Genomic DNA, 72,089 nt, shown 5'->3' with positions numbered 1-72,089 from the left:
CATCATTATTTAATATTAAATAAATTTAAGCATCACATTCTCTCCAGTTAAATAAAGTTCTTCCTTTTGACTCTGATGAGTCACTTTGAAAGGTAAATTGCTTAAGGCTCCTACTAATCCACAGTCCTTCGAACTACACATATTGTGTGCAGCAGGTGATCTTAAAAGAGAAGGATGGATCGCTGTTTTCTCTTAGCCCTCGTGGAATTACTGGTAGTCATGATTATTGTTGTAAGGATCCTTAAGGGAAAAAGTTAGCAATAACAACAAAGATTATAATGCCAGAGGTTGTTAGAAGGAAAAAAATATGATACAAAAAACAGTTAACTTACTGGTGGACTTAATTGAGTCTTTGGAAGAGAGGTATTTTTGTTGGTCTGTGCAATAGTTATAAATCCCATAAAGTTGGTTTATTTGACCGCGTTGCTCACCCATGGAGCGCACCACCAAACGAAATTTTTAGTGCAATCAGTATCGACTGCTTTAAAGCAAAATTTCATCAGCTTTTATTATAATTATCAAAGAGCATCATCTTCCGTGCAATTGAGCACGAGCTAGCCTGGCTAACTATGCATGGGTTTTTTAAATACCCCAGCTCCGTCTAATTCAACTACAACTAAGTTGTATTTTTATTTTCGCAAAAAATAGTTTATGAATAATTATAATAATGGAATTTAAAATTTAAATTTTTTCATGTGTATTTTTAGTCATAATACTAAAGTTTTAACCTTAATTAGAAAAACTAAGCAGATTTTACATTGTTAGTCTTTTTCTTTTAATTATATTACCATAAATAAAATGTTTTTTATTTTTATTGTAAATAACTAAAAAAAAAAGTAGAGTGTCGTCCGGCGCCCCTTCAACTTAGCGCCCGCGTCAATTTGCCCCTATTGCCCATCCCTCGATTGGTGTTATGTATCGAGTTCGCCCATAACTCAATATGTTAAATCTTATATTGATATATTTTGGACTAATTCACTGTTTCATAAATTATGCAAACGTATCATGGGCAAGTACGCAGCCAACTAAACTCCAACAAATTTATACGCTACAAAAACACGCTCGCCGAATCATATACTCTAAACACAAACAAGAGCATGCAAATGTTCTTGTTTGCTTTAAAAAACAAATTTTTCAAACTACTAACCTATTTCTGTCTAAACCACAATATCGGTTCTTAATATATATTTAAAATACAAAATTGACCCCATTTGTCAGTGGAGTCCCACTAATAGATTTATAATGTTTGGTTGTTGAATAATCTAGACTGGTTAAACCATTGAAGTATAATAGACGGAAGTGCAACGCTACTGAAATTCCTAAGACCATGCGTGAAATCTTCATTTATAATCATGGCCGTCTATACTAACAGGCCTCGTAAACGCGTAAATCGGAGCCTGGGACTGGGGGCAAATAAAAAACAACAACAACTAAGAAAAAGTCAAGTGTAGCATGAGCCTTTGCTTGTAAAAAAGCGTTTCCATTTAGTATGAGTGAACTATAGTTAATCTATTTATTTTAATTAATAATTGAAACCTATTTATTCATAACAAGCTTCCAACAAAGATAAAAAAATATTGCTTAGCTATAAAACTTTGTCTATAAAACAAAACTTTCCTCAGCTATACCATGCAAAATCTTTCACAAAATCACACAATCAGAGGACACAAAAAAATATATTATATAGTATATTTTAAAATGCTGAAGTTTCAAAAAAACAATAAATTGAACATATTTAGTAACAAAAAAATTTGTAACAAAGTTTTTAAAATATTTCATATATTTCAGATATAGATTAAAGTACTAAATTTTTTACCAGAATCACTAAACAATAAGAAAAGTTGTTATTAGTAAAAAACACACACACAGCAGGTTTACTTTGAAAGCTTTAAGATCTTTTGTTGTGACTCTTTAGACAACCTTGGTGCATATAAATTAACATTGTTTTAAAAAAAAATGTTTGAAAGTGAAATAGCATGTTTCTTTTTCATATTAAAGTTAAAAGATTCTTATATTAACATTAAAATATTGCAGAGTGACTTTCGGCAGACATTATTAACAATTTCACTCTATTTGTGTTGTCAGGAGTTAGCAGCTACTGTGCCAATAGCACGGCACATTCTGCTGTGAAGTTTATGCCAAAAAAGACTCGTCAGAAAAGTTCAGTATTTGGAATAGGAGCCGGTATTACAGAAGCAGATGTGGAGATAACTATTTGCAGATTACCGACAAGTAAACAAGTGCTGCGATGCTACATGTTTCATCAACAAGCTGGCCTGTCTATGAAGCGATCAAAACGTGACAGTAAAAAAATTATGCTGAAGCAGGTCATTCCTCTCTTCCAGTAAGCAAATATTCCAATAATAACAAAAAAGAAGATCTGGGAAAAAATCATTGCACTGTCTGAAAAGAATGCAAAACTTCGTGAACTTCCTCTAGATCGTCGTTCATCATTGTCAGCACTTGCCAAGCTTGAACAAATGTCAGAAGAACTCAGTTTGACATTTCCACTACGGGTAAAAGATACTGAAAAAGTCATGAAGAATGACGAAGTCGTAAAGTTTTTAGAGTCCATGAAGACAGACCGCACAGCATCATTTGGCTACTCACTGAGGCCATTATTGAAGAATCAGGAGGTGATAAAAAAATTGCTTCTGAAGTTTGTAAGCTTTGGGTTCCAGCAAAGTATGCTTCCCTGCAGTAGTATTCTAAACTGATGAAGAGCCAGGCAACACATGACTTACAGGAAAGGTTTGTGGCCGCTGTTGGCGACATTAGCATACCTGCTTATCAATCAGGAACAGATCAACAATCTAGAGATATCATCACTAATGCTGCAATACAGTTGTTACAGTCATAGAACTGTGCTGATTCAATAGTAAACATGACTTTTGATACTACGGCGAGCAATACCGAGCATGTCAGTGTCGCGTGTGTGGCCCGGCAGCAAAAAATTGGCCGGGCATTACTCTGGCCTGCATGCCGTCATCACGTTAGAGAAGTTATTTTAAAACACGTTTTTAACGACTTGTACATTGAAGCACCAAAATCACCAGAAGTTACTGTATTTAGCAGATTTAAGAAGCATTTTGACACAATTCCTCATGGAAGCAACGAGACACTCAGTCCATTTGACCCTCGACCTTTCTCAAATGATTCACAAACTGTTTCTCAGATAAATACCGGAAGGAAAATGCAGAAGCAGCTGCTGAATTTTTCATAGAGCATCAACGAAAAGACTATAAAGAATTCAGTGAATTATGTTTGCTGTACCATGATCCAGAAAATAGACAATTTCACTTTCGTCAACTAGGTGCAGTCCAAAAAGCATGGTAGATGTCCAAAAAATTGTACTCCATCAAAATAGTCCTTCTTGAAGAGCAGATACGTTTGTTGCCAGCAGAAAAAATTACCACTGCTGCACAGCAGATAAGTTAAGCAGCTTCGTCACCTAGGCGTGTCTGATATACAGTGCCTAGTGGACAACGTGTAGATCTGCAGTTGCCGCCCCATGACAAGATCTCTGTCTTTATCAGAACCTTCTGAAGTACACACAAGTGAGTTCTGAAATATCTAATAGCGCTATAAAAGCACTGAAGCGTCATCTGTGGTACCTATGTTCTGAAATGATACCCTTTGCTCTATTCAATGACATTGTTTCAAAGCCTGAATTGCAGTACTTAGCCAAACTTTTGGCAGCGAGGCCTAGTAATGGAATGGCTCTGGCGCATGACCGCTACGGAACTTGTTTCGGAAAACCCAAGTTCTTGGCTGAAATCACTGCCACAACAAGACTTAGAAGTTCGGTTACTGCAGATTCATGCATTACATTTTCAGCCTTTTAGAGATTAGCTAGGTCACCTTTTTTAACTGGTCAGTTCACCCTTTATTTCTGTCATCAAAGATAAAGACATTTTCTGTCAATGTTATCAATGAAAGTGCGGAATGCGGCGTTAAACTAAGTGCAGACCTTCTAGATGTAGCCAAAACCAAGGTGAATTATCAGAACATTCTGCAAGTTGTTGAGGCTGGCACAAAGAAAGTTCCAAGTCTGCCCAGCCGTAAGAAGAAACTAGCAGCACCGACAGTCGAAGATAACGAAGATAACAATTGACAATATTTAACTATATAATCATTGTCCCAGTTGCTAAAAGCTACCTATTGCACTGTGCTCTATTCGATATTGCAAATTTTGTCATACATGTTTGGAATATTTTAGTATTTTTTTGTCCATTTGACAGTCTTTGCAGTAATTCCTGGAACTATAAGTAATTTTGTGTATATTAATTGTTTAAATGTAACCGACGCCAATAATAGTACTAATTACAGTTTATTGCAAAAAATACAGATATTTGTGTTTGTTGTGGACCCATTAAATTGCCACAGAAAAATCTCAAACTTTTACAGGAGTCATAATTTTTTTATTAAAATATTTTTAATAAAAAAATTTTAATAAAAAAAAATTTAATTTAAATTAAAAAAAATATTTAATTTAAATTAAAAAAATATTTAAATAATTAAAATATTTAAATAATTAAAGTATTTAAATAATTAAAAAAATTGTTGGGGGTTTGATGCACCCTAATATACACTAATTCTACTTTTGTGTCTATTGGCACACTCTTTTCTAGCTCAGGCAACATGTCAAATATAATAATACCACTACTGCTAAGTAAGTATCCACATTTCTGGCAGTTATGTTGACTTTCTGTAGATAAAAAATTAATGTCTATACCGATATTGAGACTTAGTTTTACTCGTTGAATTCTTACTTTTTCAATGACTTATTGCACATTGATACAATATGTGCCTCCAGATCCTTGTCGGAGTTTTCAAAACATTTTTCTTGTGGGTTAGTTGAAAATTTTCCCAGTATTACATAGTTAAAAGATTTATGTAACAAAAATTTTTTAAGGACTACTAAACCATGACACATATGAGCTAAGGCTGCACCTGTATCTCTGGTAAACTGATTTTGTTTGCTGCCTTGTTTCCTAGTCATTTGTTCTGCCATTGTTACAAGACTGAATAAAAATGGTAGTCTAGCATTTTTTGAAGTTGGTATAACTGCTATATATGGATCTTTATATCGAATATCAGCATACAGTTCGTTTGTATTGACATTTTTCCAGAACTTAACAAATATTTCAATAAAAGTTATGGTATCATCTGCTTCTTTTATATTAATATTAGATTTTAAAGCAGTTACAGTTTCATCACGAAAGACTTGTAGGCAAGAAAACATCTTTTTTCTTTCAATAGATTTTAATGCTACAGACACGTTTGTAAGTTTAGATAATTTTACAATACTATTTTCTTTGAGTCTGAACAAACTTAAGATATAAGATCAACATGCATATTTAGTTTCCCCATTATATTCATAACGTAACTTTTGGCTTTTTTTTCTAATCCAGTTATTACGAACAGATTTAAGTAGATGCACAAAGTCATATAACAAAAACATTGTTTTTGGTCAACCATGGATCAACACATTCAAACATTTTAAATTTTGCTTGATTTACACGATTATTATCAACAAGTATCCCTCCAGCGCTCTTTATTCCCTCTAAAACAAATTGAGTTTGTTCAAACAGAAATTTAGAATCAAGCTCACAAACAAGTAGAATTCTGGAAAGATATTGCGGTCCTCCATAAAGTGAAACTAACATAAAACTTAAAACAATAGTTGCTAAAGAGTCTGTTTTATTTATTGCTTATTATTGAGCCAGCATGGTAAGTAAGAAATAACTTGATGTATACTTCGTCAATCAATAACAATACTTTTTTTGCATTTCATTTCCAAGTTTCGAAAAAACTGAGTTTAAAAACTCTATACCATCTATTGGAGAATCCAGTTTTAAAGTTAGCTTTGTTAGGAAAGAAATACTTGGAAGTTCATAATCTTCCCTTAATCTTTAATATAGTGATCTTGAAATTGCAAAGTATTCAAATGCTTGTACAATAGTTTCTGTGGTGTATTTTTTTTTTCAACTGTAATAGAGCTCATATCATGGATTTGTTGCAAAAGATTTACTATTCTATTAGATTTTGTTAAGTTATTTAAAAAATTAATAGTTTCTTGTAATTTTTAGCAAGAATTGATTATGAAAATCCTGTTTTCAGATGGAGATTTAATTTTATGTTTAATCCCAAAAAAGTATCCCTCAAAAGTAAAATCATTCTTGATCTTAAGTATAAGTTTGACAACTAAAGAGTTTTCTTCAAAATCTATTGACTGAATGATCAGCAACTGTTCACCAGCTAAATACCAAGTTACATTAGATGTACCAAAATCAATTTCTTTATTTTTTAAATCTGATGTAATGAGTTAAAGGATTTAATTTTATCAGCAGCTAGTTTGTCAGGCATAATGTTACGAACAGATGAAGATGCTTTAAAAGCTGTTTTTATTGGAGATGGAAGAGTAGGTAATAAACTAGGTTTGATACATGAAAACACTGATGGAAGATCGCGAGGCCTTTTATAGCCAAATTTGGTAACTCTTGAATATCTAGATGGAAAGTGCCTTTCGCAAACAACTGTATATTCTTCTTTTTCATGAGGAAGCCGGAAAATTTTTTCTTTATTTTCCTTATTATAATTACTATTATTATTATTTTTACTATTATAATTACTATTATTATTATTTTTACCATTACAGTTCTTCATAAAACAATTTTAAGGCATTTTTTGCATCTATAAAATTTTATGATTAAAAAGTTTAAACTTTACTTTGATTATAAATCTAAATTAACAATAACATAATTTGAAATAGATATACTATGAAAAAACTAATTTAAGTGTCCAGTTAAATTTAAGTGCCCATAACCAATGTCAAACTACTTTCCAGTAGTTTGACATTGGTAGAAACAATAAAAAACAAATAAAAAACCGTTATTTCCATACTTTATTAGCAAAGGTTAATTTTTTTATGGAATTATCTTTTGAACGCTAAAAATATCTTGATGAAAGTTGAAATCTGTTAAAAAATTTTGATCTAACTTGTAGCAGCAATTTTATAATGAAAATTTGCTTTGATATTAAAAAAAGGTCGACAAGGAAAGTAGGTAAGTATTTTTAAATATATTCAGAGCGAAGCTGGACCCCTACTAACTTCAACTATACTATTTAAAACAAAATTTTTAAAAATAAAAGATAAGATTGTTATTAATTGAATTTTTTTTTTAAATGAGATTCTTATAACCTGATTGTTTCGAAATGGGGCAAATTGGAGAAGTTTTTTTGGTTTCTTATAAATCCATACAAACTCTAAAAATTTGCTCTGTCAAAGCCGAAATTTTAAAGTTCTAGCTTTATAACTTTTTTTAAAAATAATATTAGGGACCCGTTTAATGTTCCTAGGATCTGTTTGCTACACACCTAAAAATATTTACAGACCCATTAACTAAACGGGTCGGGTATGATCTTATAATGTCCAGACCCGTTATACCAAGGCCCGACTAACATTTTCTTAATTAATACGTTTTCATTATTTTAATTTTCTTAAATAATTTTTTCATTATATCTTATTAAATATTAGGCATATGCCGATGAAAACCAACAATGATTTCTAAAAAAAAGTTCATAAACCAGATTATAGAACCCGATTTTATGCACTCTTCTAAAAAAGATTTTTTTAAGAAAAAGACTTTTCAAGTTAAATTAAAATTCGATTTGGGAATTGTCTTTAACAAGTATAAAACAAGTTTTATCGTAAAGCCTTAAAATTTTGAGTTGAATTAAAATTCGATTTGGGAGTTGTCGTTAACAAATAAAACAAGTAAAAAACAGGTTTTATGGAGTGTTCTTTGTAACGAGGATTCTAACCTTGTTAGAATTCTCGTTTCAAAAAATTGTAAGTTTTTTATTAAATGGATTGCTATTTGTTCTATCATTTCACAAAGAAACATCTCGCAAAAATTCATATCTAATGATGACTTTTGAAAAATATATAAACCCGATCGTTTAAAAAAAGTCGTCTCATCAAATAATCTTCTAACAGAAGCTTTAACTTTAGTTTCAAAAATTTCATTAGGTCAAAGAAAAAGACTAAAGAAGTACGTAAGTTACAAAAAGGTCAAAACCAACTTTTTTCTTCAGATAACTAATTTTTTTTCATTTGTTTTTTACAAATATGTCACAGATAGAAAACCCAAATGCTATCACTCCACTTATTAATATCGAACACTTTTATTTGAGTTAAGAGTATTACCTAAAACTAAAAAAAGAAAATGTACCTCAAATGTTTGGGCATCTTATAAAAAAGTTTTAATCAATAGTCAACATAAAGCAAAGTGTAACTATTGTTTGCATTCTTTATCGGCAAGACCTACAAACGGAACTAGTCACTTGGTCAAACATTTGAGGACTGAACACCCACAAGTTTTCCAATAAAAATTCAAACCTTTTTACAGAGTGGTAAAGTAATAGTTGATAATATTTTGCAGTCTATAAGTTTCAAATATAATCAAGAAACAAGTAGAAATAACTTGGCTCGCAAGATAATACTTCACGAATATCCTTTTTCAATTGTTGAACATTGTGGTTTTAGAGAGTATAGTAAAAATCTACAACCTCTTTTTAAAATGGTTAGTCGACGTACAATAATAAATGATTGTTTAAAAATCTTTGAGAATGAAAAGGAAAAGTTATATGGTGTAATGGAAAAACTTCAATGTCGAATTAATTTCACAAGTGATTAGTGGACGTCTATTCAAAATAAATCCTACATTGATCTTATCTGCCACTATATTGATAATAACTGGAGACTAAAAAAACATATACTTAAATTTATTGATATTGATGCGCCTCATACTGCAATAGCAATATATAAAACTTTACTTAAGAACTCATACAAGTTATACAAAACCTATATTTTTTACGAAATAACCTTTTCTCTACAACAATAAATCCAACAGAAAACTACTCTTTTAATGCGAAATTTATTCCCAAATAACTGATATGTGCAGCAATCATATAAAGTTTATCTGTGAAATGGGGAGGACAATGATGGCAAAATTTTCAAAGTATTGGAAAATTAGTTTCAATATATTAGCCATTGCATCTGTGTTGGACCCGCGTTATAAAATGATCAGCGTTGAGTACTTCTTCGAGGAAATTTATGGCGCCGCAAGCGAACAGAAGTTAAAAAATATTAATGGACTATTAAAAAAGCTGCATAATGAGTACGCTGCTAAATATTTTAACACGTTAAACACTCTAGTGCTAAAGGAAAGTATTTTAAATAAGTCTACCTCTTCTGCTTTTTTATAATCAAAAAGAATTAAGAAATTCAAAAAACATGTAGCCTTAAAATCTTCTTCTTTGGAACTAAAAAATGAATTACAGTTGTACTTAGATGAGCCATTGATTGTTAATCAAGAAGGATTCGACATTTTGGAATGGTGAAGACATGTTAGTGTCAGATTTCCAGCTATAAAATGTTTAGCAAGAGATATTTTGTTGATTCCGTTATCTACTGTTGTTTCTTAGTCAGTCTTTAGCACAGGTGGTAGAGTTCTTGATATATATTGTAATTATATGATTCCAAGCACATTGGAAGCCATTGTATTCTCACATGTTTGGTTAAAATCTGAACTTCGAGGTATTTTAGTTTATACCCTTTAATTTTAATTTACTTTAACTTATTTACTTATCTTAATTTTTCAATTAAGAAGAAAAAAACAATACTGCAATCTCCATTAATGAAAACAAAAACGAAGCTGCTCTAATTTTTTAGGAAAAAAAGAAAAATACTAGTGACCTTTGTCAATATGAAGACTTGTGCAAAATTTTGTTTGAAATTTACATGAAGTCTAACAATGATATTAAATAAATTATTGCTATCGTTTCTATAAAATCTATCGTTTTTGTAAAATCGTTTATTTCTGAAAAAAGTTTCTGTTATTATTTTCTGAAGTTTTCATTTACCGTCATCTTAAATTATAATTTAATTAAAAAAATAAAAACCCAACCACTTAAAAAGTACTTTTCTAACAAAATCAAGTATACCTTTTGATTTTGTATAAGAAAAAAGAGCATTATAAGTCTTTGAACGTGGATGGGTCCTGGCTTTTAGCTATTATAATAGTTACATTATAGGAGTGGCTTTGGTACATGCATTGGTAATAAATAAGGCCTTTTGATTGTTGGCCTGTGAGTCTTTTTTATTTACCAGAATTCTTCATCTTCGGGTGTGAACGCCATATTAGAAGAACTACAACGGAAGAGTTCGCATAATCTAGGGTCTTACCATTATAAGACCTTCAGTTTGAGACCCACGTTAGATAAAGACTTCCTTTATATTTCTGCGTCGTCATTTGACATACTTTAGTGTCTTGCTCTTTCAAAAAATTTCAAAGGTCTTCTGTTTTAGGTGTGTAGTCGCGCGGGTATAAATGTAAGCTCTGAAGACCTTCAAAGACCCTTACGCATATGAATATCACCACTCCTTAAATTACACGATGGAATTTCTAATAGCTAAATGCTTTAGTTTTTCAATATTTTCATCATTTACAACGCTCCACTCAATATGATGGCTGAGAAAAACTACTTTAATTACCATACAGTTCTTGGCGGCCGTGATGATACTTGCATTTATTAGACCAATACCAACTCTTTACTGCTGTTCTGAGACGGACTATTAGGTCTTCTTAGATCATCTTTGAACAAAAAATGCGAAATTTTTTTTTGAAATAACTGATAGGGTTGGGTCTGATTGGACCCAGATCCGACCAAGACCCGTTTATTAAATTAGGTCTGGGTCCGGGTCGGTTTTGTTGAAACCCAACCCGAAAACAGATCCGTTTATGTAAGTCAGGTCCAGGTTCACTGATACCCAACCCAGACCCAACCGACTACCAGTCCTCGTAATTTTTAACTGATTTAACTTATTGTTTTATTTTTATTTTTTTTGGCCAACGCATTTTGCTATATTATAACTAAAACGACTTAACGAAATTTCTATAATACGACTGTAATTGTTAAATATGAGAGTTTTTAAAACGTAACCGTTTTAAACCACTGAAAGCATGTAACTGACGGTTATTAAATATAAAGTAGTATAGTAACCAAAAACCGGTTTTCGGTTTTTTTCAAATTCGGGTAACCGGTTTAAAAAACCTATTTTTTAAATCGGGTAACCGTTTTAAACCGGTTTTTTGTTATAAAAGTGAATTTTTATTGTTGCCGTATCATTTTTCTTATAAACCTCTTTTTTTCTTTCCAATCCTTCTTTTTCTGTGCCAACTCAATAAGCTATTTTTTATTTTTATACCATTCATAACTGATTATGCTATTTTGAACTAAAAATAATGCATGTGATCTGTTTACAAAAGTATACTGTAAAAATATACTACGATTTATAATAACATAAAGTAATACAAAAGTCAAAATTGCAAAAACAATTTTTAATTTTTTTTTTTTTTCAGTTTTGTTAGTCGGGATCGTGTCGTATCGTGTTAGTCGTGATACATAATGTATGTATACATAATAATATAAAGTAAATACATAATAAGATGGGGTGCACGGTTATGAGATTGTTATTTAACAATCTCTAATTAAAATAATTAAACAACAATAAAAAAAATTAAAACAACAAACAAAAGAAAATAAAAAAAGAAAATATCAAAAAGTTGACATAATAATTCAAGTTAGTGTTACTTGTCTTTTCTGGATTGTTTTGATTATCATAAGTATTTGAAAATTTAAATATTGTTGAAAGATTGTCAGTATGTAATCTATTGATAATTGGTAAAAAAAATACTGAGTTAAGTAAAACTATATACTTTATATCAAAAATGTAATATAAAAGTGCTTTTTAAAACTATATATATATTTTCACAATATTTGTGCTTCCTACGTTTTTTTGTTAGCTTGTCAAAACAAGAAATGTTTTAACTATTTATCTGTTTAGTAATGTATAATTGACAACCAGCTTTTTTTAGAAAAAAAACCGGTTTTCGGTTTCAAGAAAACTGAACAAAAACCGGTTAACCGGTTGCGGTTTCCATCGGTTGCCAAGACCTAACATATATATATATATATATATATATATATATATATATATATATATATATATATACACACACAACTGGTTTTAATACAAAAAAGCTTTTAATAGCATGTGGGTTTTGTTTGGTATTTTTGTATTAAGCGGCTTGTAGTTTGCTTTATTAAAGCAGACGTCATTCTGTAGGTTTAAGGCGATTAGAACTTAGAATAAAAATATTCCACAGCTTGAGATTTGCAATTTTTTATACGTTTTTATGAGACAAAAAGTTAATCTAGAGAAATATTTGTAAACCAACAAATTTTTTTTTTTAATTATTGGTTAAATAACATTATTAATCGGGATAAATAAACTCTCCAATAACGTTTCCAATTAAAAGTTAAAAAAAAATTTGGGTTTTTATTTAACCTTTAAATAAAATTAAATAAACATGTTTTTTTAGTAAATGTTAAAAATATAAAAAGAAATTAACAAATTAGACTTTTAACTCTCCTCACTTATGGACTAGAATCTGATATTTTCAAAGTTTTTGATTAAACAATGAATAATTTGTTATTAAAACAATAGAGAAATCATTTAAAAAAACTTTCAGAATCTTTTAATTAAAAACTTTCAGAAACTTTTAATTGAAAACATTTAGTATCTTTTAATTGAAAACTACGGAAAATATTTGAAAGAAAAGGAGCTTTTGAATGAACGAATAAATAGAAACTATCCCGCTAAAAAGGGCGGTAATAAAATTGATGATCTCAACTTCGTTAAATCAAATCTTTACTTTGCACCTTACAAAAGTAAAACTCAAATCAAAGCATCACTACATAAATATTAGTACTGTCAGAATTGTAAATTTTATAAATTTTTGTTCATCCACTGATGTTGATATTAATAACTTAATTTTATTTTGACAAAAATATAAACTTTTCAAAGTTGTATAATTTTTAAAACGTGCGCAGAGTTTATTATGACATTTTCAGAATTAAATATGTAAGTTAAACTTTTACATTAAAATTTAAAAATTTAAAATTGAAGTAAACTAAGGTAACAAAGTATTGTTTTGAAGTATTTTTAATGTACAGAAATTCATTCACACTTTTATTTTTTAAAAATTTGTTTCTAAATTAAATGTAAAACACTCTATTACAAATTAAATGTAAAATACTGGCTTCTCCTTCTTATTAATATTTATGTATAAAAACCAAAAAAAGGAAAGTTATTTTTTTTATAAATATTTTTCCAGCAAACACAATGTCTAAAAGACATCTTTTTGATTACTTTGAGACGTAAATTTTGTCTAAAAAACCTCTTTTAGACATCGCGAATTTTTAATTTGAAGCAAATTTTATAAATACTTCTTAACCAGAGACGGATCCAACATTTTTGGTATTTGGTAATTTTCAAACATGGAGCAAAGTCCAAACACTTGTATACTTTATACTTATATCAAATAAGGATGCTTTTAAAAAAACTGGAATGATCAGACCCTGGTAACCAAAGTTTGTAATCTACTCAATTTGATGGGGGTTACAAATTTTATATGGAAATAATTTTTAAACGCTAAAAGTTTATTTCGTGAAATTTAAAATTTATCGTTTATTACAAATTTACTGGAGAACAGTTTAAAAAAATATTTTATCATCTTGTTGCTCTTACTTTTCAGGCTGGAGGAGGGAGGAGCGAAAATTTAAAAGCTTTTTTGTTGCCCGACTCCAATCATTGCAATCATACACACAATCCTTATTTGACATAAGTAGAAATGTATGAAGCTTTTGAGTTTGCCAAATGTCTAGAAGTTATGCTAAATTCACCCTTGATCTAACCTCGTATTTTTTATTTTGTTTTTAAGTTTACCTAAAACCTAGCTTTTAAGGTTTTCTTGTCCGTAGGTTTTCGACTAAACTTAAATTATCTCTAACAAAGCTCAAGAAATCGAATATATATATATATATATATATATATATATATATATATATATATATATATATATATATATATATATATATATATATATATATATTTATATAATATGAACTTTGCACCCTCTCACAACTGAGGGAGTTACAAAAGTCATAATTTTAGAACGCTTAGAGATAATTGTATAAAATTTAAAATATGTAGATGAATATAAATTAAGGTGAGGAAACTTAAAAAGATACTTTATAAACTTGTTGCTTTCACGTTTGGGGCTTTTGGCTTTAAAGGCCTTTTTGTTCACTGGCTCTAATCATCACAACTTTTTGCAAACCATCCTATTTGACATAAGTGTAAACATATAAGTGTTTAGAGTTTGCTCCATGTCTGAAAAATAACTTAAACAGTTTTAAAAATTTTATTTTATTTATTTCCCGTACAATGTTATTTACAACAAGATTTATAATATTATACTGGTAGGACTTCAAGAAGATTGTGATGACCTCATCACAAGCCCTTAACAATATAAAACTCTGTTTTCCTCTACAATAAAAACATCTATATACCTTATAAAATAAATATATACCGAAAATATATAACCACTAAATATATTATAAATTTAAAACTGTACATACTTCGGAAGGAAAACTCAAAATAAAATATAACAAATTAAAATGCAGTATAGCAACTAAAAATATTTTTTCTTAAATCAAAAAAAAATCAATAACATTATTTTTGAAAAAATAATTGTTTTTATATAGAGTATTTGAAAAAGGAATAGGTCAATTCAGAGTACTATTTCATTCCAGAGAAAAAGTCCACGATGAGATATACAAAATTAGGCTTATTTATTTTGCAAATGGGTTTTTCTAGAATAGCATTCTCGATTTGTAGGACTTTTTATGTAGGTTTTATTTGTTTTGTGGTTTAATTTTGTAAAGGTTTACAAAAAAATTGAGGGACACAAGTTCTTTACATTTGTATATAAAACACAAAGCATTAAATACATTTAGTTGTTAAACATTTAAGGTGTCCATTTCTTTAAAAAGTTTGAAAAATGATTTTTAAAATTTATTATGCCAGCTGCATTTTTCTGATACCGATATAGAGATGTTAATTTAGTTTTATGTTTACTTCCCCATATAATATTTGCGTAATTTATACGACAATGAATAAAAGAGTAATGAATAAAAGACAATGAATAAAAGAGTAAAAGTTGGTTTTTATTTAAAATACCTCTAGATTTGTATAGAATTTTGTATAGATTTGTATAGAATTTTGCATAGATTTGTATAGAATTTTGTATAGATTTGTATAGAATTTTGTATAGATTTGTATAGAATTCCAATGCTTTTTGAAACTTTATTAGAAATATTATTGGTGTGTGATCTCCAATACAAATTTTCTTCAATAAAGACTCCTTAAAATTTTGTCATTTTTTATCTTTTTAGGATGACATTGTCGATAAAGAGATCAAGCATATTTACAGGCAGTATCTGTTTTTTTTAGTTTTGAGAGAAAAGTATCCATCTTGTTTTTTTTAATATTTAAAGATTTTATCAAGGAGTTGCTAGACAAACGAACTGCTAATTTAGCTTATTGAATAGAAAACATTTTTATAGAACTGGTAAATAAGATACCATTGAATTTTGTAAAGTTGCTGACATTTTCGATAACCGATTGTAATATATAGTAAAAAAATGTTTACGAAACTTGTAGAATCGACAGCATTTTTTGAAAAAACTGGTAAAATAATACTTTAAATAAAAAACCATATAGTTGGTGATTACCATTTAGTTAAAGATAAAAATAACTTTTCTTCATAACAGGAAATTCTCAAAATGGCTGCTTAGTTCGATTATAATAACATAATAGCGCAGTTTAAAAACAGAACAATTTAAAATATAAATTAAATATAAGATTTTTAACAATATATACCCGAAATACCCAATAATGCGACACTCCAAGAGCAATTTAAGCTGAAATAGACAAACGGATATAACTCAAAATGCGTAAGTGCTAACAACTGGAATCATTGAGTTTTACCGTAACCTTGCTGCCACATAAAATTATTCTTAGACTTATTATCAATTGAAAATTGAGTACTCAATTGCAGTCAAGTTTATACGCTATTTGCGTAGTTTTCTTTTTATCCAAACGTAACGTACTTTATAAAGTATCATATTTCACATTAGCAATTTTAGTTATTTGTTCAAGCTTAATAAAGTTTTGGCCATACAGGTAGAATGTTGATATAAATTTTACGGTAAAGTTAATTTGTATATATTTTTTTATTTTGTTAAAATACTATAGAAAAATTATTGAACTTAAATTTTAAGTCGTTTTAGTTATTGAGATTCGCAATGGTTTTCCCCAAATAATATTGAAGGAAGAGTTGTAATGAAAATATCCAATTTTATGTCTATGTGAAACATTTTAGTTTAAAACAAAATGTAAAGTATATTTTCGAAAATACTATTTAAAATTAATTATATATTTAGTTAAATGACAAAGTTGTCGGATCTCAAACCACAATCTATTGCTTGCTTTCAATCCAATGCATAAATTTATTGGGTTGTTAAAGTGTGTTTGTGTGCGTGTGTGTGTTGGTGTTTGTGTGTGTTTGTGATTTGATAAGGACCTTCTTCCACGTTTTTTTCTGTAATATTTCCTAAAATAATTTTTCCAAAAATTTACAGGATCTATTTTTACAACAAATTTTAAAATATTCGAAACACATTTTTAAAATTTAGAATATTTAAAGTTCGTTTTTTTCAAACAAGTTTTAAAATGTTTGAAATATATTTTTTGTGAAGTTTAAAAATAGTTAATTTAATATATATATATATATATATATATATATATATATATATATATATATATATATATATATATATATATATATATATATATATATATATATATATATATATATATATATATATATATATATATATGTGTGTGTGTGTGTGTGTGTGTGTGTACACACACACACACTTATTAGTTTACTATAAACAAATTTATCAATTTAATATAAATATTATTCGTATCTTTTGATCTTATATAAAAAGCAATAAAGTGTTATATAAAATGTTGTTTTTTTTGTAGTGGTTTTTATTGATTAATATATTAGTGACAAATTTTTGATACATGAATAGTTTAACAAGGGTTTTTCAAAAGATTGGCGTGCTTTCACAAGCCTTGAAATGTTGACTTAACTATTTGTACGCTTAATTAAATATTGGTCTGCTAAATTAAATATCGTTTTGAATTATTAACGTCAGTCTATTTTCTTAATATTTTGTTTTATTTATCTAAACGTTTTACAATATTAAAAGATCAATGGTTTTAGCAAATGAAGTGTTTGAGTATGTAAATACTATAAATTATAAACTAAACATCTAAATCACTTAAATAATTTTTGTATCAAAAATTTCATTTTTCATTTAAACCTTTAATTTTATACATTTCATTTTAAAATTATTGTTTGAAGCTTTTTTTTATAACTTTGTCTTTTTTTATATAAAAAAAAAAGTTATATAAATGGTATTAGTATATTTAAAAAATGTATATAAAAAACCTAAAGATAAAAATGGTCAAAAACTTTAGCATTATCTGAAAAAATTTTCAGAAAAATCTCATAACTTGTAACATATCGCAATAAATTTGAACCTCTCTCATTTTAAAAACAGTTTCAGAAAAATATGTAAGCATTACTTTGCAGTAAAAAATGTTTAAGTGTTTTTGACGTTTAAAGTAATCCTAATACGATATCTTAAACAATAAACTTTAAAACATTTTAAGCCGTTTTATGGGTCATACGTATACAAAAATGTTAATTACTACTTAATCTAACATTTAATTAACAGTGATATCAATAAAAATACAAAAAAAAATACATAAGGGGATATTTAAACGTAAATTGTCTAACTTATAACAATGACAATAGAAAAAGTGTTTACTCTTTTTGCTAAAAATGTTTTTGGCGATATATTTTCAATAGCGTAATTTTTCTAATAGCTGTTATAAAGCTATTAGAAAAACCTAGTGGTCTTTCAGACCACTACCGTAACTGCGTAGGCTTGGCATAGTTAATTTAGTAAAGCATAGCGGTATCATTTACAAAAATTTTTCAAACTAACTTGACTAGTGTAATCTAGTTTTGTTTACGCTCCTATTGTTGGTAATTAACATAAATCGTATGTATATCCAGGTCCCTCCCGAACGGGGGTGTAGGGAATGTACCACCCCCTAGTGGTAGTGGAGACCAATTCTGGACGGCTCTGTGTATATGTAAATTATAAACTAACTTGTCAATAAAAATTGCTAACTAAAAATTGAAAAAGATATTTTACTTTTCACGAACGCTCTAATTAATTTTACGCATCACTTGATCGAGGTTAAATAACGACATTAAAAAAGAATTTCATTTCTTCTTTGGAAAATAATAGAAGAAAACATAAACTAGCAAAGTTACTTAACTTTACACGTGATAACAAATTTAATTTAAATTTGTTATCATTAAACTTAAAATGTATTATTAAACAACTTTTCATGTTAATATACATAATATAAATCAAATGCTGTTTTCTTGTTTTACCAAGAAAAATGAGTCTATATTTTGTAACCGTTGTTCATAGTTAATACCTTTCGGGAAGTAAACTTTATTTGTTGACAATAATCTTTTTGAAATGATGCCATCTTTTTGAAAATGCCTTGGCATACTTAATTAAAAAAGTACTTTATTACAAAGTGCGCCATGATATTAACTTAGTGTTTTCAATAAGCACAAGGCGGTTTTAACAAGGAGATTTGATACACCTCACTATAACAAAAAAGTTTAACATGTTTATTAAACCTCCTTTGGCTATAATTTGTTACTTATATAATGGTTTTAACTTTTTTTTAAAGTTTTATAACTTAAGAAAAAAAAACTATTGTAAAGAATAATAAATAAAGCGATATTTTTAATAACTTTAAAAATTATTAACGTAAAAGATTTGTACTGCTTTGTTGATAAAATAAATCTTAGGAATGTTTATTTGTGGTTATCATTAAATTTTAGTTCTTTAAAAATTTGAGGTATCGATGTTTCAGCAATTTTTTAAATGTAAAATTTTTAATACAAGATCAAAATTTTGGCAGTATAATGCGTCTATACATTATACTGTCAAAGTTTTTAAAAGTTTATTTTTTACCAATAATCAGCATGAAAATGATTTGATTGGTCAGGAATGGAAAACCCGCCTTTATCGGAAACGAAGTAAGCAAACGGAAACAACGAAGTATTGGGTTGTATAAGTCGTAGAACAAAATTATAGTAATTAACTCTCTGTTACAACTTTAAATATATTGTTATCAAACCTGTTAAAACTTTATTTAAACTACGTACAATTTACAATCCGCGGTAGTGGTGTAGTGGTAAAGCGCTCGCTTCATAAGCGAGAGGTTCCGAATTCGATCCCCACCACGTCCAGGGTAGTACCGCGCTCAACTTGTTTCTCCGCGCAGCAGCCTTGTTCGTCAAGGTTCGTGTTTCGGAGTTATAGAGTTGAGAGAGGGTTATAACCACTATTAAGTAGCCTCCTCATCTGTAGTGGCCTTCTTGGCCTTCAGGAGGTGAATAAAAAAATAAAAAATAAAAAAAAAAATCCAGAGAATGATGTTTGTAGCAGAAAAGAAATCACCTTAATCAAACAAAATTGGTGGAAACAATCGTTCAAAGTATTTTAGGCGTCAAATAACTGGAACATTTTTGACTACCAAAAGCAAAAATTTTGCTTACAAAAGCAAAATTTCACTTTTGCCTTTATTATATTATATTTTCTTTCAAAAGCCACCTTTATTATATTATCATTTGAAACTAATTTATTTGATTTAAGTTACTTGCAAAAAAATTGTTTAGTGGCTCGTTTGAAAGAGAATATTTCGTTTTATTTTACAATACTATATAAAAAGAATTTTTAAAACTAAAAGTTATACTATGCTTATTAGTAAAACTAAAATTCATAATAAATTTCGAATAATTAAAAAAAGCATAATCATTTTTATTTACAAAGTTTACTCTATCACAACTTATCAACACCTTGAAGTGCTAACGACGGTAACGTGTATTCAAAAATTTGATTTATAAAAGCTAGGTGTTTAAGCTACAAAACGGTATGTAATATAGCTGTTTTAAGCCCGTCTAACCAAGTTCTGGCTTTATCAAACCGGACTTTTTTTTGGCACAACTCAGGTTGATATTTTATCACGTTTTTTAGCACCGCCTCAGCAAAAATCCTAATATTTTTTCGTATAAAGACGGGAGAAAATTGTCCTATCAAATGTTCCATCCCGACACCTATGCAATTAGCCTCACGTTGTAAGTTGAGTAATTTTATTTTGAATAAAGTTTTTATCTTGAATAAAGTAAAAATTATCATAATTTTCAAAATTAACAATATCTTAAATGAAAACTCTTAAAATGTTACCAAAGTTGATAAAACAGTCTTCGAAAGGATTTTTTACATTCTTATTTGGCCGGTGAGAATTATAGTCAAGTCAGATATCAGAACTTGGTGTTGAACTTCCATTTCTTTTCATTCACTTGTTTGGTGCAAATCTTTTAATTGGTACACACTAAAAAATAAAGGTAGAAATTTTTAGTTAAGGTAGGATATGTGATATACCCTTAGTAAGGTATAATTTTCTACCTTATAAAGTAGAAAATTATATCTTTAAGTTAGAAAATTGTATGAGAAGTAATTGTTTTTAATATAATTTTCTACCCTAAAAGGTAGAAAATTATACCTTACTAAAGGTATATCACATATCCTACCCTAAGGTAGAAATTTCTATCTTTTTGTTTGAGTGTGTAGCTAGTCAAAATAAATATTTACGATCTTTTGTGAATTTAAGTGATTTTAATGAAAAGTTTAATTAAAGATAACAAAAAAAAAATTTTTTTCTGGTGCCGAGCAAACAATCTGTTTTTTGTATAGCATTTCTAATGTTATTCATTTGTAATAAAAATTTTAAAAATACACAAAGTATTTTGTGTATTTTTGGTGAATAACATTCTGTTGACTTTTTTTTAAGAGTCTTTAGCATTTTTTCACATAATTTTTTTGTCAATAAATTTTAAGAAAAAATTTATGTTTTCTAAAATCTCTATGAAAATACGCTTCTTGTGAGACCCAGGTTGACATACTTTTGAATAACTTTTTTTTCAACAATATTAGGGACTTTACCCTAAATACTTAAGATTTGAACCTAAATATCTTTACAACTTGACCTGATGGTAAAAAAAGAGTTACATATTTGAAATCAAAATGAGAAATGCTATACAAAAAACAAATTGTCTGCTCGGCACCAGAAAAATTTTTTTTTTTTTGTTGACCTGTGTAATTAAAATTTTGTTTCTAATCAAAAACAATTAATAAATGTCCAAAGTCAAAATGAACATTTTATCATTGTCGTTGTTGTTCCTTGGGGATCATTTTAAGAACCACAGTTATTTTTAATGTATGCAAATAATAACATTTAAAGCTGATAATGCATTTTTAGGAAATTTATTAATTAAAATAAAAAATTTTCTAACGACTTTTAACGAACATTAGGCTAAAAAGTTTTAGAGAAAAATACAAACTGACGGCTGATTGTTGTCAGCTACTGCTAACGACTGATAGCTGTCTCGAACGGCAATACCGTTAGAATTATTTGATGTTTTAGATATGACATTTTCATGCATTGTGCAAACTTCAAACTTAAGTATGTTTATGCTAATGTCAAATGAGAATGTTTAACAAAAAATATTAATTTAATAAAAAATGTCAAGAGGCAAAAAATCTTAAACATATATTTTATTAAACAATGCATTATAGTAAATAACATATATAGAAAAACACTACTAAAAACATACTATTTTTTAGAGCTAAAAAAAAAATCAATAAAAATATGTTTAAATTATATCGGCCTCGTTCAACTGAATGTATCTTGTGTAATTTATAGGTAAATTATATACACCGGATTTTTTTCATGACAGCTTTTTAAAAGCGAGCTTTATTTTAGTTTAATCTGTAGCCAGCTTTTGAATGCTGATATAACATGGACTGACACTAACAAAAAATTAATCAAACTACAAAGATTACAAAATGCTTGAAAATCAATCAATTATTTAAGTAGATTAATTAATCCCGCAACTGTAATAAAAATTTTGAAGACCTCGAAATAATGAACTATTTGAAAAACTTAATTCATACCAGAATTTTATATTAACGTTCAAGCTTAAAAATAACATACTTTCAAATGTTTTGTTTGAGTATTTTCTTGTTGTTAGTTTCTTAAAATTTTTTATAATCGAACTATATTTTATAAATCGAAATAAATATTTTTCAAAATTGAATAATGTCCACATCAATGTCAAATCCAAGGTGAGTTTTTATGTCTTGAGGACAAAACAACAACAAAAATCTGTGTAAATGATTTAAATGGAGTTGACTTTTAAATTGCAAACAAAAATGCTGTTTCTACCTACCTGAATTAAACGAGCTTTTTAAAGTCTAGAAAATTATATGCAATAAACATATCAAAATTTATTAAAATGATTTTATGATATTTGAGAAAAAAAATTTTTCTAAAAAAGTTCCAAAAAAAAAGTAAAAAACCTTAATTTTGGAACTAAAATACGAAATCTTATTCGGTTTTTATTGGTATATATATATATATATATATATATATATATATATATATATATATATATATATATATATATATATATATATATATATATATATATATATATATATATCAATACGTATATACAAATGAGAAACCTATTTATTATTAAGGCAAACAAAACGAAATCTATAATTCGACTCTCCACTTGTTTGTTATGTGTTTCTACTCTCAACTTTTTTTTACTTTTATTACGTGTAATTAAGATAGTGGAAAGATAATTGTCAAATAAATTAAAGAAAATTATATATTTCCTATGCTGAAAAAGGTGACGATTTATTAAATTATGTTAAAATACTTCTTTTAGGGTAAAATAAAATATTGGCAACAACTAAACCATAAAAGTTATGATGATATTTAAGAAAGTATTATGGCTTTATATTTATATACAAAACATTTGTGCTACAGTGCCAGCTTGGGAACTTATTGAAAAAGCGAACACTAACGATGTTATTACCAACAACTCCAATAACCCAGGTAAAGTTTATTAATATTATATCTACTAAGAATTAGCTAACCTTTCGAAAAAAAAAAAAATTAAAGTAACAATAAACAAAGGTTTCTTATTTTAAGTTCAATTTTTAAAGTAATATCTATTAAAAATGCACGTTTAATAAAGGAATTTTGAACTGGTTTTAAGATTTTAAACATTTTTATGTAATCAGGACTACAGCTGCGTTATCATCAATTCTAAGCAAGTGGAAAATTAAAAAAGTTGCTTTTAATTAGTATTTATCATAATTGCATGAAATTAGTGCTAAACATGAATATAACTTAATTTTAGTAAGTTAAATATTAAAAAAAGTGGCGGATTACGCTTTTATTATAGAAAAAATAAAAGGTTAAGAAGCATAATTATGACAGATTATCTTTTAATATGTTTTTCCAAGGAGGAGGTTATGATACTTTAATTTCAATATATAATACTTATTTTTAATATGAAACAACTAATATAATTATTGGTCAAATTTCCTTTTTTTAACGAAGATACTTTTATATTTGAGGTGTAGTCCTGATTTAATCCCGTAATCCAGTAAATGATAACAAAGGTAAGAAAAGAAAAAACGCATTCGGCATTAATATTATTAATGAAAAATATGATAATTAAAAAAAGAATACTAATAATAAATTAATAAAATAAAAATGTAAAACAAAATTTAAAACATTAAAATTTTATTAGAAAAAATTTCAAGTGAAGTGTTGTCAAAAAAGTAAAAAATTATTTACTTTTAATAAACTTAAAATTACTTAAAAAGTAATTTTAAGTTTATTGATATTGTCATTAAAAAATGTTACTTAAATGCCTTTTTTAAATAAATGGTACTAATACAATAATGCCTGCCTAAACCAAAATCCTTAATCGACATATGTATATTAGGGTTATGACTTTTTTTCAACCCCTGTACTATAGTTTGATGAACTTTCATCTAAAAAGCACGAAATGAACTATTATATCTTTTGAAAAAAGTTCACCCCGCCATACTACTATGTATTTCATAGTAGTACTTATGTCAAAATGGATTTTTCAATGGCGGGGTGAATTTTTTTCAAAAGATATGCTAATAATAGTTCATTTCGTGCTTTTTATGTAAAAGTTTATCAAATTACAGTACAGGAACATGGGGTTGAAAAAAAGTCATAACCCTAATGTTATTTTCGACGTTTCCTATTATTTCATAATAGGAAACGTCGAAAAACAACAATTTTTAAAAATTGTCTTGGCTAAAACTCTATATGTATTTTATATAATAAAATGACACTGGATATATATATATTTTTTAAATAAAAAATAATTTTAAGACCATTCAAGACCCTTGAACATTTTTAGGATCCCTATTGTACATATTAAAAAAAATTCTTTAAAGTAGATCAATCTGGTACTTAAAATGAAATTATATAAAAACTTCTAAAATATTAGTTGCTTCAAATTGGTACTTAAAACGAAACTATATAAAAACTTCTAAAATATGAATTGCTGCAAATAAAAAAAGTAAAATTATTATTTTAGATTTTATTAAAAAACAAAACAATCATTTTTAAACTAAAAACTAAAAAAGGACATTTTTCCAAGTTTTTTATCTCATCAGCCTATCAAGCAAACTATCTTTAATATTATGCATTTCCGTAATTCATAAACTTTTTATTTTATTTATTTTTTAACGTAAGAGATGAGAAAAAATTAAATAGTAAAAAAGTGTAAAAAAAAATTAAAATATTATTTAATATAACCATCTTAAACTTTGAAGCCCGATTTAATAATTACCAATTAAAAATAAAATTGGTGTTTATGATTTTCCAATAATTTCGTCCTTAAAAGAATTATCTTTTAAGGAATTTGAACAATTTTTTTTAATGTTAAAGTCAAATAAACAAGTTTTTCACAATGATTTAAATTTTAATTTTGTCATTGGCTCTTATAAATCATTGAAGGACTTTTGTAATGAATAAAAAATTTTTTTAAAAAAACATATGCTGTTTAAAGTGTTACATTGTTTGATAAAAAAAAGAAATTTTCCAAATAGGTGATAAAACAAATTTCAAAATAGGTAATACAACTAGTGTAACAAGTTATTACTCAATCTCTGTTTTGTATTTTTATTCATAAATTTCTAGAGAGAATTTTTTATAATGTAATTTATAATAAACTCAATTTAAATAATATATGTTATTCAAAACAGATTCAAAAAACTCAACAGGCAATACTCCAAATTACTCGCAGTATTGCTGAATTTCAAATTGAATATTATGAAATTAAATAAAATGTTTAACTGTTACTTAAAAGTTATATAAGTAACTGAAATTAGTTTGTTTACAGTAATGAAAATAATATTGTCAATTTATTAAACATAACCTTTGGAGAACCCCTGGGCTCTAAACTCGGACCCCTTCTCTTTATCATTTACATTAATGATCTTCATAAAGCTTATAATGACAGTTATCTTTTTTTATTTTCGACCGTTTTAGACCCCTACCCTCCTCTCATCACAACATCGTAACTCTTTAGTAACAAGTTCTGTATGAGTTCTCACAAAACCACTAACCCCTCCCCCTCCCTCCTAAAACGTGACGTAATTTATGGAGAACTCCATATCAAAATTTCTGATTGGTTTAAAGCTTTTACTAAATGTTGAAAAAACAAAAAAATCACTCTTTCATCCAACTTCTAAATCAACTACTTCTTGATTTAAGTTTACTTTTTATTGATAAAATTCAAATAAAAAGAGTAACTAGTACAAACATTTTGAGTACTTATGTTGATGAAAATCTCAGTTGGAAATACCACATTAGATTCTTGTGTAATAAAGTTGCTAAAAGTATAGCAATATTTTATAAAGCTAGAAATGATTTAAACAAACGTAGTCCAATTCAGTTTTATTTTTTATTTATTTATTGTCAAACGTAGTCCAGCTCAGTTTTCTTTTTCATTTATTTAATTAAACAATGCAAGTGTAAACTGTGGCTCATTTGTCGTCAACAGAATCAATTTTATCAATTATGAGCTTTAAGACAGATCTTATCAATTTTAAAGACAGAATTACTCATGCCAAGCCTCTTTTATTAAAAATAAAAATTCCTAATATACAGTATTGGACAAAACATTTGCAACCAACATCAAACAATGCTAAAAAGTGTTTCTAATTTTACATGTCTTAAAAACGAAACGAACTATACTACCACAGCAAACAGTTCAGGAGGCTGGAGTCATAGCATGCCATGACATGAGCAATCAGCTGACAGGTGACAGCACACAGGCAGAATTTCGTTGACAAAAGGCCTCGATTTACGTTACTGCCATAAGACCGTGAAGCATGGTGGAGGCAATGTAATGGTCTTGGGGTGTTTTTTTGCTAACGGTCTAGGTCCAATACATCGAAACGATGGAATAATAGACCATTTCATGTATAAAAATATCCTGAAAGATGTTATGTTACCTCATGCTGAATGGAATATGCCAATAAAATGGGTTTTTCAGCAAGACAACGATTTGAAACACACTGCAAAAGTAGTCAAGCAGTGGTTTCAAGACAACCACCTATCGGTGATGGATTGGCCGCCCCAATCTCCGGATCTCAACCCTATCGAGAACCTGTGGGTGATTGTCGACCGCAGAATTAATCGTGAAGGTGTTCGTAATAAGGATCAACTGTTTGTACAAATCCAAAAGGCCTGGGCAGCGATTCCACAAAGTTTCATTGATCATCTGATCGAATCTATGCCTCGAAGATGCAAGGCTGTGATCGACAACAAAGGATTTGCCACGAAATATTGATAGCGAAATACAGCTTGGTCAACATTTTGTCGAGTTGCACTTGTTTTTTCCAGAAGGAAATCAACTTTTTTTAATACTTTTGATTAATTTATCAACTTTCGTGTACAAATAATGAACTTTGTGATGAATAAAACTTGAAGAACTTTGTCTCTAAACAGTTACATAGTTATTTCTCTAAATTGAAAAAATGCAGCCCTTTTATATAAAGAAACTAAATTAGCATTATTTGGTTGCACTCGTTTTGTCCGATACTGTATATCAGCTCAAATCTTTTAATTTACTTTGTTTTATGTACAAATGTAAAGCTAACTCCCCTCCCCCCCAGTTTCTTTCAACAATTTATAAAGATTAAAAGGTAAATACAATTTAAAAAACAATAGTATAATTCTACAACCATATTTTAAAGTAATTATGGAAAATGAAGCGTTTCATTTCACGGAGCTTCTCTTTGGAAAAAAAATTGTTTTAAAACATTTTGATTTTTTTTTTGAATGGAGTTATGTCTCTTTTAAGAAAAAACTTAAGAAATCATTTTTTCTCTGGATGATAAAATTTTATATATTTAAATGTTTAGTAATATGCAATATTTTTTTATAGATTTATATATATCTAGAAAATTTTATAAGGTTTGTTATTTCACTAAAACTTATTAAAGTTGTTATCACATTCAAACAGTCTCCCTAATTTACTTCCGTTTTCAAAAATTTGCTCAGTTAAATATATAAATTTAAAATAAAATTATTTTCAAAACAAAGAAGCCCTTAATTGTAAAGCCCTTAATTGGTTTTCTGAAAAGTGTAAATAAAACAACATCAACAACAACAACAACAACAACAACAACAACAACAACAGAAACAAAAAGTGTATATATATATATATATATATATATATATATATATATATATATATATATATATATATATATATATATATATATATATATATATATATATATATATACATATATACATTAGTAGAAAATCACTTAAAAATTTTTTTTTCCATTTAACACTGTGTTTCATCAACAAAGATTCATCAGAGGATTTCTGATAAATCTTTGTTAATGAAACACAGTGTTAAATGGAAAAAATTTTTGTTAAATGTTTTTCTACTAATATATAATTGCTCTGCTCTTTTAAGAACATAGAGCACTCTATTGTGTAGAATACTTTTTAAAGTTGTTTAAATATATATATATATATATATATATATATATATATATATATACACACATACATATATATATATATATATATATATATATATATATATATATATATATATATATATATATATATATATATATATATATATATATATACACATATATATATATAAACATAAATATATATATATATGTATATATGTATATATATGTATGTATATATATATATATATATATATATATATATATATATATATATATATATATATATATATATATATATATATAGATATATATATATACATATATATATATATATATATATGTATATATATACATATATATATATGTATATATATACATATATATATATATATATATATATATATATATATATATATATATATATATATATATATATATATATATATATATATATATATATACAGATATATGTATATTTATATATATATACAGATATATGTATATTTATATATATATTTCACAAATTGTAGGGTTGAGCGGGGCTAGTTGAGTAATTTTAACTAAATCTAACAAATCTCATGAACGAACAAACGCATTTTTTTAAAAATTGAACAACAAAAAAATCTTTGTCTCAAAAAAAAAAAAAAAATGCGCTGGTGTAGTGATAGAGCTCTACAGTACAGTGAACTGTGTTGAGTAAAGTGTACAGAGTACAGTGGTGTCGTGATAGAGCTCTACCAAAAATTAAAACATTAAAAGCGCAAAAATAAGTTTTTATAACAGTTTTTTTATTAAAATACATATTTCATATATTCCTAATTAAAGAAGGGTAATTATCATTGTCCGAGTCTGCGGTATAGTTGAAATATTTACATATATATAAACATTGTCAAATGACACACTTTTCATTTGTAAAGAGATTAGGGATTGTGGCATAAAATCATGACGATTATATTTATTTTTCTAAGAATTGTTAAAAAAGTAGGATAGTGCTCTTCTGTTTTAAATTTTATCGATGCGATATAATTGCATCATTTAAAAAATAGACATATGACATAGAAATGATATTCTAATGACATTCAATTGATATTTTGTCTGCACCAATTCACCAAAAAAACTTTTTTTTGGTAAATTTTTAATCTATTAAAGATTGTAAACTTGTTTTTGTTCATGGTATCATATTATATATTTTTTTGTGATTTTGGTATTGTGAACCTGCCCATCACAAAAAATATTTCAATCGTTTGAGTAAGTTATTAACAATTTTAACTTTTTTCTATTATCTCTAAAAAAAAATTATTTTATTAAATTAATTCTTAAATTAAAAGAAAAAAAATAATTTTATAATTTAGGGTGACTGGGAAAAAATTTGATAATTTATACTGCCATTTTATTAGGCAGGGATATATAAATGGCGCCTCACTACTAACATTCAGCTAAAGACCATTTTGACTTATTTAAGCTTATTAAACCAATCAATAAGCTTCTTTAAGCTTTTTCAGTGTATAGGCTTTTTCTATGTAAACTAAGATTATGTTTGCAAAAATCTGTGTTAGTTGATCAACCTGTCCCGCATCCTAACTAATTTTTAATAAACAAAGAATTCATCTCAATGCAGTTGATACCATTCTTTATCAACTGCTTTGAGATGAATTATTTCATCTCAAAGTATACCATTCTGTATTAACAGATTGATTAGTTTCAGAAAATGATGATTAATTAATTTGTAATTTTTTTTTTTGAAAAAACGGCAATAAACAACCATTCACGACTTTTTACCTTGTATATCATACTAGTTAATTATGTGTTGCTAGTGACAATTAGCAAAACTTTTGAAGTTGTTTTTCTTTTTGATGATATTAATAACGATGTTGTTTTAGTTGTTTAACCTTGTTAATGTTATGCACTCTATTATTCTGGCTATCCAATTTTTATTCTAATATTTTGACTATATGGTCCAAAAAATTCCATTAATTCTTTAGATTAATAATACTAATGCATTGTATTATTATTTATTAATATAATGCATTGTATTATTATTTAGCAATTTTCAATAATACTTATTAGAACAACTTCAAAAAATTTTACTCTGAAGTTTTTTTTGCTGATATAAACAGTCTGTCGAGCAGATTACATATCGGAAAACTATTATTCTTATAATAAGCCAAATTTTTTTGTAAGATATTTTGTTAATATGTATGCGTTAGACAGGGAAAACCTTTATACGGCGTTTTTAGGAGGCTGTCGCCAGCTGGTAACTATATAAAAAAAATAAAGAATCCAGGCTTAAAGAAAAAAAGTTTAAGGCAAGCCATGGGTTGCACTCACCGTCCCTTAACTCAATTCATAACGCAAGACTCCACAATAGTAAAAAAATAAGAAATTATTTAGATGCCTAAAATTTATTGAAATGAGTTTTTTTTTTTTTGTGGAATTCTCAGCAGGAATTAAATTTTTTTTGTATTTTGTAAATGTATAATATTAAAAAAGATTCTTAACTTGTTTCATTCTCAGCAATCTTCTTAAGCTTTTTCTTATTTATTTCGCATTTCTTCTTTGCGCAAAAAACAAAAACGAAAGACAATTGTTTAAATATTCCTCTTTTTCTTTTTCTTTTTTTTATCTATTTTTATAATATAACTTTTATATTTAAATAAATTTTTAAGCGTAAGTTTTCATCTAAATTTATTGCTTTTTTTTTTAAATTACGATAATTGTGACAATAATGTGTTAAATATGGTATTGAAGGCACAATACAATTGTGTTGCGATTTCAAATATCGATAAATACAAAAACTTTCTGATAGATAATGAGATACCGATAGCCAGTGGCGGCGTTAGGGTAGGGCCTGGTTGGGCGATGGCCCAGGGCGCCGAATATAAAGGGGCAAAACTAATTGGTTATTTTACCCTTTGCCTTTTTTTTGAATGGGGTTAAATTGAGCTAAGGGCGCCGTAGAAATCTCGCCCAGGGCGCTGCACAGTGGGCCAGTAGGTGGACAAAATGGGAAAAATTTTAGTTGTCTAATCTTGAAAACCTATTTAATTTTAATATCTACATATATTAGGAGAAATCTATTGATAATTTATTTATATTAAATCCCTTAGTTACCAGGACTCTAAGCATTTGAATATTGAGATAAAATTAAAAAAAAAAAAAATTATAAATAAGTAATTAACGGTGACATCAACGTTGTGTTATATTTCAATTACATCTACGTTTTTGAAACAAAAAATTAGTACATGTTATTCTAGAGTATTTAGAGATAAGAAAAACCAATGTGTGAAATAAATTTGTCATAGCATGTTATCTCAGTTATACTTTGAAAATCACAGATTAAAAAAAAAAATTTCTTAAGAAACTTATTTTTTGCCGCACAATATATAATAATTACCACAATTTGCCATGTGTTGTCTTATATTTATTTGAGCTATATGATGCTTCAATTGAGTTTTAATTGATTGCTCGTCCCCTTAAATCCCCGTTCAGATTTTATGTATGTTTTAACTTGGTTGCTATGGTACTAAATTTTGCATAGCAACAACTCATTTTTACATTAACGTTGTTTTAACAGTTGTTGCGTACTTGCGCTAAATACACAATATTGGGGGTATGTATTAAAATGAGATTCAGAATTCTTATGAGGTTAACTTTTTTTGGTTACTATGGATACCTTACTTTGCATAGCATAGCAACAACATATTTTCGGTAGTTGTTAGTAATTTAATTACTAACACTGACAGTAATTTAATTACTTTTAATTTTAATTACTAACACTTGTAGTAACTTAATTACTAACAAGTATTAGTAGTCCAGGCGGCATATATATTATAACATTTTACTTTTAAATACAAAATACTTGTTACAATAATTATTTAGATATGGTTTTGTTAAACTTAGACATTCATAATTTTCTCCAAAAAAACAATCTTAGTATTTCAAAACAAAATATTACTGAAGATATATTAAAATTTATTCAGCCAAAATTTGCTGATTTTAAAGACGTTGATTTTAGACATGCTGTTCAACGATTTGTTTACTTGTATAAAAAAAAGTGGAAATCTGCAAACTATACTGTGAAAAATTTTGAAAAGAAGTTTGTGAACTGGCTTAATGAATATTTAATTGTCAGAAAAAAAGACAATGAACCAACTGCAAGTAGACGTGGTCGAAAACCAGTTGCATTTGATAATAGTTCTAATAAAACTAAAAAACGGCGTGTATCTTGTTTAATTGAATCTTATTCATCCAATGAATTATTTTTTGCTGCTAATAAAAAATTTAGAGATGAATCTGTTGTTATTGCTGCCAAGAATGTTTTAAATATATCAAATACAGATAAAGCAACTAAATATTCAGCAGACGAAGCACTGGCTTTAATAATTGATGCAAGTCTGACAAAAGCTTCCTATCAATTGATTAGAAGCGGAGCCTTGGAGAAAGAATATAACATCTACCCCGCTTACAATGATGTCAGAGATGCAAAATTGAAATGTTATCCTGCAAACATAACAGTGGAGGACTATTCAGCTTCAGTTCCCTTAAAAGATTTAATGACTCATACTTTGCAAAGAATCTGTGCAGTTCATGAACCTGTGCTAAGGCACTTGATATTGAACGACAAAGCAATAAAAACAATGACACTAACGTGTAAGGCTGGTTTTGATGGTGCTACTGGCCAAAGCATTTATAAACAAGTTTTATCAGAACCCGACATTAACAGAGATTTAAAGCGCGAAGAATCATTATTTATTACTTGTCTTGTCCCATTGGATTTGACTGGATTTAACAACAGCAACGAAAAGGTGCCTATTTGGAGAAATCAAAAGTCGTCCTCCACAGCCTATTGTAGACCCATAAGATTTGCATACAAAATGGAATCCAAGGAATCTGTGATTGAAGAAGATCAGTACATTAAAAGTGAGATAGAAAGCTTGGGTATGATTTTATTAGAGGTTTGCGGATCTTCTATTGAAGTGAATTGTATTATTGAACTTACAATGATTGATGGGAAGGTTCAAACAATATTATCTGAAAAAAATAACTCATACCAATGCTGTTCAGTGTGCGGTGTCTCTCCAAAAAATATGAATAGTCTTGATATCCTTAATATAGATTATACTAACAGAGAGTTCAAATATGGTCTTTCCAGTCTTCATGCATGGATTCGATTTTTTGAGATGTTATTGCACATTGCATATAAAAAAGAAACAAGAAAGTGGCAAGCAAGATCTAAAGAACACAAAGAAAAGGCATCTGTAGCTAAACAAAAGATTCAGACTGATTTTATGAACAAAACGGGACTTGTTGTTGATTTCCCTAAAAGTGGTGATTCTGGAACAAGTAATAATGGCAATACCTCAAGGCGTGCTTTTGCAGCATATGAACAAACAGCTGAAATTCTGGGTACTGACCAAAACCTTATATTCAGATTTTACATTATCTTGGTAACGCTCTCTTCAGGATATGAAATAGACTGCTTAAAGTTCAAGGATTATTGTTTTGACACTTTTAGACTATATGTGTCCCTTTATCCATGGTATTACATGGCTCAATCAGTTCACAAAGTATTGATACATGGACATGACATAATTAAAAGCCTTACATTACCCATCGGACTTATGTCAGAGGAAGCTCAAGAGGCTAGAAATAAAGACTTTAAATCTTATCGCGAAAATTTCAGCCGAAAAGCATCCAGAAAAGCAACAAATACTGATCTTATCAATAGACTCCTAGTTTCCAGTGATCCTGTTATTTCATCATTGCGTAAATCAACATCACGCCAAACAAATCATAAAGCATTTCCTTCAGATGTTTTACAATTACTTAAACAAACTTCAAACGATATTATTGTTTTATAATTTTTTGATGTAATCTAAAATTGATAACCTTTTCTTGTACTATTTTTTGCTTTTATTATTCCTAAAACATTATTAGCTAAATACTCAATTTTTATTCAATATAGGTGGGTCAAAAATCCGATAAGATATTCAAATATCAATTTACCACTTTGTAACTAAGGAAAGTGTCCGGTAACTAAGCAATATAAGTATCCATAACAACTAAATTTAAAAAATTATGACTTTTGTAAGAAGTGTGATCTCATATTGGTACTCATGCCAAATTTAGTGAATATAGCACTTATAAAATATCTGCAGATAACATAAGTAGGTTGTTGCTAAGCAAAATAAAGGTATCCATAGCAACGAAATAAAAAAATATTACCTTCATAAAAAGCGCAGACATCATATTAGTACTCATACTAATTTTAGTGAATATAGCTCTAATATTAAATTAGTTATGAATTTTGTCCAGTAAAAGTGCATTCTGGCCCACTGTGCGCTGGTAGTGCTAAAACCGGCAGCATATTTTGAAACCCTATACAGACTCAGAATAGGTAGAGATATGCGCAATCTGATTCGCTGATTTTGAAAGAGATGCTTTAGCGCGTATGTTTAAATCAAAACGAATGTCAAAAAACGTATTGAATAATAAAAGTGAATTTGAGTAATTTCATAAAAAACCAAATAATAATAGCAAAAAAAAATATGATTTTTCTATCCAATTTTGTGCAATATAGTACAAATACTTAAACAAACCCTCAAAACTCAAAACATCCGTGATTTTCAGAATTTTTTCTTAAAAATAAAGATTTAAAAAAATTAGTTTGTTTTTCTAATTCTAAGATATAAAAAAGATATAAAATTTACCTACTAATATCAATAGACTATTATTAACTTGGTATAATTTTTTTCAAATTAAGTTCCCATTTATCCAATCATTTAGCAAGAAAAGTATTTTGAAAAAATAGCCTAATTTCTTTTTAGAACTTTACACTTATTAGTCCCATATATAAATTATATACAATACTAAAAAAAATTGAGAGTATTGCTTATTGGTTGTTATAGCTTGCCCAGATGATTTGCAACACTCTTAAATTAAAAGCAATTGTAAGCAAGAGCAAATTTAGATATCCTTTGGTAATGTATAGCAATAAAAGATCACAAAGCATTGTAGCATAATAAGCTATTAGAAAAAATATGTAACCTGATGTCCACAAGTGTGTTTTGATATAGTAAACTGATTACCAAAAGCAATAAACTCTCAACTTACCACACCTTTATGAAAAACTAAGTGTAAAAAGGTAGAAACAAGAAAGATTGCAAACATGCAAGTTCATGTTGTGGTTTATTTCGATTTCAAAACTCAATACATGTTTGTTGATATATAGCTTTTAACCTGAATAAAATAGTCATTATTGTATTCTATAATTAATATAAAATGTGTATCCTTTAATATCAACTGATGGTAAATAATATTAAATAAAGCAGCAAACTTTGATAAATTTCATATATTTATAATGCTAATAATTTATTTTACATTATATACTCCAGAAGAGAAAGAAAATATGTCTGCTCTAAAAAAATTAGAAAAAAAATCTTAAATAAAATGTACTCCATAATTACAAATTTTATTTATAGTTTTATTATGTAATTTTTGATATAACCAATAAAAACAAGTGTTCTTTTTTTAAATTTCTGTGAATATCTCTTGTTTATAAATATAAAACAGAGATGCGTTATGTTTTATTTTGATGTAATATTAATAATTTTTTTGAAAACTTGCTTCTTCAAATGTAAAAGCTAATTTTGATGAAGTTATTTTTATTACAAAAGTTGCCATAATTCACCTTTATTTGGTTAAATTTTTTGACTTTAATACTCAGTAAAGTTTTAATGTTCAGTGAAAAAACAAATATCACTTTTTTTGTTAAATTTTCCAATAGATTATTATCCAATTTATTATTCAAATTATTTCCATTAGATTAATATCCCATTTTCATCCTATATAATATATATAAAGAAAAATATTGATGTACGCCTAATCAGCCTTCTCAAAATTTAGGTTGAACAGTATCTACTTCAGGCTTCGTAGATTTATATGGAACATGTAAGCTAGTTTGGCAAAACATCTGTAAAAATTTTCTTTTTCCAAAATTTTAAATGTTAAAATGTTTATAATTAACGATGCAGTAACAAGCTTAGAACAACCTCTACCTCAGCTTAAAATTTATACTTTGCATATTTTAAGTACTTTACCAGTAGTCTGGTGCAATTGCATATAAACTTTGTATCGAGCATGCTTTATAGAACACGGACATTATATTTGATGAGAAACACTAAATTTAGAAATCTTGCAAAATTGCACACATGCAAATTCAAGTGAAATATTTCAAAAGTTTATACATACAAAGCACATTTTATATTAGCAAAAATATTTATAGCATGACAACTTATTTTGTTCTTTTTTTTGATAATTTTCTTTTCTTTTTTTTATTACTCTTTTTTCATTAAAACGATTGATTTTAACCACTTAGTTTAGTTTTTTAAATCTTTTTTTTTTTCAATTACTGCAATACAAAAAATGCCACAATCATTTGCCATAATCCACTTTTATTTATGCCATAATCCACATTCATTTGGTTAACTTATTTGACGTCAATACTTTTTCTTGCTTTTAATGTCAGTGTTTATATGTAACTGTACAAAAATTACTGTTCTGTAGACAAACATAAATATCACTTCTTTTGTTAAATTTTCAAATATTTTATAACTTAATGCAGCCTGCCAAAATTTTCATAAATTTAAAAAAAGTTTTTAATGGTTTAACACGATGTTTTATTAAAGTTACGTAATAAAAAATATATCAGCCTCCTCCAAACTATGGTTGAAACAAAGCATGAAAACAAAATCTCCTCAAAGCTTATATATTGACATGGAACATGTAAGCTAGTTTTGCAATTATTAAAAATTTTCTTTTTTAAAAAACTCTAATTTTTAACCCTTTATAATAAACATGTAAATCAGTTTATAAATAAAGTTCTTCACCAGTACACGAAAAACTGCATTTAAACTTTGTATGCAAAAGTGCTTCACTATTAGTCTCGTACAACATACTTATATATTTTAACTATGTATTTGAGAATGCTTTAAGGCCAAGAGCATATTTTAAGAGAAACACATTTGTAGATTTTTTCAAATTTACTTCAGCACATTTTTTTTTTTCGTTTCTTAAAATTAACAATAGATAAAATCTTTATCACCAAGATAAACTTTATTGAAATTTTTACGAGTGAAAATTCTCTTGTACAAATAGATTTTGATACATTTTAAATACTCTGAAGAGTACTAAAATAAAATGAATTTCCTGTGTTGATAGTAACACATGACTTGTATTGATAAACTTAGTAGGGTAGGGTGGGGTAATATGGATTGTTCGGGTAATATGGATATATTCAATAAGTGTCCATGGAGTAAGTTATCTGTACATAATTCTAAAACTTGAAAATTACCAACAGTTTCTACACATAATTGGCTTCTTTTTTTTTGCGTTAAAAATGTTTATATTTGATTTACATAAAGAGTTAATAAATAAAACACGTTGTTTTGAAAAAAATATAAAAAACATTATGTTTTAAAACTTTTGTCTGCAGACTCCAGTAATATTACTTATGGAAGTTTAATGATGTACATTCATTAGTTGGACCATGATGTAACAATATGTAAAATTTAATTTATAAGTTCTCTAACCCATATTGATAAATAAACAAAAATCTAAAATGGGGTAAAATGGATATACAGGTAAAATAATAGTGGGGTAAAATAGATATACAAATTATATAAAATCCTACTCACATTATAGCATTTTATTACAAAAACACAAGCTACATGACATTTAAATATACATTTATGCTCACTTTTGCTTTTTAATATAGTATTATACATTAATCAGTGACATATAATAGTTTTATATAATACTTCTGAACTATTTAAATTAAGATCATAGTTCAAATTTGTTTTCCCTGAATGGCTAGGGTAAAACTCTTATCTAAATGTTTTATATTTTATTTTTGTATTCCTCTTTACTTTATAATTAAATTATAGACTTTATATAACTAAAGTTTGTTTTAAAATATTTTAGATAAAATAATAAAACTGAAATAAATTATTATACCTCGTGAATGCCAATGCAAGGCTATTGGTACATATGATCACAGCAAACTAATGACTGCCATACAACTTGTTAAGGAAGGAGAGTCAGTATACAGTGTATCAAAGTCTTCTAGAATTCCTTATGGGACATTATACAGACGATCCCATGATCAAATCCAAAGGAATGACAAAAGAATCGGAAGCGGTCGTGGGTTTGTTTTGAATAATACTGAGGAAAATCTTCTAGTAGAAGCCTTGATGTACTTAGCTGATAAGGGTTTTCCACAATATAGAGAAGATATCAAACTGACGGTTAAATCCTATATAACATTGATTGGCAAAAAAACTCCATGCAAAGATGACAAGCCAGGGAAAGACTGGTGCATGTCTTTTGAAAAAAGTTGGAATGTAGTCCTTGGAAAAAGAAAACATGACAAAAGCAAGAGCTAATGATCTTTCTCTAAAAAAATTGTCTACCTCCCTTTGTCGTCTACAAAGCCATCCATCTTTATGATGCATGGTGTCAAAATTGACCAGAAAATGCAATGTATGGTGTAACAAAATCCGGTTGGATGGAGGGCTATATTTTTGAAAGTTCGATTGACAGGTTTATTATACATGTAAAGGATTATAAAAAGCCTGTGTTGCTGCTATGTGATGGACACAACAGCCATATAACAGCCATATAACATACTGTTAAAAAGGCTCTGGACAATCATATAATTTTACTTTGCATACTTCCGAACACAAGTCATGCATTACAACCTCTTGATGTTGGTTTTTTTGCTCCATTGAAATCCCATTGGAAGAAAATCCTTACAGATTGGTTAAGAGAAAGCAGACATAAAAGTGTTGACAAGTCTGTATTTCCAACTTTACTAAAAGCTCTTATCAGTAAGATAGATAACCAACTCCTGAAAAGTGGTTTTAATGGTAGTGGTCTTTACCCTGTTGACAAATCAAAACCTATGAAAAAGAAAAAAGTGAATTTGCAACCAAAGCATGAGGAAGTAGATAAGTTTAACAAAAAAGAAAATGTTGTAAAAAACCTGCAGAGAGCAATCGATTCTGTACTTACACCTAGCCCAAGTCAACCTACACTGACAGCACTTGCAAATTCAAAAAAACGCAGAGCACGTGTCCAGGTCAAAAAGGGAAAAATTTTAACAGCGCAAGATGTTGTCGCAAGGTTATAAGAAGAAGAAGAAGAATAAAGCTGAAAAGAAGACTGTATCAGTAAGTAAAAGAAAACTGCTTGACATAACCAATACAGTTTGACTTTTTAAATACGTAAAAAGCAATGAGTGTTATATTAAATTAAATATAATGAGTATCTTTATATCAAATATAATGAGTATCCGCATTACCCCACCAGTGGGGTAATTTGGATATATGAAAGGTGTTGTTAAAAGAGGATTAGTATGTTAGTTGTTTAAAATATATTTATGTTTTACTCATTGTGATTTTATTGTATACACCCTGAATGTAAAGAAAAATAACAAAAGTTTTTATGGTGGCTTTTAACTAAAAAAAAAAATTATGTTAGAAAAAAATGTATCTAAAATTCTATCCGTATTACCCCTCCCCACCCTATATCATTACTTAAAAATTTATTTCAAAAATCTGTTTGTTTTGATTTTCATTATATTTCAACAAAATCGCACTTGCGATTGCCTCTCTTTCAAAATCAGCGAATCAGATTACTCATTTTTCTGCCTATTCTGAGCCTGTGTAGGGTTTCAAAATATGCCAACCAGCACTGCTGATAGCGCCATAGATTCTAGATGAGCAACTTGCTTGGCTTGTCAATTTCTATTTTATTTTTTTCTTTGTCAATTTTAGAATATTCTATTCTAAAATTGTTTTAAATGAGTAATATAAAATAATAATTTGGAAACTAAACTTTAGTATTTGTAAACTTAATAATAAAAAAAAAACTTATGAAAATTTATGTAAATATAATATGCCTTTATTACGTTTTACGCAAATAAAACATGGATGATACGTTTCATTTCAAGTTTCTTTTTTGATTCGTTTAATGTTGTTATTTTCTATGTAGGTAACCTACCAATTTTTCAATTACCTTGATAAAAAAACGTTTAAAACTTTTTATGAAGTATGCTCAATACGAATAAATGTCATAAATCAGAGCTGGCGTCACCCGCGGGCCAGTGGGACACTTTTTTGTGTGAATAAATTTCTAGATATAGAGGACTTTTTTAGGAAGTTGACAATCCCCTCCACTTTGAAAACCATGTCGTCGGCCCTGTAAATTCAAACTTTAAAATAAGTTATTAATACTTTTTATAAAGCTAATTTAAGGTAAATCTTAAAAATGACAATAGCAATCTTAATTAATGGAGGTTAATTTCAGAAATTTACCTCCATTAATGACGTTTTTAAAAATATTTTTTCTAAAAAGATTTTTGTAACTTTCTTAACTTACAATACAGCAGTAAACATGTAAAATACAGCAGTAAACATGTAAATAAAGAGTTTTTAAATGATAAAAACAAATTGAAATAACAACAACAACAACAAAATAATAAATGTAACGAAAAATCTAAACAACAGTCGTCAATTAAAAAATATAGGTTTTTTTTTAATTTTTAAAAGACCTTGTTAATTAATGAGTTTTTGACCTTGCTAGTTGACTACACTTTTTTTCACAAAATGAAAACGATTATTCTCGATCAACTTTCTAATTCACACTACCTTACTTTTGCCCTCTACTTTTTTCTAAACAACCTATTTTTTTAATTTTTCAATTTTTATTTTATGAAACTTTAAAAACAGGACTTTTTTTTAGAAATTAGATCCATGGTTTTGACTTGAATATTACATCCATTTTTGTTAATCTTTTAATAGTAGCATTAATATCAAGCAATTTATTTATAGTGTTGATAGTTTTAGGAAGCAAGCTATTACAGTCATTGTCACAAGAATCATTAGCAATCATTATTTTAATCTTTTTTGAATTCAGTTAAAATGATGCCTTGTTAAATACTTTCCAATTCCTTTATAGACAGCTGTTTTTTTGTGTTAGGTGTTACTTTTAAGATGTCATGAACAATCAGAAATTGAGGAATGTGATCAGATATAGATGTAGCAAAATTTACTGCAGTAAGATTATTTAAGGTTTGAAAATATGTTGTCAATTAATGTTTTACATTAATTAACTAAACGAGTAGGATTGATAATATGATGCAAAAAGTAGTTAAAAAATAGTAAATAAAGAGTTCTTGAGTTGAATGTTAATCACTTCTAATTAAATCTATATTAAAATCATCTAATAGTAATACAGTTTTATTTTCTTTAAAAAGTTTGTCAAGTAATGGTAAAATATGGAATCTTAGACTAATAATTTAACTTTAAACTTTTTACAAAATAATTCAATTTTAGACTAACAAAATTGCTGTTAAGAAAATTAATTTAAAGCCTTTCTATATACCCATGGTGTTGAATAAATAATTGCTTGTTCACGCGACACCATGGATACATTATACTGGATACAATATAGCTGATTTGTCCAAGAAGGACAAATTAGCTATAAGGTATCCCGTATTCAGTCACCTCTGAGCACAAAAAACACCACAAGTGATGACAGTCCAAATGAGACTCATGATGTGTGATGTTGAAGATCAAAAAAATGGGTCTTAAGACAAAAAATTAGAGAAAGATAAGCCACACTTTTTAACTGAGGTTAAACTTTAGACTTATTTAATGACCTTCAAATATCCTAAAAAAAGGCCAATTTTCTCAATCTCACCTTAAGCAGTAGCTTCTTTGCTGCGTGAAGCTAATGTGAGTCTTTTTAGAACTAGATATGCAACACTGGCTACATGTTATTTAATTAACAGATACTTAGAGACTCTTTACTGGTTCTAGTAAAAAGTTCCCATAGCCATCTTTATAATTATAAGTCTTTTTAGAACTAGATATGCAACACTGGCTACATGTTATTTAATTAACAGATAATTAGAGACTCTTTACTGGTTCTAGAAAAAATTCCCATAGCCATCTTTATAATGGCAACGCAAAGTTATTTATTCTGGTTGCGCATATCTTAGTAATAAAAGAGAGCATTGAATCTATATAATAGTCAATGTAATAACTTACACCCAACATGTCTGAAAGATTTGTAGTTCAAGGTTGTACTTCTTCTGGGAATGCAGATTACTAAATACATATGTTTGTAATGTCTATGGAACTGCCATAATTACAAGGCTCACTATGAAGTGAAGAATTAACTTCCTTAATCTGAATTTGTTATAGATAATCACAATGTGGAACATCAATTTTTTGTAGACCTACAAAACTCTGTATCTATTTGCATTAAATTGTAATTATTGAAAAACATTGTGAACAGTTTGAAATTAGAAGAATAGGTTTTTTAATAGCTTAAGGAAACATTTGAAATAGTTTTGACAGGTGCCTAACTCAAAGCTGGTGTTTTCATCAGCCTTTAATACTTAAAGTAGGGCACAATAGCAATTTTTGACAAACTCTTAAAAACTGGAGCTGCAGGCATGAAATGTCTCTTTCATTTTTGATTCATTGCATATATCACAACAGATGTTTTAGGTTTACCAAGTTTACACTATGTGATTACACAACCACTTTTTCTTTAAAATGTTTCTGTCTTTAATTTCCAAAAGTATAACAATGGTTTCTTGTAACTTTAGTGAAATGAGTATTTGCTATTGCTATGATTAAACTAGACATAAAGTATCTGCTAAAGGTACTTTAAATAAAATTTAATTCATTTTTTCTATTGTATAACCTTTTATTGTATATATTTATGTATAGTATAAATATGTATTATATGCATACATCTTCTATTGTATTTTTTATATATGTTCTTATATATATCATTGATGTACAATGTGATCAGTAAAAGTTTAAAAATCTTATTTTCAGGAAGATTATTTGAATTTGACATCAAACTAAATCCACTGAAATTAACTAACTCAAATAAAAATCAATTTGACGCAGCTATTAGTTATAAGGAGAGATTATGGCCTGGTGCTATTATCCCCTACACATTTGGTGAAACTTTAGGTAAGTTATAAATTAATATTTTAATTATTTTTAATGTTCTTCATCGTGATTGATGCAAGCAATAAAAAGTATATAATTATATTTATAAAATTGACTTCTAGTAATTAATTATTTTGTGTAACTTTAATAAAATTTTTCAAAAAATAAGTTTAAAAGTAATTTATTTCAAACGCAATTAAAAAGGTAACAAAAAGTAATTTTCGCTTTGAGTTTGAGTTTTTTGAGTTTATTCAAGTGCTTATATATTTTCTTTTTTCTTAAGTTTTCTTTTTTTAATTTGCTTCCTAGTTTAAGTTTAGCTTATTGTTTCTTTTTTAAGGGCATTTCAAAAAAAAATCATTTGCATGATCAGCATTATTATTAGATTATGTGCCATTCTTGTCCAAGCCTGGTTACATTGTCATATGAACAATGTAACCAGACTGGTTATATTTTTCACATGAAGTTGATCAAAGACAATTTTTTTGTTTGTAAATTTCTTGAATTGGCTACTGCTTTGCATTTTTTTGATAAATTATAAATAGTTTTTTAGAAATATTAATGTTTTTAATTTAAACTATTAAAAAATAATTTAAATATAAAACTTTATTCAAAAATATTTGATATTTTGAGTTTACCAGAGTTATGAAATGGCTATTAGGAGGTTACATCTCCATATAAGTCTGTGGCAGTAACTTAAAATATTAAAAAATATTTAAAAATTGTTATGTTTATTTTCCAGAAAATTTTTATTTTAAAGTTTGGCGACTGTTGATTTCTTGGTATTTTCTTGTTTTCTTTGATCTGTAGTTGTTTAGGATGATTTTCAATACTAACATTTGTTTTCATTGCTTGAACCATTTCAGCTGCATATATTTGGTCATTAATAAAAAACTGAAGGCAATTAGTTATTTGCTCAAGTACCATCTTTTCCATCAAGTTGCATCTTTTCTCTCTTTTTTCCTCTGCACCTTGATTGCCAACGTATTGTCAACTTATGCCATTAAACTTGTACCTCTACCATCTCCTAGCTGAGCAATAAAAATGCTTTGTCTTTTGGATTTTGTATTGAAACCTCAGACTCAGCAAAATGTCAAATGTTTTTTCTTGGGATTCAACAAATGGTTTCTCTTTAGCTTTCTGTGTAACTCCACCTCTTTTTCTATAAATCTGCTTTCTGTAAATTTTTAAACTCATAAATCTTCTTAAGTCTCTCTATTGCTCCCAATTGCATGCTGCATTATGGATATCGGCAAGTGAGCTTCATTCAAAAATCTGAAACTGTTTTAATGGTAATGGGTGTGCTTTTACAGTACAGTTTTGTGATACATCTTTAACTGGTGAAGACTGTTAAAATACTGTAGAGCCTGCTTTCTTGATGGAAGGCTTGCCCCAAGAATAGAATCATTGGTAAATCTAACTAACTAAATATCCGTATCAGATCTAGTTAAAGGCTTTGAACATGACATTCTGAAAATAATGATAAATATTGTCAACAAAATCATGATGGGCAACTGGTAAAGTTCTATTGTAATGAATATCAAAATTTAGGTGATTTTCTTGATTAACTAGATTTAGAGTTGGTTCTAGCCTGTTAGGTTAAGGTTTTCTTAAGAACTATACATACTTTTTTAATATTTAGTATACACAGCTAAAAAAAAATAATAAAAAAATAATTAAAAAACAAATGGATTTTTCATTAAGAAGTAATAAGTAGTATTAACCTGTTCATAAAAGTATAATTGTATTTCTGTTGCAAAATTGTGAAAAATTACTTTTGCTTATAAAATGTAAAAAACACTTATCTCACTTATCTTCTACTTGAAGTTTCACCATTGCTGGATCATCAGGAAGAGTTACTAAATCTTAAAAAAAATTCAATTTATAGAAAAAAATATTATACAGGAAGTTCTAAATTATTATAAAAAAATTTTAATTATTATATTTTTTTTGTTAACAGGAAGTTACAGAAAGTAATTATTAAATAAATTTCTTTGGAATGGGGATAGTTTAATTTGGTCATTTGTTTTTATGATTTTTAGGAGGTATTTATTTTCGTGCCTACATTTAGAAATTAATTCAGATTTTTTATTTAATAAATTTTCCTGATTTAAATGAGTAATTATTTAAGTGAGTAATTATTTCAAATTTTTCTTGCAAACATAGCATACATTTTTTGGAAATGTTATTATAGGCCGGGGCAGATTTTAGAATAGACCATTGTAAGTTAAAATTTTTATTTTTTTCTTTTAAATCCCAAATATATTTTGACAGCATAGTCTTTTTTGAATATTTTTTTTTTGTGTGTTTAAACAATTGTTTGTGGTTGGCATAACGTTTTTTCCATTCCCCCTCGGTTAAGCCAATATATTGTTTATCAGGGTTATTTTGTGAGGAAACAATGCACTTGTAAATTACATTTTTCGAAAGGCATTTTCCATTTAGAGGGCAATCTATTTTTTGTCTACAATTACAATAATCAGTGTTTTTATGTTTTAAATGTTCATTTTTATTAATTACCGCAAAGTTGTGACCTTTTATAATTCTTTCTAAATTTTTGTACAACTATAACTTACTTTAATGGTATTTCTGTTAAAATTCTTATGTAATTTATTAGAGGGAGGAAAATGTTTGTATACTAATTTTAGAAAAATTTTACCTATATTTGTTAAAACATTTTTGTTGTACGTGGGGTTGAACCAAATTATGTTTCTGTTTCTATTACGCTTTTTTGCAATTATAGATTGTTATTGATAAATTATAGATTATAGATTGTTACTGTATTGATCGCAAATCTCCGAAATGGTGGCACAGGTTGTTTTGGGGTCTTCTGGACATCGCCAATTCATATGTAATTCATGGACTCATTATGGAACAAACAACTGTAAAAGATTTTCGACGCTCTGTTACTCAAGGCTTGGTGACAATGAAAGACGCTAGTCAGAAAAGAAAGACTTCAACTGATAATACTGAGAAAGGTGGCCCTTCCAAAAGATGCAAATCTGGGTATTCCGCTATAAAAGACGTTCGCTTGGGTAATAGGGCATCCATTGGCCTACTTTCGTAGAAAATAGGGGAAGGTGTGAGGTTTGTAGTTTGAAAAAGATTCAGTCGAAACCTCATGGTATATGTTCTCATTGCAAAGTGTTTTTGTGTGTAAATGAAAAGAAAAATTGTTTTGCTGAATACCACGAGGTCAATTTGTAATTAAAAACCTATTTATTTAATTATATATATATTTAATATTGGATCTCATAGTTCCTAACATTGTAATAACACAAAGTTCCTGACGGTACTTTTAAGTCTAGGTCTTGGAAATAGTACATCTAGGTACAATAAAAGTCTTAAAATAATCTGAGCGTTTCCTTTTACCTACCTTATTATGATAATAAAGTTAAAAAGCGGAAATTCGTCAAAAATTACTACCCCGGCAGGATAGGGGTAAAGTCTTGACTATCTTTCCGAAACTCGATTTTTTTTAAAACATTAAATATTTTTTTTCTGACTGTCGCAACTGTTTTTTATATTTAATGAGTATTACATTATGAATAATGAGGAGAGAAAAAAGAAATCGAGCGATAGTTGTTCAAATTAATGTTTTTTATTTTTTGCATCATAATTTGATTGGTAGCAAAAAGACGTTAAATAAAAGCAAACTTTTTATGTATTATTTTTTTTAATTACGCAACTTGGTTTTTATCATTTCTCTTAGAATGTTACAAAAAGATGATATTTAAATAATAATAAATAAGGAGTACGTACGCAGAAGGGGGTGGTTGTTATTATGTTAGATAAAAGTCATCTTTAATTTTTGACGCATAAATTTTGCTTAATTTAAATTTGGATTCATAAATTTTGCTTATAGAATTATTGAAATAATAAAAATAATGAAAAAAAAATTGAGTCGCCCGGTCTGCATCAAAATATTATATCCGGTAGCCCTTCGGAAGATTCGGGTGGCATTTGCCATCGGGCGACTGCTAGTGTACACCACTGACATGTATATATACATATATATATATATATATATATATATATATATATATATATATATATATATATATATATATATATATATATATATATATATATATAAATTAGTAAAAACCTTTATCTAACTTTTTCTTCAACTTGAAGTTTCACCAATGGTGAAAAGCAAAAAAGCAATGGTGAAACTACAAGTTGCAGAAAAAGTTAGATAAGTGTTTTTTACTAATTTGTTATTGCTCTGTTCTTTAAGAACATTGAGCACTCTATTTGCAAAATACACTAACATAAATTACAATATATATAAATATTTGATGTATTAATCTGTGTATGTGTATGTATATATATATATATATATATATATATATATATATATATATATATATATATATATATATATATATACATACACATACACAGATTAATACATCAAATATTTATATAAATTATTATGCAACATGTTTTATTTTTAACCTTTAATATAAATATTTATATATAGCTCATATAGAATCAGCACAAAGAACTATTCAGCAAGCAATAGCAGAATGGGAAAAGGCAACATGCATAAGGTTTATTAAAAAAACAAATGAAGAGGATTTTGTTGAATTTGCAGCTGGAATTGGGTTAGTTATTTCACTTAAATAGAAATAAATTGTTACTATTTAAATAATAATAAAATAAATAAAGGCCACAACTTTTATTAAATAATAGGAATGGTAATCTTTTTTTCTACATAATTGTTGATTTATTTTAATTATTGCATAGAAAAATTGCAGTAGCAGAGCTAACCAAGATGAGTTCTCTTCATTCTCAAATACTATTTAAACATTGAGTTGCCTAAGCTGACATTTGAGCTTTTAATTAAGGTTTTTTCAAGTCTTTGATAATCATAAAAGCTTTTTCAAGGTTTTGAAAATCATACTCACTCTCTACAAAGCTGCAAGCAACCTCTAATTAAGTTGGCAAGCGACTTCTATATAAGTTGTCAAGCAACCTCCAATTAAATTGCCAAGCAACCTCTAAGTAAGTTGGGAAGCAACCTCTAATTAAGTTGGCAATCAACTTCTAATTAAGTTGGGAGTTAACAGAAAACAAAGTAGAGAGTTTTTTTTTAACATTAAGCAACATTTACAGTAAAGAGGATGCAATTAAGTTAAATGATGAGTCACACTAGATTAAGTTATGGTTGATGGAACAAGTGATTATAACTTGCTTGAGCACCGAGCATTGTAATAGTAGAGAGAGATATACAACTTCACTACAATGAAACAGAGATTAAGTTTAGCTGCTAAACTAGGTTCAAAAAAAAGAAAGGCCTTAGAAGAACTAGCTCAAACTAAAGAATAGAATCTGAAGTAAGAAAATGGCATGAATGATAGAAGCAACCTTAGCTGATGCTAACTTTGCAATGGATTGAAAATGAATGAATTAAAAACACAAGAAATGTCTATCTATTAGAGCTCCTAATTTTTTTGTGTAACTTTGGAAATTGAAAAAGAACCTTAAATAAAGTTTGAGTATAGCAGAGTTGTTATAGCCATTGTCAAAAATATCCCTGCAGCTTCAACTTAAGAACGGTTAAATAAAGGTTAAGAACTTTTGTATCTGTAGAAGAGACTTGTTTTAGAAGAGAACTTGATTCTGACTCATAACAAAAAATATCTTTTGTATTTCTGTTATAATGTTGATTCCATGTTTTCTTTTTTTTAACTACAAAATTGTTTAACAAATTTTATGTTTAAAAATCTTTTTTTATGTCTTTAAAAAACAAATTCAATCGGAAAGACACTAACAGTTCCAAGGAAAACCCACAATATCTGTTGCCATGTATTTCTATTGCAAAGCTTGTAGGGTGCAGCTTGTTAAAGTATGCAGAACTGTGTGTAGAGGCAAAGTTTAAGCATGGTTTAAGCATGGTTTAACATAGCAAAGGTATAAGTACAATATAGATCACAAAGATTATAGAGATCAGTTAAGAACTGCTGTTTTTTTTTGAACTGAAACATTATAATACTTTTATAAATTATTTTTTATAAAATTTTCAGTTTTATTGCATTGTAAATCTTCAAGTTACAAAATTGAAGCATGGGAACAAATTAAAACCACAAGTTTAAAAAAAAAAAATTAGATTAATAATGTTACTACAATGAAAACAATGTATTAGTTAAAAAATCCCACTCCATCAAGACCCAATAAATTTCTTTAAATAAAATAAATTACAAAAAGATACTCTGTTATTATTTTTTTCTTTGAAAATCAAATTTTTAACTTTTTTTTGATTACTAAAGCATAAATCTTGGTAATTTAATTTCAGTATTGCCAAAATTTTTAAGTATCTTAATCAATAGTTTCCATTTGTGATTTTTCTACTTGCAATAAACAAGCCACAAATGAACTTGTAGTCACCTTGAGTCTCCCCTTGAGTGTGTACCTTAGGAGGCTGGAAAGAAAGTTTGAGGTTTATAAATTTAAAATTATAATTTTTTGTTATTTGTAAATCACATGTTTTGAAAGTAAATACTGTTTTATATGCAGGTGTAATTCAGATGTCGGAAAAATAGGAGGTAAACAAATTGTATCTCTTGGAGAAGGATGCATGTTTAAGAGTGTTGTAATGCATGAAATAGGCCATGTCGTCGGATTCTGGCATGAGCAAAATCGACCAGATCGTGATGATTATGTGTTTATAAAAACTGAAAATATAAAAGAAGGAAGTAAGTTGAAGATTTTTCAGAATTTTTTGCAATTTCTTTGAGAGGGGTGTAAAAGATTTTTTGGATTCTGTGAGTGAAAAGTTTCTTAGAAAGAAAAAAGATTCTTTTTCAGAATAATGCAACATGATTTATTTTGATTTGGTATTCTAAATTTTGTAAATATTATTATTTATTTTTTTAAATATAGTCTACAAAGAGGCATTTGTTAAGTTTTCTCATCAGATTAATTCATTGAAAGTGGAGTATGATTACTATAGCATAATGCATTATGGGATGAAAGCTTTTTCAAAAAACAATCTTCCAACAATACTGCCAAAGAAAAAGAATGTATTTGTTCTTGGAAATGATCGCCTTAGCCAACTTGATATAATACAAGCCTCACTTCTTTATAAATGTGAAGAAGGTGTGTATGAAAACATTTTTGTCTTTTACAAATTATCTATTATTTAGTTGTTTTTTTTTAATTTAATAACCATCCTTATAATGACAGCCTTATTTTTTAAATTATCAACCATTGTAATATTGCTAGCTTATTTGTCAGAATCTATTAGAGAAATTGTCTTTTTTTTTTTTAATAAATTTTTTTTTACTTATTAAGCAAGGTAACCATTTTTTTTAATACTTTAAAATGACTGTATATAAGAATTTTAATTAAAGCCTTTGTTGTATGCTAACAAGTCTCTATTTAGTCCATTATACAGACAATTTCTGATTTTATGTAACAGGGGAGTTTCACACTTATTTTACATAAATTCTGAAAAGTTCTTTTTACATGAAAATTTTTAGAGTTTATTAAACAACTTAGTTATTCATTCTGTAAAGTTAATGCTGGTAAATCTAAACACTGTTTTCAACTTTTAATATCTTTTAAGTTTATTTTTTCTTTTTAGGTTTTTGAAAGATAGGCTTTATAATTTTTTGATAAAAGATGTAGAGAAAAAAAAAAAAGATCAGGAAAAAAGTTAGTCCTACCATAGTTTTATATTTGTTTGATGTAATTGACTTATTTATTTTTGCTTTTAAAGAAAAATTTTATTCATTCTTTTTCACAATTTAAAACTCATGTTTTCTTTACTTTCTCTTTTCCTTGAAAGCAGTAAAAGATAGATAGCATAAATTTTATATAGTTGTCAATTAGTATTTTTATAGTGCATTTGTTTAGCTTGAGTCACTTGACTTACAACTTACCGTTTTTAATCTTTCAAAATTTTTCCAAGTTCAGTGCATTTTACTCCATAAAAGCTAATGATACATTTTGAATTAGTTGTCAGACTTTTTGGAATTTTATAACCTTTTTGTTGTACATAACCAGCTATAGTTTGACCACATAATCACACATAACTAACTATGGTTTGAAATTTAATCATTGCTGTGATAAAACTTCCATCAACAGACACAACTTTATAAATAGTACTTGTTTTTTCTTTTAGGAATTTAGGAATGTTATTTTTTACATAACTTTTACTTTATACTGGTTTAGGTATGTTATTTTGTAGCTTTCAAATGGTTAATCATAGCAGTTGTTGAACTTTTCCCTTTTATGTTCCTTTTGAACACACATTTTTTTGTCTTTTCTAAAAAAACTTCCATACCTCAGATTTTTGTGACATGGCTAAAACTAAAAAAGACCCAGATATGCAATTATGTAAGAAAATCTCACAAATTTTAATTTACCACCTTAAATTAAGCACAAATTGTATTTTTATTTAAAAAAATTAAATATTTATTAATTATTTTGTTTTTGCTATTATCAATAAAAAAAGTTGTTTATGGAACATTTATGTATTGACTCATTATATAATATTTATATAACAAGTTAAATTTATGAACATTATATAACAAATTAAATTTATGAACATATACAGCAGTTACTAAATATTTTAAAAACTTTAATGTTTTAAAAAGCTACAGAAGTATTAGTGATGTGGATTAAAAACATTATACTATGTTGTTTTTAAACTACTCAATAATACTATAATATAGTATTATTGGGTAGTTTAAAAACAACATAGTTTAAAAATGTCTGCTTCTCGCACTTTTTGAATAAATGATATTTTTAGGGGTGCCTTAAGAACATTTAATGGGTCCCTAATATTATCAGAAATAAAATCTTCAAAAGTAAATCATGTTGGGTCTCAAAGGAAGCAAATTAAAAAAAAATTTCGAAAATAATCATAATTTTTTATAAATGTATGATATTAAAACAAGTGTTGATGAGTAACTTTAACTTGATTTTTTCAAGCCATATTTTCAAACCATATTTTTATATTCTTATTTATATTTTAAGAGAAGAAAACAAATAAGTGAATCAATTTATTTTAAATCAATTATTTAATAGTTAAAAGTTTTGCTTTATTGAATTTATTATTATTTTATATTTTATTATTTACTTTATTTTGTTTTAAATATAAAGAAAAGAAAGAGTGAAATTTTGTTTTAAATAAGAGTGAAATCTTTAAAAAAAAAGGCAATGATAAAAGATTAAAGTTTTTTTGGATAAAAAATGATAATTAAATTTTAATTTATTTTTGTAACATAAATTAAAATTCAATTTATAATTCTTAAAAAATTAACATGTATTTCAAATACTGAGTTTAAGGAGTTGCGGTTAAAAATCAGTAAACAATATTAATATAAAGAAATAATATTAATATAAAGAAATAATATTAATATAAAGAAATAAAAAGATAGGAGTAAGCAAAGTTATGGTAAAAAATTTTACAATAATTTTTTAGCCCATTAAGCTTTATTTTTTTTTTCAGGCTCATTTTTAGGCTATAAAGACCGCCAAAATGACTAAAATTGCTTTTTTAACATCTAAAACGATTTCTTGCTGGTCATGGTTGACTGGTTGAAAAAAATCTGAATTTTGAAAAGCTAGGTTCAACAAATATTCAGGATGTAGTTTGGAAAATGCATATACTAAAATTTCATAAAATCATTTAAATTTTAAAAAAGTGTTTAAAATAGTTTTATTGTTAATGATAAGCTTCTATTATTCGCTATTATTTTACTGGAGTTGAAATTCCTTATTTCAAGTTCTTATTTTATTATTATTTTAATAAAAAAAAACTAATTATATTAGTTTAATAAGAATATATTATAATTGCTGTATTAACTAAAAAGCATTTTTTCTTTAATTGTATTTAATTATTTTGTTTGTTTTTCCTTTTACTCTTTTTTTTTTATTTTTCTTAAGTTTTTGCCGCAAATTGTAATAAATAAATGAATGATTTATAGTTTGTGCTTTTTTTTTTTTAATGTAAAGATCATATATGATTATTAAATATATATATATATATATATATATATATATATATATATATATATATATATATATATATATATATATATATATATATATATATATCCATATATATATATATATATATCCATATATATATATATATATATATATCCATATATATATATATATATATATATATATATATATATATATATATATATATATATATATATATATATATCCATATATATATATATATATATATATATCCATATATATATAAATATATATCCATATATATATATATAGTAAAAATCATCTTTATGTAACAGTTATTTTTATAGTAGTGTTTCTTAAAATAGTTGTCTTCTTAGTTTTAAGTATGCAACTGAAATAAATACCTGTGTACAGGAGTTAATTACATAATTCCTGACTTTATTAAATGATTTAAATGTGTGGAGATAAAAAGCACAATCATTTTTTTCTTTTAAGTTGTTAACTTTAAAGTTTGATGTTCTTATTTTATTAGTTTTTGAAATTGTTGTGCGTAACTAAGCACATTTCCTTTTCTGTATTTTGTTGTTTTTTCATTCAATTTTTGCATTTATTTTTCTTGTAACTTTTACCACCATTTGGGAACTCGTTGCAATAAATAAATTATTTTAAATTATTATTTTAAAAAGAATATGAATTCATTAATTTTCAAGTGTTAAGTTAATTTTGTATTTATAAAGTTCAGTAATGAAGAACTATTACTTAGATAAAATTTGAAACAAAGACAAAATTTTTACCATTCAAAAAAAATAGTTGACTGTTAATTCCATGTTAGCTGGTCAAATTGACCGCCCGCGTTCGATTTCTTTTATATATGTATATATATAATACAGGGCTTGTGATGAAGCGAGCGCAATCGCGCTCTGCTTGTAAAACGCGCCCGTAAACGGTATTTTTAAACGTTCTAGGCGCGATAAACAATGCTCGTTCAGCTTATAACGAGCGTATAAAATAACGCTTGTCCAATAGTTCAAGATTATTTTTTTAATTTCATAAAATATTTAAAAAAGATTTTTATTAAAGATATTCTGTTATCAAACAACTGATATAAAATATAAAAAGCACAACGTCGTTCTCTTTTGCACTAACATAATAAATGAGCAGTTTAAAGTCGTTATCGTCACTAATTTTAATAATGGAGTGTGCACGTGGAAACACAATGTGAATACAAAAATGCGCAAATAAGATAAGAATAGAAAATTAGAAAACCATTATAAGAAAATTAAAACCGTGGAGTATTTTTAATCTTGTGAAAATATCAAGTAAAATTTATTTGATTTATTGTTTGTAATATTCCACACATCGTTTATAATAAAAATAAATATTAATAATAGAGTAATTTTTAAAATTAGTTTTTGTTCATAGTATAGATTTTTTATTAACTATTATTTATTTTAACTCAAATTTAAAACTATTCTGTTGTTTAGAATGTTCGCAATTAAGGACATTCGAAAAGAAAACTAAGTAATGATGTCAATATTTATTAAATGAAAAATTATTCTTATTTATTATTAGTTCAAATTATTCTTGTGTTATATTTTTAAGATAAAAAAACGTAATTTAAAAAAGAAATTTTAGAAAAAAATTAAATAATTTGAATAAAAAATATCAAGAAATATAAAAACCATTAACCGTTAATTAAGTTTACAGAGTAACATTTTAAAATACATATATCAAAACAACGAAGCAAAACTAAGTCACTAAATTATACTTCAATACTAAATCAATAAGAAGTTGCGTTTTTGTTTGATATTATTTTTTTATAACATAAATAGTTAAAAATAAAATCGCGATCTGACAATATACAAGAATTCTTTCGTTGAAGTAGTTTCATAAGTGTGATACTAATTCAAACATTTTTTGACAAAAGAATTATGTAATAAATAAAAAAAGATATAAAAAAGAAAAAGCTTTTTATAAGTATCGCCTTAAGCAATTTTCATGATATATATATATATATATATATATATTATATATATATATATATATATATATATATATATATATATATATATATATATATATATGTATATATATATATATACACAGAGCCGTGCTGTAACTTTCAGGGGCCCTGTGCTGTAACTTTTTGTGGCCCTTGAAAAAAAAATTTTCAATTTACTTGAATTTATTTTTATTGGGTTTTATTTCTAAAAAAAAAGTTATACAAAAAAAAATTATCAATTTTCCTTGTTCTTTTACGTTTGCATTTTCTATTGACAGTATTGTAAATCCTGAAAGTCTTTCCTGTGACATTGTGGAACACAGATAATTTGTAATTAATTTTGAATTAGTTTGAATTAGTTTTGAAAATGATTGTTCACAATAAGCAACGGTAATGAGTATTATTAAAATTATTTGATATAAGCGATACATATATTTGGACATAATTCTTCCAAATTCCTTTCTAAAATGAGTTCCTAATTCTCTATAATAGCATAATTATCTTCTAAAATATATCTTAAAATAAAAAGTTCTATTTTGAACTCCTCCTCTTTAACATCATTTCCTAAGTATTTGACAAGACTTGAACAATTACCATTGAATTCATTTGTAATCATAGCTTTTAGCTTTTTACTTTCGAAAAAAAAACCATTTAATTTGGTTTAAAAAACTATAAGATTCAAGTCGTTCTTGCAATGAATCTTTTACTTTATCAATTAGTTTATTAAAATAAGATTCTTTAAACTTATCTTCAGCCGTTTGAGTTAGATGGTTATACTCATCATCAATTTCAGAAATGAGATCATGTATATCAATATCATCACAACATCCAATTGGATCAATCATTGTCTATTGATTCAATTTCTTCATTTGGTACATAAGTATCGTAATATTTCTCATTTGCTTTATTTTTATGGTCTGTATAATAACAATAGTCAGCCAATCTCTTGAGATGACGTACTCTCCGTTTTGACTAAACTAGGTTCTGGTGATTTATCAAGACAATCTTTGTTTCTACTTTATATTTGAGTATCACAAGAAGAACGCTCAGTGAGCTGTGCTATAACATCTATATCTACCGATGCTTTGTATGGTTTTTTTATAACCTGTTGAAAATTGTTAATGAAATCATCAAGAGATAATAGCCTAGCCTTTGTATGTAATAATGCAATATTAATTACCATATTTTTTTGCTAAAGCAATTGGCTTAAAATGTGCTTTGATAAAAAGTGATACCAAGTTGTTGTGAACACAAAAAGTTCATAAGATTTTATTTGTTTTATTAAAAATGAGTTTTACAATCTGGATGACTATTTTGAAGTTTATATAGAAAAAGACTAATTTCATTTATCTGGTATTTCACGGCTTTTATACTTTTAAAATTTATAGAAATTCTCAAGGAAGATGAAACATCTTCCTTGACACAAGTGTCAAGGAAGATGTTTCATCTTCCTTGAGAATTTCTTTTATAATGGATATCTTTAATACTTTTTGGTGACTGCTCTACCAAAAACATCCGTTGTTTGTTGTTTGCTGGATCTATCATATCGTAATTGCATTTTGATTAACTGCATTTGATTGCGCGTACAAAATTAGGAAATATTCTTCGAACTCTTAAAAAAATAAGTTTCTAATCGAAAAGTAATTTAATACTAAAGATTCTTAAGATTTGGATTCTATTGCTAGTTTCTTATAAATAAGTTTCATATTAGAAAAAAGTATTTTTTCAAATTTGGGGCCCCTTAAATATCGGGGGCCCAGTGCGGTTGCTCTTATTGCACTTGCGAAAGTACGGCTCTGTATATATATATATATATATATATATATATATATATATATATATATATATATATATATATATATATATATATATATATATATATATCATTTATATTTATATTTATTTATCATATATTATATACTATGTTTGATATATCTATATCATATATGTTTGATATATTTATGTATCACATGTTTGATATATTCATATATTGCATATTTTGTATTTTAAGATGTATTATATTTTTTATATACTTATATGTATTACATATTTTACATATTTATATGTTTTGCATTTTGTATATATTTTTATATATTACATGTTTTATATATTTATATGTATTATAAGTTTGAAGAAAAAAGTAAAATGATTATTGGCTTTTATAGGAGCAAATATAACATGGACCTCATGGTCTTTTTGGTCTAACTGTGATAAATCATGTGGTGGCGGCACACAGGAAAGAACCAGGGTTTGTAAAAAGTTAAACAATGGTAAACAGCAATGCTCTGGTTCCAGGATTGAAAAAAGAACATGTAACCTGCATGTGTGTCCAAGTAAGTTTTACAAAACTATTTTACACCTTTAAAAGTGTTTTTAAAAATAAATTATTCAATAAATTTATAGATTGGTCAATTTTCCCAAGCGAGTTTTCGTTTGGGCATTTAAGGATAAGAAATGGTAAAATGTTTGACTGTGCCATTGTATATGAGAGAGCTGATTATAAAGCATGGAGTACTTATTCATTCTGCAATGAAGGCAAGTTTTGTTAATTTTTGTACTCATCTAGTTTTCATAAGCTCTATTATAATTATATTTAAATTTAACTTTATATATTTTTAATTAGGTTTTTCATAAATCTTTTTTTTAAAACAATAGTTTTTTTATTCAGGTCTCCGTAGTGTAGATATGAGATGGTCTGATCAAGGTCCTATAAATGGAATGAAGTGCACACAAATCATGGAACCTCAAGAACCACAGCAGAATCGTTGGCATGACAATTTTATTTGTATACCCAGTCATTCTCCTTATAATTTTATGTAAGTTATTTTGAAAGTTTTTTTCTACTGAATTACCCTTATTATGTTTCTTAAAATTTTAATTGCGGAAACATGAACTATTATTTTGTTATGAAAATAAATACTTCTATTGTTACTATGGTTAAATAAATACTTCTATTGTTTTTTAAAAAAAACCAGGTTGTACCTTTTTCTATTACACTTTTAAATATGAAACAGCTAAGAAACAAGTTTTATTCTTATTACTAGGTTCATGACAAATTTATATCAATATTGAATCCTATATGTTTGCTAATTATAAATTTGAAGCATTTTTTTTAACTGCATGTTAAAAACATTCAGCAGCCTATTAAAAATATTCTTATGCAAAGTTTTTTGTTGAATATAATAAAGTTTTTTTTTATCTATATAAAATCTTTATGGAAAGATGAATAGAATAGTTGTAAAAATTTCTTTAAAAATATATAGGTATTGAATTTTATACATATATGTTAAATTTTAAGGCATAAAAATTAATTATAAAAAAATTGAAAGAGAAAGATATTTTGTATAATATTATTCATTTTTTTCAATACAAATTTTAAAGTTATTTATCAATCTGTAGATGGTCATATGAAGGACCTATAAAAAATCTTCCCTGTTTGCAGTGGTTTGCCAAAGATGGAAAAGATGGTTGGGATAATAACTTTCTCTGTGAAAAGAATAATATAGAAATTACAACAAACCTTCAAGTTAACGGTGCTTGGAGCAGTTGGAGTGCTTGGTCCATGTGTAACCAAACTTGCGGATTAGGGTTTAAACAAAGGATTCGGTTGTGCAATAATCCTACCCCTGAGTTTTCAGGTTTACCATGCGAAGGAAAAGCGTATGAAGATCAAAAGTGTAACAATCTAGTCTGCGGTATATATGTTATACTTGTTACTTACATTAATACAATTATCATTATGTTATTAAAATTATTAAGTTGTTTTTATTTTAGCTTGCGATCGTATTCTTACTGAAACTATAGGTACATTTAATTCTCCTGGTTATCCTTCTAACTATCCAAACTTTACAAACTGTACATGGATTATTGAAGGAAAGAAAGGAAAACAAATTGTTCTAACAGTAGTATCTATGGATATTGAAAGTATTTTTAAGAGTTTTTTTATTTCTTAAATCAACACTTTTTTGATGATCTAATCGGTTGATTTACTTTTTTCTATGTCATTATTTTTATGCTTTTTATTATTTTTGGTATTATCATCATTTTTTATCATTGTTGTTATCTTCTGTATTGTTGATATCTTTAATATTGTTTTTATCTTTAGAATTACTTTTAATTTATTAATTATTTTTTAAGGTTATTTTGATGAAAGCTGTAGTTTTGATTATCTTGAGATTCGAGATAATGGTCCAGAAGGAAAAATTCATGGAGTTTTTTGTGGCAATGAAATTCCTCATCCTATTACATCCACTGCTTCAAAGTTATGGATAAGAATGATATCAGATAAAGAAATAACTAGATCAGGATTTAATGCTACCTATGAGTTGCAAAAGTATGAATATTTAGACTGTGGCAATTTAATGAAAGGTCTTCAAGGAATGATAACATCTCCAAATTTCCCAAAACTATACCCATCAAATATAAAGTGCATTTGGAAAATTGAAGTACCTGAAAACTACTATATTAAAATGAAGTTTATTCGCTTAGATCTTGAATATGATTCTTCTTGCAAACTAGATTATTTGGAATTAAATGATGGTTGGGAGGAAAATTCTAATAAGCTACCTGAAAACCAGTTAGGTTTATTGTGTGGATATGATCCAATTAAAGGTGAAATAAATTTTTGGAGATAAACATAAAATAAAAATGTACTGTAAAACATCTGTTGTTTGTATTAATTTTTAACACCTGTTAGTACTTAGAATTGTGATTATTTTTTTTTAGGTGCATTGATGACTAGATCAAACAAAGCATTGATTACATTTGTATCAAGTTCTTCAGTTGAGAAAAGTGGCTTTAAGTTATCATGGAGAGCATACAAAAATAATCAACTGCTTCCGTCAATGTTTCAAAAATCTGCTGTGTCAAAAGGTACACAAGTTCCCTAATTCATTATCTTAGGATTTAAATCAAAAATTTAATTTTCAAATTGTTAATAATATTCTTTTTTTTAAAAGTTATATATATATATATGTATATATATATATATATATATATATATATATATATATATATATATATATATATATATATATATATATATATATATATATATATATATATATATATATATATATATATATATATATATATATATATATATATATATATATATGTATATATATATATATATATATATATATATAAATAAAATTGTTTAAGTTTTTGAGTTGTAGATTCCCCGAGTTCTCTGCGATAATGAAAATGCTTGTAAATTACAAGAGTTTTATTCAAGGCTTTAAATCAATATGCAATCATATGACTATATGCATAGTACATACATAAAACATGTCTTTGAGTGTGGAAAAGTATATGTAAAAAATTTTTTACTGATGTTTTTAAATTTTTTTAAAATTACATTAATCAATGACTTCAAAAACAATTTAAAATAATTCTTGATTGGTTATTGCTGAATCCGCTAATTTTCACCTTTACCGTTAACACTTTCACAATTTTATTGCTGATTTTGCTAGCAGCACATTTTCATTTTATTTATTGAAATCATCAATGCTTTGGGCTTTTTACGATGTTTTCTTAAATATCTCTTAAAAAAATCCTCAAAATTGTTTTATAGGGTATAATTTTAGGCAATTTGGTGGATTGATTGACCACAAAATTGACTCCATTCTGTTGTTGCTATAAAATTGTATCTTTAAATAATAGCAATTTGCAAATTCAACATTAATTTTTCCCAAATTTTTTAAAATCCGTAATCTTAAATTTTGAGTGAATATTGGCTTGATTTAGTTTTACAGCACTGATTTAAAAAAAATCAGTGCTGTAAGTTTCATTGCCAATTACAATGCATACTTTTTTTTCCTCAACTATTTATAAAGCATCTTTAAAACAAAGAATTGCTTTTATTTTTTGATATTTAATGCGTTTCAGACTTTTTGTCCTTATATAGGATTTACAAACTTGTGATTTCTTAAACCTTAAACCTTAGATTTATTTGTGTTAAATTTTTTAGTTAAATTTCATAAGAATTTTGGATTTTGCTTAAATTCTTCCTTTTTCTTTTTAATACAAGTTTTTTGAAGCAATTTTTCGACACATACTTTATTTTTTGACCCCTTCCAGCTTTTCTTTTGATATTTTTAGTTAATACAGAGCAATTTATCTAATTCAAACTTGTTGACTTTTTATGGTGACTTAGCATTTAATCGAATTATAGAGATTTTTGGTATTGTATTATTGTACATTTGATAACATGTTGAGCCAGAATTACTAATTGAGCAGCAATTCTTTCCTTGAACAACTACTGATTTATCAATAAAGTATGAAAGATGGTTTCTTTACACATTTTTTGTTTTCAGCACTCTTTATGATTTTATAATTCAGTCTTGCTCAATTAAGTGCAAAGTTAAGTTTTGACACAGATCTTTATCTTTCTAACAAAAGAACAAAATAACTATTGTTTTCTTGATAAATTATGAGCACAAAATCTTTTGGGGACATGTTTTATAGTATAATAGCTATACATGAAGCTATTTGTATAAAAACTAAAAAACAATTATAAGAAATACAATAAGCAATAACAAAAATTTGTCACTATTGCTAAAATTGTGTTTCAAATGCTCATTCCAAAATTTGAAAACTTTTTTAGCAATATCCATAGCAGAAGTGTGATGACGAAAAAAGACAACAAAAAACTATTTTGTTGCCTTTTCTGGCCCTCGTTTCTAATGATATATTTAGGGGAAAAAGCTATAAAAATATTTTGACTCATTTTCTTAATCACCGTAATCATCATCATCAACTTAACTTTCTAACAAGAAAAGTAAGTTTTTAAATTATTATATTACATGTAATAAATATTTTTGTTAGCATTATTGTTTTAGAAAGTTAAGATTATTGTTTTATATTAGATTTTATTTTATAACATCATCATAAGATTAGTGAGTACTAATAAGGGTGGATTAAGTTGGCCGATTAAGTACTACAGTTTAAACAAACCATAAATATATCATTGATGTAGAATTAATTATATAAATTAGATAAAATTTAAATCATAATTATGTAAATTTCTTATTGGTTTTAATATTTTTGCATATTTAGAGTTGAACTCCATTTGCTTTTTCATTTCTCCCTTTAATTATTCTCTGGATCTGAAACAGAAAGATAATAAGTAAAATATGTTTTAACTCAAGAATAAAATTCATTTAATTATTACAGGCTGTCCTTTTAGTTGGTCATATTTCATGAATGACAAAGACGGTGCTTGTTATAAGTTGTTTTACGTTTATTTAAACTGGCACGATGCTCAAAAAGCTTGTGCATCAAATATGGCTGATTTAGTTAGTGTAACCAATAACGAGGAGCATAATTTTTTAATGACAAAGTTGCTTAATCGAGATTTTGTTTGGTTGGGCATGACAGATGCAAAACATGAAGGAAATTGGACTTGGAACGACAAGTATTTTTCTGTTGTTTTTTTTTCAAATCTTTAAAAACACTTTCACATTTACTTAAATTGTTGTTTTTTTTTCAGTTCAGCTGCGACATTTACGAATTGGGATTCTGACGAACCAAACGATGGAGGTTATTTAAAGAATGAAGATTGTTCCCTGATGAAACCTAACGGAAAATGGAACGACTATCCTTGTTCTGATCATTTTAACTACGTTTGTAAAAGAAAAGTGAGTAAACTTGTCAAATATAAATATGTTCTCCGTAACAATTGAGTACGTCTATGTAATATTGAACTATATTTTTCTTTTTTTGGAATTAAAATTTTTCTACTTATTGTCGCAATTTAAAAAGTTTTTTTTAGCAAAACTTTCATAAAAAATTTTTTTTTAGCAAAACTTTTAAAGAAAAAGTAAAATCAAAGAACCAAACCAATTTTGCGCGATTTGAAGGTATAGATGAGTTTTTGTAAGTAGCAAGTCTCAAACACATAAATAATGCATCAAAAAACACTCTTGTGGCATTGTAAATACAGCTGGTTAATGCAAATATACGAAAATAGTTAGTTTGAAGGGGGTGGGGGCATGAATTAAAAACAAAGAACATCTACTTGATATTAAATTATTTTTAAAACTTAACATAAACTGCGATTGAAGGTGAACTTTATTTATACTGATAATAGATTTTTTTTGTTTTGTTTTTATTTCGCTTTTATTTTATTTTATGATCTGTAAAAAATATAAATACGTGAACGAAAATATTTATTTGTTATAAATACATAAATATGTTTAAATATTTAGTTGCTATATACGATACTAATGTTGTCTTGTATTGGGGGTTGGGGTAATGGGGGTATTAGAGTTACTGGTTTGACCGACAGTGATAGTGCTTTTTAGATTGATTTGAACCCATTGCTTTTAAATTAATACTAATAATTAGTTACTCAAATTGCGATGTTAGAATCATGTTTTTTATCTCCACAGCAGTTTCGAGATAAAAAGATATCAAACAGTTTTTAGAACATTTTAAATTTTATACGATTTTAAAAGAAAATGTCTTCTCCACAACTATCCTATAAACAACTTTCCATTTCATAGTACAAAAGCACTGTGGATACCTAACAATTAAAATTAATAAAAAAAAAAAAAAAGACGACAAAACAATTTTAACTTTGCGTGACGTCTAAGTATAGTAAGGGCGTCACAGATGTCTTGGAATTATTCAAAAAAATTATTCACAAAAAAAAAATATTAAGTTTTATTTAGAAACTTTTTTAAACAAATGATTGATTCTATAGTCATTTACCGCAACTTTACTGCGGAATCATGCAAGAAGAAAATTGATTTTAAATTTAAAATAGTGTAAAAGTGGACACAAAAACTTTTTTTGTATTTTAAATCTGCGCTTTCGTTTAAGACTAAATAAACAATTTTAAGATTAATAAATAATAATAAACAAAAGTTGAATTAAAATGATAATTTTTATTCAATATCTTGGGTTTGTTTTTTCATTCCTTTTTTTTTTTATTATTATTTTTTTTTATTCTACTTTTTATACACATTTCGGTAAATCTTTTTACAGCATAAAATAGTTTTACAACATGAAAAATCTTTACAAAATAAGAAATAAGTAAACGATTAAACAAATATACATGCATAAATATTTATAAATAAAAAAAAGGATACTCGCAGAAGACCAATCAGGTCATCGAGAACTGTTAGTATATCAAAAGCCTCATAAAACTCCAATAAAAAAAAATCAATATAGCAAACTATCAAGCATTTAAAAGTATCAAGAAACAAAATAATTTATTTTTTCTTAAAAGAGAGGTAACTCCATTCGAGAAAAGAAATCGAAGGTAAAAACTACTGGGAAAAAACATGGCATTAAAAATCAAAATACGAAATGGTTTTCAACCAATCTAGATTTTAGACAACAATGTGTTACTATAGATCAATATAACAATTCGTAACAGCTAAAAATCAAATGTGGGGCCCCTCAAGGATTTATTCTGGCTCCTCTTCTATTTTTAATTTATGTCAACGACTTTCCTAAAGTCAAAAGTAGTCAAAAGGAGATTGCACATTTTTGCAAATGACAACAATCTGTTTTTTAAGTTTCAATTTAATTTTATAAGTTCAATCTTCTAGCTCTATCAGAGACTTCTTTATAACCGTAAACTTAGAACTTATGAAACTTAACACATGGTTCAGAGATAACAAAATGTCATTAAACTCAAACTAAACTACGATTTTTTTGCTCCAACAAAAAAAAAGTAATGATAAGCTTTCCTATCAATTTTACCAATTCTTTGTATAAACAACACAATTATTGAACAAACCCAATCAATTTTTTTGGTGTGCTTATTAACGAGAATTTATCATGGAAATCTAGCATAAATGTCATTAATACAAAAATCTCTGAAAACATTGGTCTACTCTATATAGCAAGACCTTTCCTATCATTCAAAAATTTAAAACTTTATAATTTTTTCTTTATAGACAGTTATCTATCACACGCCAATATGGCATGGATAAATACCCATAAAACTAAGTTTAGTTCTCTCTATAGGCGGCAGAAACTCGCTTCTAAAATTATATTTTATAAAGACAAGCTTACTCATGCAAACCCATTACTAAAACAGTTTAACGCTTTAAACATTTACCAAATGAATAGATTGATAGAATAGATGAATAGATACCAAAATGTATTAGGCTCAAACGCAAATTGGGAGTTTTCTCAAGTCAATCTATAAATAAACTTTTTAAAACTAATATATATATTACATAAAAAATTTAGCACTAGAGTAACTGGAAACTATATAGTAGTCTTGAAAAAAAATAAAATTAATCTGATTCACAATAGCATATCGTGGTCCTAACTTGTATAACAAATTAATTCCAAAAAACTTCTTAATATCTCTTCTAAAAGATATATATTCCATGAAAACTCATTTAAAAAAACTCATTTTAGCAATTGTATGGAAATTTTATAATATCTTATGATTTTTTAAAAAATCAAAAGTACGTCAAACAAAAATCCAAAACTTGAATATATAAGTATTATATATAAATATATATGCTATACTTACGTTATGACACGACTTTATAACATGACTAACCAGGGGCGGATTCAGGATTCACGTTGAGTATATAAGTATATATGCTATACTTACGTTATAACACGACTTTATAACATAACTAACCAGGGGCGGATTCAGGAAATTATTTTTTTAAACAACCTCTAACCCCTTTTCCTTTTTTACAGGCAAATTTGTTTATTCTTAAGATGATGTTTATAAGCTTTAATTTAACAGCTTAATGTACTTATACTTTTATTACCATGTTGTTTTCAGAATAATTTTATTTTGTATTGTTCTACTGTTATACCTAAAAGTAACCTATTATATCATTGATATCTATATGTATTCAAGTATAGCCTTCTATATTTCCATATGAATTTTATTTAGATATCTAAATTAATAATAAATTGAAAAAGTTACAGCATTAAAGTAAACTGCTTCTTTTAATACCATTTTCTTTTTAAAATTGAAATAAAAAGCGTTCCTTTAAAATTGTATTTATTTTGTGAAAGTTTTCTTTCATAGATAAAAAAAACTAAAAAATGTATAATTTTTTTACTGAGTTTTTCTAATATCTTTTAAAACAATGGTTTGGCTCTGATTTGGGTCCAAGTATTTGTTTATTAGTTCTAATTCCATTAAAAATTTTACACGATTTAAAGTTGTATGGTCTTATACTTTCAAAATTTTAATAATTGGAAAATTTATCGGTACTGGCATCGGTATCGGCCTTTTACTATCCATCGGTTACAACGGTTATCAGTACATTACTAATATATATATATATATATATATATATATATATATATATATATATATATATATATATATATATATATATATATATATATATATATATATATATATATATATATATATATACAGTACTGTGAATAAGTTTTGGACCACTTACATTTTTTCAGAAATTCCTGGAGAATTCTTCTCTAATATTTAAAATTGTAGTTCTATATTATAAATTTATTAAAACACAAGTAATTCACACAAAATATAGAACAATTACAAACTTTTTAATGTCAAACTTCATAAAAAACTCTTAACATTTACTATGTCCTCCTTTTACCTCAATCCCAGCCAATATTCGCCGGGGAATAGATTCATACAAGTTAGTTATAAAATCATGGGGTATATTGTGCCATTCTCTTTGAAGTACTTCAAAACATTCTTCAGCATTTTGGGAACCATGTTCGACCTTCTTTTTGTTCAGGTAATCCCAAATATGCTCAATTATATTTAAAACTGGACTCTGGGGCAGCCAGGTCATCGATTCCAGTACTCCTTCCTCTGCCATTTCATTTAAATAATTTTTTGCCACTCGGGAACAATGTTTTGGGTCATTGTCTCATTACGGATGATACAGCATAGTGTCTTAGGATATCCACAAAACGTTCCTCGGTGAGTCGCCCCTCTATTTTGATCAAATCACCTACTCCAGATGAAGATAAACAGAGCCTCCTCGGTGTTTAATAGTAGGGTTTAAACACTCGGTCTGATAGGCTTCTTCAATTCTTCTTCAAACATACTGACGTCCTTTCGTTCCAAAAATTTCAAATTTGGACTCATCGGTGTACAGAACCCAATTAAACATTTCCTGGGCCTAATCTTTGTGTTGTTTAGCATATTTAAGTTGTTTTTCTTTATTGCCACACCGTAATAATGGTTTTCGAATTGCAACATACCCTCTTAATCCCGATTTGAGTTGGTGTCGTCGAATACAAGAAGAGCTGACATTTTTCCCAGTTGCTGTGTTAATGTCCTTTGTGAACTCGGTTGATGTTTTTTTCCTATTTCTTAAAGAAAGGGTTTTTAAATATTTATATTCATCTTTTATTAACTTAGGAGGTCTGCCACTTTTCTTTCTATCTTCAAGGGAGCCAGTTTCTCTAAATTTTTTAATGATTTCTGCAACAGCAGTCTTCGAACATCCTGTTTTGGACAAAATTTGACGCTTCGAATAACCTTCTTCATGAAGCACAATAACTTTTTGTCTCTATTTAAAGATATTTTACCCATTTAATTAATCTAAAAATGCAAACTAAACATTTAGAAATAAAAACAAACATTTAATTTATCTAAAAAATACGTCTAATTATACAAATGGTCTGAAACATATTCACAGTACTGTATATATAAATTTATATTTATAAATATCTGATGAGTCTTTGTTGATAAAACAGTGTTAAATGAAAAATTTTCGTTGAGTGATTTTCTACTAATTTATCTTTAAACTGTTTTTATAAGCACATTGAAGCACTCTATTTTGTTGAGTACATTTTAAAATTTGTTTATAAATATATATATATGTATATATATTTATATATATATATATATATATATATATATATATATATATATATATATATATATATATATATATACATATATATATATATATATATATATATTTATATATATATATATATATATTTATATATATAAATTAATTAATCTATTTAGAGCTTTTCTTCACTTAAAAATATGCAAGAATATCACTGGGGCAATTAACGATCGTAAAATTATATATTTACTCATTATTTACAAATCTATTATTAAAAGTTATATTTTCACATTACCATTATTAAAATAAATTACACGTTTCAAAATTTTATATTTATATTGTAACGAATATATTATAAAATAACAAAAATTATAATAAAACACTTTTATATTATAATACTTTTAAATTATATAAAGAGTATTATTTAAGTATACAAAGCTATTTTAATTATATTTAGTTAATTTATTATAATTATATTACTTATAAATAAATATTAACAATATAATTAATTTAATTAATATTTAATTATATATAATTATATTTTTTTTGTTTTGTTTTTTATTTTAATATTTATGATTAAGGTACAAATAATATAAAAAAAGAAAAGTTAACAAGTCAAGGTGTCGTTAAGAAATAAAGAATAAAAATAAATATAAACGCGGGCACTCAAAGAAGACCATCAGGTCTTGTCACAGAGAAACCGCTATTGAAGAAATTGGTACGCTTTTTTTTGTAGTGGTTTTTTCCTTTTGTTATGGTGTTTATGAATAGCATCAATCAAGTTACTGTGTCTTCCGAACAGCTGACTCATGCGAACAATAATGTTCGCAATTTTCTACATAAATCTCTTGCGCACACTGAACCTAATTTGTCGAAAATAATCACTGAATCTTATTAATCACTATATATTACTCACTATATATCACTGAATATAATCAATACAATCTCATTTCCAGATGAATATAATACATTTCCAGATTGTTCAAAAGGTTGTTCAAGAGGACCTAGATAGCCTTACGATAAATATCGCTGTGTGTTAAGCCAAGTTACCAAATTTCCGTTTTCGCTTCTGACGACAAAAACGTTAAGCCACTGCCAAAGGATGGTTCACCTCCCAACGTAGCCTACATACATATATTGGCAGATACGCTTACATTCATTCTTTTTTATTTTATTTTTATTTTTTCATAAATAAAAAAAAAAAGAATATACATTAAATATATAGGGGAAGTGAGGGCTTAACAGCCCCCGCAACGTTTAGATTAATGGAGTATGAAAATAAAAACGACATGCGTTTTTTTAATAGTGTATTTCGATAAACACATCATTAAGCTTTAAATTGCTGCAATTAAGAAAAAAATAAAACGGTTTTTGAAAATGTTATAACACAAAAATTAGAAAAAAATGGTTGTGCCCCTATAGTGAGGCACAACCGCACCATAAAATATATATATATATATATATATATATATATATATATATATATATATATATATATATATATATATATATATATATATATATATATATATATATTTAGGGAAGTGGGGTCATAACAGCCCCAGTAAGGTTTAGATTAATGAAATATGAAAATAAAAACGACCTGTGTTATTTTATCAGTGTATTTCAACAACCAACAACAACAAAAAAAGCTTTTAATTTTAGCAATTAAGAAAAAAATGCAACAGTTTTTAAAAATGTTATTAATCAAAAATCACAAAAATTGCTGGGTGTATCATTTTTTTGTTTCTATGGTCTTGTCAACTGTTTGAACGTTTTTGTTTTTTTTAGTTTTTATAACCATCTGTTTTGCCAGTTCCGCTTTATATGGTGAACTGGTGAGTAACTGTTTTGCCTTTTCGGCATCGTTTGCGAGTTTGCTGAGTTTTCTCATTTGAAATACTTACAATTTCTGCAGGTAAAGCAATTGTGAAAGAAGCCATAGATGTCGAAGACAAAGTTTCTGATTCAGAGCAAGATGTCAGGGATAAATCTTGCAGTGAAATAGTTTATGTTTGGGACTTGGTAGTTAGATTTGGTGTTGCTGAGTCCATCTCAGGAAATGACCTGTCGGTTGTTTCTGAAGGCGCAAACATCCAATCATCAAAAACTTCAGGATTAAGTGGACTTATTCCAGTCTTTCTAAAACCATTTACAGCTGTCAACATGTTTGCAGATTTCATATAAGCTATTCCAAATAGTACTGGAATCTGATATTCGGTTACAACTCTAGGATAATGTGTACGCAGCCAAATACGAACTTCGTTCGAATAGTTGCTACTAAATGATGCCGTGAAGGAGACATCTAGTGGCTGCAGATGGTGTGAACAATGTGGTGGAAAGCAAATAACAGTAACATAATTTTAACGTGCTTTTATTATGAACTCCATATTTTTATGTGAGTGTGTTGCATGACCATCTAATAATAGCAGTACAGGCCTTTTTTTGGATGGCATTACAAAGGACAGAAAATGGTCAAACCACTTCAAAAATATATCTGTTTACATCCAACCACTAGGGTGATATGATGCAATAGTACCCGGAGGAGCTTTTTTGATAATATTAACATTCTTGGGAGCTCTAACACGGGGGAAAATTATCAAGGGGGCACGTATATACCAGAGGCACTCATACACATTTCAATTGTTATGATTTTCCCTTGTTCAGCTGATGTTAGAGTTCCAACTTGTTTTTTACCTCTCTTAGCAATTACTTTTGACACTTTTTTTGGTACTGAAGAAATTCCTGTCTCGTCAACATTACATATATTATTTGGAGTTATGTTATTTTCATCTATGCTTTTAGTCAATAGTTCAAAAAATTTATTCACAGCAGGTCGGTTAAACCCCATTGCTCTAGCTCCAGAAGTTTCCTCTGGCATACGCAAAGAAATAACAGGATTGCATTTTAGAAAGCTTTCTGGCCACTGGTAGCCTGCCATTCCTGTTTTTTTGTTAAAGTTACGTGGCATCTTGTTCTTCTCAGCTAGCTGAAATGCTAATTTTCTCAAATCTTTCATTGTAACTGGAAACAAGCGACTCTCTAAAAAAATTAGGTGTTTAGCTAACTCTTGCTCTTGTTCAAGGTTAAAAACTGATTTAAAATTCCCAAGTTTTTTTACTGCACAACTACTTAGTTCTAAACTCCCTTGCTGAAGTCTTTTTATTCTGTCTCGCAGTGTCATTGTTGGGATACAAAACGTTAACAATGCCTTCTTATACCCCATTTCCTTCTTCATTACTGATTCAATAGCTGCTTTCTTGAATTTTCTTCCCAGGATTGTCGATTAGTTAGACGTTTGTATTTTCTAACCATATTAGGTAACTGTATGCAAAAAATAATAACTTTTTCTCTATCAAAGAAAAAATATAATAACAATATATAAATATACAATATGTATCTATATATCTATATTTATATCTATCTATATATATACATTTATATATAGATAGATAGGGTTGCCATATGGTAATCTCCGAAAGAGAGAAGATTTTGCAATTTGGTAAATGAAAGGGACGTCAACTTTATTTAGCAAGGTGGTAGAGTGGGTACCCCTATTATGAATCTAAAATGAAAACAATTTTTAAAAATAACATTCGTTTTGTTAATATAAACAGCTGGTTTGAAAAATAATTTTAGGACTCTTACAACTAATTAATGTAATTTTAATCATAATGCAAGTGTACAATCAAATTCAAATTTATTGAACAAGAGATAAGTATATATATAAAAAGAATCAATAATTCATAAAATTTTAAATATATTTTAAAGTATAACGTTCTGTATTTTTTTATCATATATTTTATATATTATTCTATATTAAAGTATTTTATTAAGTATGTCTAATTAAATAAAGCGTATATTTTAATATATATATATATATATATATATATATATATATATATATATATATATATATATATATATATATATATATATATATATATATATATATATATATATATTTAAATGAAAGTAAAAATAAAATGTATATTTATTTAAATAAAAGACAAATCAAAGATAAAAGCTGTGTAATTACAAGTTACACATAAATTCTAATTTTGTATCATTTGTATCAATCTTACTAATCACTTGTATCAGTATCTGTTCCATCAAAGCTTTTATTTGTAAGAACTGTAAACAGGGGAAAATGGATCATACCAACTATACTTTTTTGTTGAGCCTATTTTTTTCAATAAATCTTTATTTGATAACAGATACTCATGGAATTCATTACATGAGTATGATTTGAAATTATATTTTACA

The 72,089-nt window shown here is 26.9% G+C and overlaps 2 protein-coding genes across 6 annotated transcripts; one reads left to right on the top strand and one right to left on the bottom strand.

Annotated features, from left to right (window-relative positions):
• The first annotated feature begins 12,854 nt into the window (after nt 1-12,854).
• On the top strand, nt 12,855-63,260 carry LOC100209117 (tolloid-like protein 2). Of its 5 annotated transcripts, XM_065792411.1 has the most exons (17): nt 12,934-12,994; nt 15,370-16,159; nt 22,944-23,113; nt 42,969-43,109; nt 47,575-47,698; nt 49,611-49,789; nt 49,977-50,192; nt 57,201-57,368; nt 57,439-57,570; nt 57,704-57,851; nt 58,435-58,730; nt 58,810-58,959; nt 59,173-59,646; nt 59,761-59,907; nt 62,212-62,452; nt 62,528-62,675; nt 62,839-63,260. In XM_065792411.1, exons 3-17 carry the CDS (start codon nt 22,984-22,986, stop codon nt 62,848-62,850), a joined length of 2,706 nt encoding a protein of 901 aa, XP_065648483.1. In that variant the 5' UTR covers nt 12,934-12,994; nt 15,370-16,159; nt 22,944-22,983; the 3' UTR covers nt 62,851-63,260. The 5 variants fall into 5 exon arrangements, with proteins under 5 accessions (XP_065648485.1, XP_065648483.1, XP_065648482.1 ...); XM_065792413.1 differs by lacking the exon at nt 15,370-16,159 and having other exon boundaries at nt 12,855-12,994; XM_065792410.1 differs by lacking the exon at nt 12,934-12,994 and having other exon boundaries at nt 16,144-16,184.
• Nucleotides 63,261-67,142: 3,882 nt separating this feature from the next.
• On the bottom strand, nt 67,143-69,766 carry LOC136078491 (uncharacterized). Its single transcript, XM_065794265.1, has 2 exons — nt 69,731-69,766; nt 67,143-67,535 (listed from the first exon to the last, which is right to left on the bottom strand). Exons 1-2 carry the CDS (start codon nt 69,764-69,766, stop codon nt 67,143-67,145), a joined length of 429 nt encoding a protein of 142 aa, XP_065650337.1.
• Between the last annotated feature and the right edge of the window lie 2,323 nt (nt 69,767-72,089).

Source organism: Hydra vulgaris, chromosome 03 (assembly GCF_038396675.1).
Source record: "Hydra vulgaris chromosome 03, alternate assembly HydraT2T_AEP".
NCBI lineage: Eukaryota > Metazoa > Cnidaria > Hydrozoa > Anthoathecata > Hydridae > Hydra > Hydra vulgaris.
The sequence above is the reverse complement of the archived record's forward strand: the minus strand, read 5'-3'. Positions and strand labels throughout refer to the sequence as shown.

Excerpts from the sequence above, each read along its gene's own strand:
- LOC100209117 (XM_065792413.1), top strand. The coding sequence starts at position 22,984 with ATGATGATATTTAAGAAAGTATTATGGCTTTATATTTATATACAAAAC. Across the intron at positions 57,571-57,703 it reads TTATTCATTCTGCAATGAAG|GTCTCCGTAGTGTAGATATG; the intron begins GCAAGTTTTGTT and ends TTTTTTATTCAG. Across the intron at positions 58,960-59,172 it reads AGTATCTATGGATATTGAAA|GTTATTTTGATGAAAGCTGT; the intron begins GTATTTTTAAGA and ends TTATTTTTTAAG.
- LOC136078491 (XM_065794265.1), bottom strand. The coding sequence starts at position 69,766 with ATGGCTTCTTTCACAATTGCTTTACCTGCAGAAATT. Across the intron at positions 67,536-69,730 it reads TTGCTTTACCTGCAGAAATT|AGACAAAAAGTTATTGTGCT; the intron begins GTAAGTATTTCA and ends ATCTTTAAATAG.